The sequence below is a fragment of the Juglans microcarpa x Juglans regia genome, chromosome 6D, assembly GCF_004785595.1.
Source record: "Juglans microcarpa x Juglans regia isolate MS1-56 chromosome 6D, Jm3101_v1.0, whole genome shotgun sequence".
In the NCBI taxonomy this organism is placed as follows: Eukaryota; Viridiplantae; Streptophyta; class Magnoliopsida; order Fagales; family Juglandaceae; genus Juglans; species Juglans microcarpa x Juglans regia.
In genome coordinates, this window is record NC_054604.1 from 18,805,879 (window position 1) to 18,874,436 (window position 68,558).

General features: G+C 38.0%; 3 protein-coding genes and 1 long non-coding RNA gene across 5 annotated transcripts; 1 reads left to right on the top strand and 3 right to left on the bottom strand.

Annotated features, from left to right (window-relative positions):
• Window positions 1-10,075: 10,075 nt before the first annotated feature.
• LOC121236199 lies at window positions 10,076-19,251 on the bottom strand. The gene is made up of 3 exons (XR_005934667.1): window positions 19,116-19,251; window positions 12,407-12,410; window positions 10,076-10,086 (listed from the first exon to the last, which is right to left on the bottom strand). It is a non-coding gene; the product is annotated as an uncharacterized LOC121236199 (long non-coding RNA).
• On the top strand, window positions 16,854-19,645 carry LOC121236198 (formyltetrahydrofolate deformylase 1, mitochondrial). Its single transcript, XM_041132735.1, has 8 exons — window positions 16,854-17,129; window positions 17,373-17,485; window positions 17,728-17,878; window positions 17,954-18,027; window positions 18,113-18,272; window positions 18,565-18,663; window positions 18,773-18,859; window positions 19,429-19,645. Exons 1-8 carry the CDS (start codon window positions 16,980-16,982, stop codon window positions 19,573-19,575), a joined length of 981 nt encoding a protein of 326 aa, XP_040988669.1. The 5' UTR covers window positions 16,854-16,979; the 3' UTR covers window positions 19,576-19,645.
• A 16,464-nt stretch (window positions 19,646-36,109) lies between these two features.
• Window positions 36,110-40,760, bottom strand: LOC121235712 (VAN3-binding protein). Of its 2 annotated transcripts, XM_041132085.1 has the most exons (8): window positions 40,605-40,760; window positions 39,552-39,633; window positions 38,668-39,068; window positions 37,927-38,305; window positions 37,372-37,548; window positions 36,899-36,948; window positions 36,749-36,806; window positions 36,110-36,598 (listed from the first exon to the last, which is right to left on the bottom strand). In XM_041132085.1, the coding sequence occupies exons 3-8, from the start codon at window positions 38,929-38,931 to the stop codon at window positions 36,363-36,365; spliced, it is 1,164 nt and encodes a 387-aa protein (XP_040988019.1). In that variant the 5' UTR covers window positions 38,932-39,068; window positions 39,552-39,633; window positions 40,605-40,760; the 3' UTR covers window positions 36,110-36,362. The 2 variants fall into 2 exon arrangements, with proteins under 2 accessions (XP_040988019.1, XP_040988017.1); XM_041132083.1 differs by lacking the exon at window positions 40,605-40,760 and having other exon boundaries at window positions 39,552-40,514.
• Window positions 40,761-51,908: 11,148 nt separating this feature from the next.
• On the bottom strand, window positions 51,909-53,821 carry LOC121235134 (probable aquaporin TIP-type). Its single transcript, XM_041131390.1, has 3 exons — window positions 53,625-53,821; window positions 53,242-53,492; window positions 51,909-52,454 (listed from the first exon to the last, which is right to left on the bottom strand). The coding sequence occupies exons 1-3, from the start codon at window positions 53,749-53,751 to the stop codon at window positions 52,077-52,079; spliced, it is 756 nt and encodes a 251-aa protein (XP_040987324.1). The 5' UTR covers window positions 53,752-53,821; the 3' UTR covers window positions 51,909-52,076.
• Window positions 53,822-68,558: the final 14,737 nt, after the last annotated feature.

Consider the following 68,558-nt stretch of genomic DNA (forward strand, 5'->3'; position numbering starts at 1 on the left):
TGTCTTCAAGGCAAGGAATCACTTATTCCCAGGCATGTAAAACTCATCACACCAATCACATAGTCGTTCACAATTATCACATAGATATTCATAACACAGACATCCATCACCTGATGGGTCAAAAGGGGGAGAGTTGCTCCACCATCACTCCCACCCGACCAACATGGTGCAAGTCAACTCGCCTGTCCTCAACACAGGCCGACTCTCACATAGAGATAAACATATTGCATTGGGAAAATGTCTACCCAGCCTACCAACTTGAAGACACCACATGTGATACACCAGGATAATTCTTCATCTAGTCTATCAAGTGAGGCCAACATGATACCGCCCCACCCACTCATCACAAGGACTCTCTCTACCTGTATGTAGCTCATGGTGACGCATCGCAGGAATTGTCCGAGGACTCTCTTTACTCGTCCATGATGATTGACACGCGATAAGATTACTCACATAGAGATGGCTCTGAAAAAAATGTATTCAAATCTTAGAAAACATAAAGTAAAAATATTCATATACATAACGGCAAAAACATTTATTATTTCAGGATTAGAAATTGGGAGATTACAGAGTATGCATATGCCAAAATTCTATAACATCCTCACACAATATTTACCTCCCATTCCTCGGCATTGTCTTAGAAGGTAACCTACCTCACTGCCTTAGAATTACGGGGCACTACGCTACTCCTTTCTTTTGTCTCCTTTGAAGTTACTTGCTTCATTCGAAGAATCTGACTCCAAGTGCTCTCAAGTGTTCACAATCTCAAAAGTGAGATGTTGGCTTTTACCTTAAGCCTTTTAAAGAACGTGATCATCAGGTGTCCTTTTAACGTCTTTCTAACTCTAGATGTGCTCGAATAAGAGTCCTCTAGTCTTGATCGTCCTACTGCAGGATGACAGAGATAGACTGGTAGGACATGGTTCGCACATCCTTACGACTTGGGATATGTCCAATCCTCAATCTCACTTTGAGCAAGGGTCTCCCACATGGTGTTGGACCATATCTCTTAGTTCAAAGGATATGATATGCCGAGTCGTAATCAATTATGTAGGCCAACTTCGAATGTGACTATTCAGACTAAGTGTGGGCTTTTTCGTATCTCACTACCACCTTCTGAGCATTTTCGTGTAATTTTGAAAAGCCCGTACATCTGCAAGGGTCTTTTCCTTGACCGTTGCTTGCTCTAGGATGTACCAGCTTTCTACACAGTGACACTCTCCCATATGTTAGATTAGCTACACTTTATAGACCACTGCTGCTTCGTTTCCCACCAAATTGAGGGAAAATAATCTTTGCCTTCCACTCGACAAAGAAAGGCTCTCCTCTTCACCTTCATTTTTGCTCCTGGGTGGCAGTCTGTCATCTTTCGATGGCATGGTCCTCACAAGGAAAAATTAGTATCACCTTAAGGAGATATTCTTTGAGGCTTTCATATGAGAGTTAATTGAAGATGCAAGAGAATGGAGGAAAAATTAGCATCAATTTAAGGAGATATTATTTGAGTGTTTCATTTGAAAGTTAGTTGAAGATGCAAGAGAAAATGAATTTGTCAATCTAGACTAGGATGCTATGAGTGTCCTCCAATATGCAGCAAGGTTCATAGAGCTATCAATCCTCATCTCATAATCAATCCCAAATTAAGAAAAGAAAGCTCGAAATCTTGAGAAGGGACTAAATCATAAAACCTATGAGCAAGTCATGGCCTTCCAAATATGCAGTTTCTTAGAGTTGGTTGACAAAGGAACCATTTTTTAGCAAAGCTTTGAGAAAAGTGAAAATATTTATGATCAAAAGAAAAGGCCATACCTCAAGGGTTGCACTTTGACAAAGAACAAGGTTCATGGAAGAAAAGGAATGATGATAGGAACTTGGTTCAAAGACAACTAAAAGGGAATAGGGCTACCAAAGGTTATCAATAGAGCATCTCATATCTAAAGTGTAAAAATGCAATGGAATGAGTGTAGAGGGGATGCTAATATCTATTTTTGATGTGGCAAGTCCAGCCACCTAATTCAGGGTTGTACTTTGCCATCAAACAACAATGAAAGTAACTGCAACCCATAGTAGAGGAGAATATTGATGTGGTGAGAGGTGTTTTTTGGTATTGCTCTTATCAAGAATGGCTATAGATTTGCGATTTTTGGAACTATTTAGGACAATCCATAAATTGTTCATGAATATAGGAATGTAAAATGCATTTATTTATATTGGAGTTTTGTAAGATTTTCTTTAGTGTGTATTGAAACAAATTACACCAAACGATAGTATATTTAAGATGTGTTAACCTTGGGACTCTTGGTAAAGTTATCAGAATGCACAATGGAAACATGATTGGTATGGATAACACAAATCCATAAATAATTTTGTTAAGAACGTTTGGAAAGGCGTCTACTCGAGATCATGCAAACTTTAGATTAAGAATTGAGATTATAGGTATACATTCAATGTGGTTGAACCATGTTGAGAGACAATTACCTAGAGGTATGAAGATTAGGATTCATTTACAAACGTTTGAGCCTAAAGTGTGCAATGTCATAATCATTTAGGCGCGATGCATGTTGTAATTGTTGGGCCTAAGCCCACTGGCCAAGCGAGGAAAGAGCCACGGGCGACTAAAGACTCAACAATACAAGGTTCACCTATGTGGGAACAACTAAGAGACGTGAAAGTCAAAACACATTGTATCTCTATGGGACTTGAACATCTAAATTACGACCATCATTGAACATTTTTTTCACAACTAACTAACACAGAGGAAAATCGAAGTGAAATATGCGCACCAAATCAACAGGTGCACCCTGCCTAAAGCGTGCAATGTCATAATTATTTATCGCATTAAATTCTTAGAATTAAGCACTCAGAGGCATTGCCATGTAAGATTCTAGAAATCAAGCACTCAAAGGGGCAATGTCATACCATGCCTCTCATAATCTATAAATAGATCGACAGATGCGCCCTGCACTCTCTCTACGTGCAGAGTTTTTTGCACTCACATATAACCAATCCAACTTAAGCATTGGAGGCTTCCCTGAGTCTGAGACCCCAAGCTTTGCTTTTTCTTGTAGGTTAATCACATGACTCAAGCGAAGCATAAAATTTCCTCAACAACTTGGTGCCATCTGTCGGATTCATAAATTTCAGTCGAGATCAAAATGCTTGCTACAACGCGCTCACACACAAGTCGTAAACTGGAAATAGCTGCGATGGATGATGGCAGTATGGATTTGGACAAGAGATTTGTGGAGACCGAAGAGAAGCTACAACGGATAGCATAGAAAATGGAGGCCTTGCAGAAAGAAAACAGCACCTTGAAGCGAAGGGAGGCCGAATCAGAAAAGGGAGAGACACATGAGCGAGACAAGAGCGATGAAGAGTCTCAATCGAAGAGGTACCATTCCAAATCAACCGATGCGATAAGAGAAAGATGCATGACAACCTGTGTGACCACATGGAAAAATACGAGGACATGGCAAGGCAATTGGGAGCATCTTCATCGATTGACAACCTACTCAGTAGCACGGATAAGCCCTATAGTAGGAAAATAATTGTTGCCCCCTCCTGCTGAAGTTCAAGGTGCCACAAACAAACCTCTACAGCGGATCCACAGATCTGGTGGAGCATCTAGAGACTTACAAAGCCCATATGACCCTCTAGTGCAGGGCTTTCCTTTTAACCTTTAAAGGAGCAGCACGCAGTTGGTTTGAGAGTTTGCAATCGGGATCTATAACTAGTTTCATGGAGCTTGGCCAACAATTCCTAACATAGTTCATGGCTAGCAAAAGTAGAAGATAGCCGACTGTGTACCTCCTCACTGTGAAGCAGCAAGAGGATGAAAACATGAAAGCTTATCTTACCAGGTTTAACAAAGAACATTTTATTATGACAAAATGCCAGGATGAAAAGATAACCCTGACAACACTTTTAAAAGGGATTTATTTAAAAGATTTGAATTAGAAATGACTAATATATGAATTGAATTCTACTTGACATGACAATATCAATGAACAAGCTTAGTGAGATTATTCTTAAGATATTTTCAAGCAATTTACTTATGGTCAAGCTCAGCTCCTTGATATTGAAATCAAGCTCGATTTCATCTCAAAGCCTTTTTAAATTTTCCAGTTAGTTAAGCTCAACTCGAGTAAAATATTTTTAAATCTAAACTCAGCTTAAGACTCAACTAAAACTCTAGTCAAGTTATGACTCATTTATTATCACAAATTTGTTTATCTCCAACACAACTCACAAGATTATGGAAGAGAAATGTAAGAGAAATTCAAGAAATAACTCAAGAACTCAAGAACAACACCAAGAAAGCAATTATCATTTCTTGGAAGATATTCTCGAGTAATCTACAAACTCCAAAACAATCTTCAACCTTTACAATGAATTACACTTCACTAGTTCAAGCTTACCCACAACCACTAACTAGTGAAACACATCATTTTATTACAATTATTTACACCAAAACGCAATCGTTTTTTTAAGTCTTATGTTGCCTCCTACGTTAGAACGCATTGCTTCATTAAAGCTTGCAACACCCCATTTCATTCAGTCGAAGCCTTTCTTTATTCTCCACCAAAAATATCGTTTTATTAAATGCCACGCACCGTTTTTGCCTTTTAGTTAATTCTATTATTTCCTTCATCTCCTTTCTCAGTTAGCTTCCTTCCCTCCACATAACCCTTACATTCTCCTCCCCTTTAAGGCTTTTTTCTGCGAGGCCTTGACAATCCCCCCCCTCCCCCCCGCGCACCAAAGGACCTTGCCCACAAGGTGTGGGTAAAGATTCCTTAACTTCCACAAAGATTCCCAAGAGTTGTCCTCCACGTGTGCTTCAACCCACTTGATTAACACCTTTGTCATAGCATGATTCCCACTCTTCCTCATTCTTCTTTTGAAAATCAACTCTGGTTCAAGTTGGATTTGCCCTTGTGAATCAGTTGGACGTAATGTTGGCAATGGTGTGATGGTTTGCACCAGTTTCTTCTTCAAACAAGACACATAGAAAACGTTGTGTATTTTATAGGAAGATGGAAAATTTAGTTTGTAAGCCACTGGCCCTATGTGACGCCCCCAACCTTCGCTTGGGATGGAATGGAGACTTAGAGCGTCGGGACATGCAATAGAAGGTTATATACCCACGTACATGACAGTTAATATGCAATGCAATCCTAGTATGCAACTAGTAGTATGCAATAATCGCAGTAGATGTAAAAGGTGTAAGTATAAAATACGCCAAAATAACTAAAAACATCCCAACTTCATTAGAAATCATTAAGTTCAAAATATCAATGTAGCATAGACTTAGTACAACCAAGAGTTAAAGTCAAATCATTCTCTTCATGCGATCTAAAACATGAATGACTTAGGCTATAAACATCAGGATTAAATCCAATCTCCTCTCAAGTTTCGACTCCTCCTCAATTAGTTGGATCCAACGCTCCATCTAGCTCGATCTCCTCAAGACCTAGTACAACTTCTATCATTCTAAGTAGAATGATAGTGGTCCCATAAGGGCTGAGATTTACTTGAAATTTCAATAAGTTATACAATCATCTTGCACAAAGATAAATTAAACATGAAACATGATAAAGATGCAATGCATGAAATGCAGAAAGAAAATCAGTATGCATGTTCCCATCCAGATTCCTCAACATTTCAAAAAAAAATGAAGACACAGGTTTCCTTCAATAAACATTTTTGCCATCATTTTTGAAAACATAACCTCATCATAACTTTCGTTATCATAAACTTTCATTATTATTAGCAATTCATAATTAACATCATAATGTGTGGTAACGTCATACTTCCTCATATGCATCGTAAGTACGTGTCGGTGACCGTAATACAACTTACGTTGAAACTACGTTGTCTATAAACTCGTTCTCAATGTATTGGTAATATAACATAACATCATAAAAATCACAACGTGTACACCCATTAGCGTTAGGTGTCATAATATATTGACTTCACTCCAGCATTTTTAAAAAAAAACACATTCGAAGCCTGTTGACTTTTTTTGTCAACTCAGGGGTTACCACTCCATTCTTAAACACTTTAGAGTGGATAGAGGAGTTCCACTAGGATAATTCCCCATCCTAGCCTTTGGGGTCTTGACAAAAATTATTTTTATGTTATACTTGAAAAATGTATCTCATGACATGTGCATATGTAGCAAGTTTTCAAGTGAAAATGACATTTATATGCAATATGCTAAAAATAGTGAAAATCTCACGTGTTATGTAAGTATGCACTCAATGTATCATATAACATGATATTTTATATTCAAAATGATAATTGAAATATGAATAAAACATTTATCAGTAATTCATAAATAATCTATCAATGTGTAAGTTAGAGACCAACTTACAAACTTCCAGAGAAATTCGAAAAGTAGCTATGTAAATCATGTGTATACTAACTTTAGATACGATTTGGGCTTTAGGAAACCAATGATATGATGTATTGGGCCTTTGGTCTTGAATGGTGAAATAAAATCAAACATGACTTTGGGCCTTGTGGGCTTGAAAAGGGCCAAGGGATCTATACCAAAGACCTTATGCCTTTCTTATACTTGGGCCAAAACTAGTCTTGATTTCCTAAGGGCTTGGTTCAGGTCTTCTTGGGCTAGTCCCATGAATGCTCTAAGGTCCTAAAAAGCCTCACTAAGATCACTATTGGGCTTGCCTCTGAAATTCTTAACTTAATGACACTAAGTACCAAGATTAAGGATAACCTCACTATCAACCTTAATATAAGTAACTAACCCAAAATTAAAAGTCTAATCTAAAATGCTTAAGGGTTAATTAAGGGTTAATTAAGCAAGGTGTTACAACCTATTTTCTCCAGCACCTGGAAGAGCCCATAGAATCTTGGAGCTAATTTCATGTTGTGCCTCATCAAGATAGTCTTCTATTTGTAGGGTTGGAGTCTTAAAAAGACTCAATCACCCACTTGGAAAGTTCTTTCTGTCCTTTTCCCATCAGCATAAAACTTCATCCTATGCTGAGCCTTGTGCATATTTTCTTTTAACAAAGACAACATATGTTGCCTTGACCTTAGTTGTTGATCCACTACATCATTGGTGGAATTGCGTGAAATGTAGGATAGCATCTTAGGTGGGGAATTCCCATAAAGAGCTTCAAAAGGAATAAGCCCTATGGAAGAGTGTGTTGTGTGTTATAGCACCATTCAGCCATGGGCAGCCATAAACTCCACTCTTTTGGTTTCTAGCTGCTGTAACCAATGTTTTGAATACCGTACCGGAAGCCGTATTAGTCAAGGCACTGGAACGAAATATTTTGGTACCGGTACCGTTTCGGGATAGTCGATATATGAATAAATTATATATAAATACACATATATATATAAATTATAAATAGCCTAGTCTGAATTGAGGGTCAAAAAATAAGCTTGTAGTTCGAAAAAATGAAAAAAAAAATTGAAAGCCGAAATTGAGGGCGGTACGACCGGTATCGGCCGGTATGAAACGTATAGGGTACCTGTACCAGCCCAGCGGCCGGTATAGAAAATTTCGACCGTACCGGCCGGTATGGTACGAAATTCAAAACAGTGGCTGTAACATCTTAGGTAACTCTCCAAATATTTATTCAATGCTTATGTTTGGCCATCAGATTAAGGGTGGTATGCTGAGCTAAAACCCAATGAAATCCCTTGGAAGTAAAATAATTGCTTCCAAAATGAGCTAGTGAAAGTTGGGTCCCTATTCGAGACAATAGACTTAGGCAACCCATGGAGTTAAAAAAAAAACAAAAAAAAAAAACTCCAAAGAATGACACATATGCCACCTTACTAGCTATGTAGGGATGTGAGAGGGGAAAAAATGTGTAAACTTGGTCAATCTGTCCACCAAAAAGAAGACCACAAAATAACCATTTGAAAGGGGCAAGCCGTCAATAAAATCCATGCAAATATCTAACCATAGAGAATCAAGATCTGGCAATGGTAGTAACAAACCAGGGGAATGGATTGTTTCATATTTATTGGCCTAGCACACTTCACATTTACTAATCTCTTGATGTCCTTGCGCATACCCTCCCAATAAAAGTCCATCTTTGCATTCTGTAAAGTTTTATGGTAGACCACATGGCCAGCCTGTGGATTGTGGTGTATGAGCTGTAAGATTTTGGCTTGGATAGATGAAGAAGGAACCACCACCAATAATAAACTCTGTTGCACAAAAAAAAAATGCTTGGGACCTTCCTGCCCTTGCTGCAACTTAGAAATGATCTCATACACTTAGGGACATGATGAGTATCTATCCTTAAGTTTCTCTACCCAAAGGGGAGTTGGAAAGGAAATCAAGGCAATAGTTGTTGTTTTTTCCTCGATTCTTCTAGAGAGAGCATGTTTTTGGGGTCATTACTGACTTACTCGGTGAGTATAAAGAAGTGTTTGCAAAACCTATTGGATTAACACCAAGGAGAGCATTTGACCATTCTATCAATCTCAAAGAAGGGACTACTCCTGTATCAATAAGACCATACATATACCCTCATTACCAAAAGTTAGAAATAGAAAAAATAGTTTAGGATTTGTTGGCATTTAGGTGGTGAGATCTAGCCGAAGTCCATTTTCTTTACTTGTTTTGTTGGTGAAGAAAGTTGATGGTAATTGAAGAATGTGCATAGATTACCGTGCCATTAACCAAGAAACCATCAAGGAAAAGTTTCTCATACCTTTTATTGATAAGTTGCTTGATGAACTCTTTGGAACTAGAGTGTTTTCTATGTTGGACTTGAGGGTAGGTTACCATCAGATCCGAGTTAGAGAAGAAGATATCCAAAAGACAGCCTTTAGAACTTATGAGGGCCAGTAAGAGTTCTTGGTCATGACTTTTGGCCTTACAAATACCCCAACAACTTGGGTTAATGAATGATATTTTCAAAACCTTGTTAAGAAAGTATATTAGTTTTTTTTTTTTTTTTTTTTTTTTTTTTATGACATACTGGTGTATAATCAAACTATTTCTAACCATTTGTTGCATGTGAGAACTATTTTGGAGGTGCTGAAGCAGCATACCTTGTATGTCAAAATGTAAGTTTGGTGCTCATGAAATCGAGTATTTGGGTCACATTATCTCAGGCAATGAGGTGCAAGCAGACCTTTCTAAAACAACAGCTATGGTCTTGCAGAAAACCATAGCAGAAAACATGCAATCAGTAGCCTTGAACCTTGAAGGCACAATAGGAAGGTTTACAAAGGCATCAACAAGGGATTTTGAAGCATATGGATGAGCATCATCATGCGATCAGTGGAATTACAAGCAGGTTAGACCAACTCACTAATATGATTAGATCTTTGTGAAGTTAACAAGTTAATTCTGTGCCTGAGGGTTCTTATGGGGATAGAGGGATGATCATGTTGATAGGGATCATTGCCAAGGGGGTTAGGTTGGAATTTCCCCACTTTAATGGAACCAACCCTACTGGGTAGGTTTTTAAGGCCACCTAGTACTTCAAATTCCATAAAAAAATAGTGAATTAGAGGCTTTTAATGGCCTTTTATCACATGGAAGGTGATGCTCTTGTGTGGTATCAAGATGTTGTTGACTGAGAGGGTTTTACAAGTTGGGATTCTTTTGTGAAGGCCCTTCAAGTGAGGTTTGGCCCTACAGCCTATGATGATCCTTTGGAGACTTTGACTCATTTAAAGCAAATTTCATATGTGACTGATTATATGGCATAATTTGAATGGTGAAGTCAATGGTGAAGTCATACCCAATTAATTTGGATATCCACTTGTGCTGAGCCTTAATCCTAATTTTTCTGTTCAAGCAAATAATTTAAGGCATGTTAATCAGTTTTGACCTTAAAAGTATGCCCCAATAAGTAAGGCCTCTATTTGCTTACATCAGCAGCTAGAGCTAACAACTATTTTTCATAGGTTGACAAAACTAAGGCCCTACCCTTCAAAGTCTTGCTATAAAAAGCAATAGGCTGGCCTTCTTGCATAAGCACAATCTCCAAACTAACCCCAAAAGCATCACACTTGATGGTGAATTCCTTGGAAAAAATCTGGCCATCTCAAAACAGGAGGATGACTTACAGCCTACTTCAACTGCTCAAAGGTTGTGACTACTTCTTCATTCCAATTAAATGAGTTTTTCTTCAATAGGACTTGCAGGCTACTGATCACATGTTTTCTGCAGGTTGAGATTCGATTGCCTGTTAGAATGCTCAATCCTATCAATCTAAATGCAGCTTTTGGTCTTGCAAAGATCCAGGAATAATTGTGGGCTTCGAGGAAGTCATGGAGAAATATCACAGGGAATATGGATAAGAACCAGTCTGAAGTGGGGGGAGATTGTGCTAGAGTGCAGAAGAGCAGTGTTCCAGTTATGAGGATCTTTTATTTCCAAATGGATGAAAAAAGAAGAAATTGCCTCTGCTATCATTATGATGAGAAGTGGACTCTAGCTAATATGTGTAAGAATCCTAAGGTGTATTTGTTGCAAGTGAAGCAGACTGTGTTAGAATAGTCAGTGTTGGATGACAGTGAAGAAATTCCTAGTGTAGAAGAGGTACAAGGAGGTGAGGAACAAAGTTTAGAAGTTTTTATCCATGCTATCTCAGGGTGTTCTAATAATAATGCCATGAGATTACATGGAAGAATTGGGGCATGTTCTGTCAAGATCCTAGTGGATTCAGGAAGCACTCATAACTTCTTGGATCCATTAGTTGTTCAAGAAGCTAAGGTGAAAATTGAGAGGGATTCCAGCTTACAAGTTAGGGTTGCTAATGGGGCCAAGATACTGAGTCAAGGTAAGTGTGAGGAGGTGATCAGAATACAATGGTCCAAGTTTTCATTCCTTTCCATGTGCTGACTTTAGGGGGCAATGATATTGTTCTTGGGGTCCAATGGATCAAGACCTTGGATTCAATCAATTGGAATTTTACAAGAATGTCTATGAGTTTAGATTGGGTAATTTATTATCATTGACCATATACAATATTTTTTTTATTGAGTTAGTTACATAATCTACATTGACAAGTCACTTAATTTTAATTTACTATTTTAAATAAAAAAAATTATTAATTGATTTAAAAAATAAAAAAATAATTAGGCCAGACCAACCTGACCGGATCAGACCGATAGCTACCGGTCCGGTCTGGTCCCTATGGGTGTTCGGTCCAATCCAAGAAAATGATAGACCGAAAATTTGCACCCTTAGCCACACACCATTTTGCCCTTTCAATTACTTCTGTTATTTCCTTCATCCCCTTTCCCAGTTAACTTCCCTCCACAAAACCCCTTACATTTATCATTTTAAATTTTTTTTTATTTTAAAAATAACAAACTAAAACAAATTAAAAATAAAAGTAACAATCTTATATTAAATATCAAAATAAAAAATAAGAAATAAAAAAATCACAAATACAAATACTCTATTTTCTTATAATCGCAGTTATAGTCTATTACTTACTAACGATGCATATAATTATAATTCATATGAATAAAGCATATGTATATAATTATATAAGACATTAGTATATAGTACTTAGTAACTCTTATATACTTATAACCAAAATTAGCATACTCATAAATTTATACTTGGAAGATAATTACTTTTAAATGTAATACATTATAAGTAAGAGTTTTTTTTATTTTCAAGTCAGTGTGTAGATTAGCACATCGTTCACATATTTTAAATGGTAGGATTTGATTTGTAAGATTTCAATTTTAAAATTTATTTTTCAAATTAAATTATGACACACAATTACACTAGGCGTCTACACACCGACTTGAGAATATAATTTTTTCTCTTGACAAACTATAAAATTGTTTACTAGCATATATATATATATATATAGACACACACGCACACACCTATATTTTATGATCGTTATATATGAACATGCAAAAGAATTGAGTTGAGCAAATGCGATACAAATTTGTATCTTGAATATAGAGATGGCAATATGTGATACAATTCGTGAACCCAATACGAAAATGACACGAAATTAGCGGGTTTGAGTTTAATGTTAACGGGTTCGGATCAAAACAGTTGACCCGTTAAGACATGATTTATAAACGTGTCATTAACGATTTAACCCGCTAATACAAAACCAACCCGTTATGACCAATTTAGCTTTTTACTCACAATCACAACTTTATTATTACTGGATTATAATTTTTAATGCAAAAAACTGCACAACAAATTGGAAGGGAGGAAAGAATTATTCACGGCCCACCATGGTGACTCGAGTGTCGATACAATGCTCTTCATGTTCATCTATGAAATAAATAATAAATAAGTAAATAAAAAAAATAAAGAAAGGCATAGAGATTTACATGGTTCAGCATAATATTACGTTCACGAGTTACTTAGGGTGAAATCTACAATAATGGGTGATTTTACAATCTCTTATAGCCTTACATATCTCACAATACAATGGAGGAATTTAGGGTTTTGAGAGATTGAAAACGATGCCTCCCTTGAGAGAAGATCATTGGGAGTCATTGCGTATAGTGGAGTTTGTACGTAAAAAGCCTGTGTAGATCTATGGAGGATCTCCTCTTTATATAGATGTCTCTTTCCTTCCTTGGTGTGATTGAGTCCTACTTGCCTCATGAAGTCTTTTTCTTTTAAGAGTTTGAGTCCACTTGTCTTATCCCTTATTGGCTTTATCGTTAGGCTGATTATTGGTTTTATCTCTTCTCTTATTATTAGCGATGGGCTGGACCCAGTTGACTTTATTTCCAATAGATGCTCGTGATTCTTAAGATCAATTTGCTCAACAATAGGGTCTTGAGAATCTTCAAGTCCACTGTAGAAAAATAAATTCTAAGAACTGATCTTTGGTTTTTTGTTTCTTTTGTGCAAAGCAGAGCTCAACTTGTAGAGATAGGCGAGAGATGTGCCCGACTGCGCTAGGTGCGAGCATGAAGCTTGGCTTTGTGAGATAGGCAGGAGATGAACTCGACCACGCTAGTGGCGAATGTGGAGCTTGGCATGTAGAGCTACGTGGGAGATGACTTCGATTGCGCCAGGTGGCAAGTGTAGAGCTCGGCATGTAGAGTTGGACGAGAGATGTGCTCAAACACATTAGGTGCGAGCATGGAAATTGTTTGTTTGTGTGAACGTTTGCCTAATTGGTTGCATGAAACTATTTATTGTCAGCAAAAAGTGCATATTTTCATGATTATTTTTTTGCTATGTGTTTGTAGTAGTGGACTTTTTGCCCCTTGGTGTAAATCGTTATTTGATGTTCCCATTTTGTTGTTGATGTTAGAGTTTGTTTATAGTAAACCATGCTTAAGTGGTAAGAAAGCCCGTCAACTCGTTCCTAAATGAAACCTGAGGTAACCCGAAGGTAGTTATGAGCTCGAAGGCTCATTCCCAAAGGTAATCTGCTGGCTGTGATTGTGGTGAAAGTGTCATCACTCGGCATTTGCTGGAGAAGGCGCTACGCTAACATTATTGTCCAAGTGTGAGTGTGAGAACACTCAGCTTTAAGGGGCCCATGTTCACTACGAGTCTAGGGAGTTGACCTCAGTGGGGTAAGTGTTCACCGAGAGTCTAGGGAGTCAACCTTGGTATGCCCATGTTCACTGCGAGTCTAGGGACTCGACCTCGCTGGGGGAAGGGGGGTTGTTCATTGCGAGTCTAGGTACTCGACCTTGAACGAACAAGTGTTTCTAGGGACTCAACCTTGGTGGGGCCAATGTTCACCGCGAGTCTGCGGACTCCGGTGGGGTGAGTGTTCACCATGAGTCTAGGGACTCAACCTCGGTAGGACGAGTGTTCACTGCGAGTCTAGGGACTCGACCTTGATGGGGTGAGTGTTCACTTTGAGTCTAGGGACTCAACCTTGGTGAAGAAGATGCTTGACCGCATTATTTTGGCGGGAGTCTGAGTTCGACTGCACTACGGTGGTGAGAGACGGAACTCGAATGTTGTGAGAGGTTTTCTCCAAAAACCAAATAGGTTAGTGTAATACAAATTACAAGTTTGAGATTTGTAAACTTGAGCCATTTCGCTAGAACATGATGACGGCTTGAGGCACATAAGCAAGACCCCCAAGCAGTCATGCTTTGAAAATGATGAAGGTCTGGGGTGCCCGCGATACTAAGTGGTCTATTCTAATGCAAACAAATTATGAAGCCTGAGCGATGCCCAAGAGGGGCTTCCTGGCTGGTGTTCCATGCCACACAAGTGATTTCCTGTTAAGTATATTCCCACAGCATGTGACCACTTGGATTCTCGTGGAATTTCGTGGAGTTTCGACGGGGAAAATTTACAAAAACCAAAATTTTTAAATAGCAAGTTTGAGAGAGACAAACTAGAGTGATTTAGCCGCTACTTTCAATTCTCTCTCGGCTGTGATTATTAGCTACTAAATAATTTTTGCATAGGAAAATTGTCCATTCTTGAGCCCTTTTGTATCAATGGAGATTATCCATTTCTTTTTTTTCTTTTTTTTGACTATCGAGCTATATCGCTGAGTGAAATTCAATATTCACATCTCCTTCGAATTAATTTCCTTATTATTTTGCTGCATACAGTTGACGAGCTTTATGATCGCTTTTGAGGTGAGACCAGTGGACCCATGGGCTATGATTGTCGGTCAAGTCTGGCGGCACTTATTGTGGGCGCCATGCCTGTGCGTGCCTTTAAGTTGGTTAGCAAGTTAATGCCTGCCAACTTCGTACTCTGTTTGCACATGGTCTGGGTGCCATGCTATGTGCGCAGCAGACAACTTGTTCGAGTGACTTGTTGTGGGTTAGTAGCTGTGTGAGCAACTTGTCATGGGCAAGCAACCTACTATGGCGAGTAAATTATTGTGAGCAACCAAATCCAACGAGACTGAAGAGTGTTGAGCAAACCTTGTGGATCTCAAGTATGGCGAGCAAACCATGTGAAACTGAAGTCACTGTGGCGAGGAAGCCCATTGTGGCAAGAAAACATACTGGCAGCAACTTGTAGTGGCAAGGAATGGTTTCAGTAGGCAAAACTTCTACTGGGAGCAAAGGTCTCTGTGGTGGTGGGCAATGGCCTTCCAGCAATGCCTTCATGTGGCGGGCAATGGTATTCCAACGACGTCTTGATGGTGGTGGGTGATGGCCTTCTAGCGGCATCTTGATGGTGGCGGGCAATGGTCTTCCGATGGGAAACTTTAAGGTGGCGAGAAATTTTCGTATGTGGAGGACAAGCTTAGTGAGAGTAAGGCTAGGCGAGGCGTGCCACGGTGGTGAGAAATGCGATGGTGGTGGTAGCCAACACTCCCTACAGTTTCTGAGAACCCTGTTGGTGGGCTGCACCTTTGAAGCCACTAGCACACATGCAAGGGGTTGGTGGCGTGGAGGAGGCGTTACAGTTGAACTTGGTAGAGGCACAATCATTGGGTGCGACATGTTTGAGCTCCTTGTGGGGTCGAGGAAGGCACGGTATCCAGAGAAAATGTCAGTGGTTTGGATGTTGTGCCCGCTATCCACCTTACGACGCCATGGGGGTGCGTAAGGCCGGGTTGATCTACACGGGCATGTAGTGGCATTGTGTTGAGCAGCTCCTATGGCGAGCTTTGATGACAGTAGTAAGGTACGACGGTGAGCAAGACCTCTGTGGTCGGGGACCATCTTGCCGGCGACAGAAATCGTCAACAGTTCAGGTGGCACATGGATGCCTGGCTTCTGGGCCTTCGGCAGTGTGCATGGCACAGTCGAGCTCGCCCATGGCTTCTGGATCATGGAGTGCCAAGGCAGCGATAAAACCCACCAAAGATTCAAACAGTAGTTACTGGTGGCTTCATTTGACCGTGAGCGAGCTCCACATCGTGTGTGACGGATGGAGAAACCGATGGCTTCTTGATGAGTGACACCGATGAGGAGTCGGCGGGAAAATTCCCGCCCGCTTCTCCTGGATGTCCGGCCGACGCAACGAGGAGGTGGGGTTGCCGCACTGCCCATCACGAGAGTCGCTGAGCGCGCTGCGATATTGGTATTTTTCAATATGTTTATGTTTTTAGTGTCGAAATTGTAATTCTAACCTATACTCATATTTGTTAGTAATATTGATTTTATTATAAGTTAAAATCTTAAAAATATTGATATTTTTTTTTAGTGAGTAGTCTAATTATTATTTTTAGATATTGTGGTTACTAATAACTACAGATTTTAATTTTTATGTGAAATTATATTAGTTAAGTCAAATGGGTTATACAAATTAGTTCAATTCATTTATATGAAATAGGTTGAAATGAATCATACTATTTTGATTAATTTGTAATTAATTATTAAACGAATTAAAACAGGTGACACGACACAACCTAATATTTAAGGCCTCATTTGGTTAATAGACTTAACTGAGATCAACTTAGTTTAGTCTAATTTTAAGTTGAGTCTAACATCCAAACACTCAACTTTCAAATTGCTAAACTCATCTCAACTCAAAACCTATTTACATATGGGACCCACAACCTTTTTCAATTCAACACTTCTTAACACGCGGGCGAGACTAACAATATTTTTTCACTTTCTATAAATGTATCTAAATTCATCTTAACATCTAAATATATTTAAACTCATATTAAGTGGATCTCACATAACTCACTCCACAATCTCAACTAATTATCATTCATAGAAAATTCAACTCTGTCTAACATACAAACGCAACCTAAATAGGTCATGTTAAAGTTTGCACATCTGACACGTTTAGTTTGACAAATCGGGTTCGGGAATATCCATAATTTTACACGATGTAACCCGCGAACACGAATCGCAACTCCTTAATATAATTTTACGTTGACAACCGACATATTGGATAATCGAATAAAAAATTCAAACTTCTAACCGATTCGATTTCAAATTGAGCGGGGGTTATCCAAACCCGAAAGAGTGGAAATGGAGCGAGCATACATCGTGTAGGTACAACGTGAGCTTCAAATTGTGAGGTAAGAGCACCAAGTTTGACGTGTGGGTGAGAGAGATCGAGTGAAGAGTGCTGTGTTTGAATGAATCTAATCCGAAGAGCTTCCGCATTCCTCCCCCAGCCTATTGGATTTGCCTTCAGATCCTTCAAATCCTTCAGATTCCCTGGTGACTCCCTCAATTCCTCATCCTCTTCCGCTCTCACCCATGGAGTTCACGTTTTCCAGTGCCCTGTAAGTCTCACTCTCTCAACTTGTCATTCCCTTTGATTTCTGAGAAATCAAACTTCCACTGCAACTCCCGTTTCCAAACTGTCATTCTCTTTCTCACTGTTTTATTGGCAATCAAACGGGAAATGATTGAGAAACCAAATGGTTTTTCTTTTTCAATCGTAACATACCCTTACTTTTTGTTATTCGATACGTTTCTCTGAAGTTTTCAGTTTCTGAGATGAAGTTGAATCGTTTCTGTATTAGGATGCCGTCGGGATTGTTGCGAAGCTATCGCATTGTATAGCTAGTAGAGGTGGGAATATATTCGGCGCGGACGTTTTCGTACCTGAAAACAAGCACGTGTTCTATTCCAGAAGGTAGTTTTCTGAGTTTGTTTTATCATTTTGTTTGAGGTTGCCTTTAAGTTAATTTTCTGTATCTTAAGTTCAGTGCTTTTTGTTCAGTGGATTGCTTCTTTCGGGTATGCCAATTAGAAAAAAAAATAAAAAATAAAATAAAAAATCTATAAGCTAAATGTTTATGGACACTTGATTTGAATTAACCATGGTCAAACTGAATATTTGTGCAACATGGACTAAATGCATCTACAACTTAGCAGTGAATTTATTTTTGATCCTGTTAAATGGCCTCGGGAGCAAATGGATGAAGACTTTGTTAGGCTGTCAAAAATGTTTAATGCCATGAGATCTGTCATCCGGGTGCCAGATCGCGACCCTAGATATAATATTGCTGTCCTTGCTTCAAAGCAGGTATGTGCTGTCATTTTAGTGAAAATTGAATTAATCCTATATCTCATGTATACTTAAGCTGTCTTTAGCTTTCAGGATCATTGCTTGGTTGATTTGCTACACGGATGGCAGGATGGAAGACTTCCTGTTGATATAACTTGTGTAATAAGGTTAAGTTTCAGGACTGCCACCCTTTTAATTTATCCTTTCCACTTTGGCAATGTTGACTTATGGTTAAATGCATTTTCTCAACAGTAATCATGAAAGAGGTGCAAACACCCATGTGATTCGTTTTCTCGAAAGGCATGGCATTCCTTATCATCATATACAAACAACGATACAGAACAAAAGAGAAGGGGAGATCTTAGAATTGGTTCAGAATACTCAATTTTTAGTACTTGCTAGGTACATGCAGGTAAATCAATTTTTGTGGTTCTAGACTTTCACTGTGTTATTTTTGTTTTCCATTTTCTGATTGGAAGGGTATGATTTGCCCTGTCCAACTTTTCAGTCTCCAAGTCAGTGGAAAATTAATGTAATCAATATTTTCTTCAACTTGTTCTTTTATTGGTGTTCATTTTATCAAAATGAAGACCAGAAAAAAAAAAAAAAAAAAAAAAAAAAAAAAAAAAAAACGGTTCATGGAGAGATGTAAGTGAATGATCATTACAATAGTTAATATTTATGTATAATGATTATCTTTGTAGATACTTTCTGGCAATTTCTTGAAGAGTTATGGAAAGGATATAATAAACATTCACCATGGCCTTTTGCCATCATTCAAGGGGGGGAACCCATCTAAACAGGTTCGGTTATTGCCTTATCCGTAGTTTATATGTTTTCTCACCTTTCCAATCATTTGTGCTTCCTTCCTAATTGTTGATTCATGCTTAACTAGCTAGATTATGCTGGCAGGCTTTTGACGCTGGAGTGAAATTGATTGGTGCAACAAGTCACTTTGTGACCGAAGAACTCGATGCAGGGCCTATTATCGAACAGATGGTGATTGCAAGATTGTTTAAAGCCATTTTACCTCCATTCGTGACTATCTTCTAAAGCTTAAAGTGGTGATCCTATGATTAAACACAATAATGATTATGCTTATTATTTACTTGTTTAATATTTGACTAAATGATTTAAAATTCAAAGGTTCTTTTCTCTGTTTCTATAGAATATTCATTTCCAGAAAATTCTTGAGTGTCAAATTATTATGGAACTTTAACATAAAGGTGGAGAAATAAATAATGGCATACTCTACATAATTTCCTCTGTTGTATTGGGAGGACCATCATATACCATGTACTCAGCTCTATTTGTTTTTAACAAAATAGGAAAGAACATTGACTTGGAATAAGCCAATAGAACTGCTAATTTCCGGGTTATCCATAAACTTTTTTAGATCGTTACAATAATTGGTTTCTAGATCACACATGCTTGCATGTCTGATATTGTTGTTGTTGATTCTTTCTGTAGAATAAAAGTTGTGATTGTTGTCTATTAGTTTTCATTATTATACATGATTGCTCTGTCCAAATCTGAACAGCTCAAAATAATCCATATATACCTTGTAGGTTGAGAGAGTTTCCCACAGAGATAACATGCAGAGTTTTGTGCAGAAATCAGAGAACCTCGAGAAACAATGCCTTGCAAAGGCTATAAAATCATATTGTGAGCTGCGAGTGCTACCTTACGAGCAAAACAAGACTGTCGTGTTTTGATGGGAAGGATGTGAAGTGCAAATTGTATGTATATTCTGTTTTTCATTTTAATCGTTTACACGACACAGTTTCTCACAGTTTTATATTTTTTTTTTCTGGGCCACAGTTTTGTAATTGTAATAACATGTAGAAAAATTCAAAATTTAACATGTAAACTTCAAAGCTTTTATTTTTAAATGAAACATGAATTCAAAGAAAATTTTGGAAGAATATTATTTGACGAGTGTCATGCTTCCATAATTTTTACCTCTTTTTTTTAGGGGGCGGCCCCGGGGGGTGTTCTATATAGAATTATATTGCTACATTGTTTTCGGTGTTTGGGCATCATATCAGTTCCTTTCAAATTTCCCCATTGCGAAAAGAAGTGCAAAGGGCATAGGTGTTGTCAGACTTTAGAGCATTTTCTACGTAGAGAGCCTAAATATTTCAATGAGTTTGTTGAGTTTCATTGTGTTCAGAGATTTTTGTTTGATTTAACAGCCCTGCCAAGTTGGCAAGAAACTGGGCCAATTTTATTTATTTATCGTTAAACTACAACTAATCTTAATATTCATACGGTGTGTTTTTGTCAAAGAGGAAATCGATATCCACGTTTATGGTTGAGGTTTGCAATTAATGTGACTTTGATGGTAGGGTTCCATTTTTCTGATCATTTTTCAGTTAAAACTTAATAATAAGAGATTTTAAATGACTTGACTTTATAGCTCCTCTCAAGTAACGCAGAAGATCCCTTTATCTCCCAAGTAACGCAGAAGATCCCTTTATCTCCCACTTCCTTTTTCCTTTTTCATCCATAAGGGTCCATTTCTATTGCAAGCTTGATTTTGGTGGGAGATTGAGAGACAATCTTCTGCATTTGCTCCCCTAAAATCAAAGCTCCTTAATGAAATTATATTTACTTGTGAAAGCATCTCTACAAACATGGCAGAAATTTTGCAAAATATATGAAATCATATATCTTGACCTCCCGTTGGGTGCTTATTACAAATCGATATCCATTTTGGAATGATGTCCTAGAAAAGATGGAGTAGAAACTTGCTAGTTGGAAGCGAATGTACTTATCCAAAGGTTGCAGAATCGCACTCATTAAAAGTACCCTATCCAACATACAGACTTATTTCCTCTCTTTGTTTCTACTTCCATCATAGGTAGCTTACCGTATGGAGAAAATACAGCGGAATTTCCTATGGGGAGACATGAATGATGAGTTTAATTTCATTTGGTAAATGGGCCACCATTTGATCCCCAACTTATCAAGGAAGCTTGGGTGGTGTCGTTGAGTAAATGGCTATGGCGATATCTCCTAGAACATGGAGCTTTGTGGAGATCAGTTTTAGATTCAAAGTATGGTAGAGCATGGGGAGATTTGTGCTTGAATGAGGTGAGTGGATCTTATGGAATGGGGCTTTGGAAGCACATAAGACTTGGATGGAATATATTTTCTAGTTTTACCCATTTTGAGGCAGGTGACTAGTCATGTATCAAATTCTGGCATGACATATGATGTGGTGACAAGGCTCTTAAGGAAACCTATCCAGCCTTCTTTTGTATAGCAAGTACGAAGGAAGCCTCGATCGCAAACCTCCTTCATTGTTCTAACGGCACCCTGTAATAGAATATGTCACATTCCTTAAAGATGTCCATGATTGGGAAGTTGACACAATCTCTGAATTCTACACCCTAGTCTATTTAGTCCCTATGAGGGAGGGGGGCGCTCGGCGAAAGGGAAGTTTATTATACGTTCCTTCTACCAATCCATCTCTAAGCGTAATGCAAATCCATTTTCGTGGAAGAACATTTGGAAGACAAAGACCTCTTAAAGGCGTCATGTTTTGTATGGACAATTTCTTTGGGGAAGATTCTCGTTATTGACAACCTAAAAAAAGTCGTATCATAGTATTAAATTGGTGTTGCATGTGTAAAAGGAGCGGAGAATCCGTCAATCATTTACTAATGCATTGCAAAATTGCCAAGACTTTGTGGAATGACTTTTTTACTCAGGTGTAGCTTGAGTGTAGCTTGGGTGATGCCAAGAAGGATGATTGACCTCTTAGTTTCATGGAGAGATCTTCAAGGCACTTCTCAACTTGCTGCAATTTAGAAAATGGTTCTGATACGTCTATGGTGGTGCCTTTGGAGGATGAGGAATGAGCAAAACTTAGAAGATCGTTAGCGGTCATTGGATGAATTTAGAACTTTATTTTTTAACACTTTGTTCCAATGGTCGATTGTAATTGCTTTTAATAGCATGATCATTCATGAATTTCTTGTATCACTAGAACATCACTCCTAGACGTTGCTCTTGTATATGATCCGTGTAATTTGATTTTGCCTATTGGTATGATCAATACAATTTTATTTACCGATAAAAAAAAATGTGATTCAAAATTTAGGAGCTTGCTGAGACAGATTTGTAGCCCTTGCCCTCTGGCCAAGACCACCCCTGCCCTCCCGTTTCTCTCTTCCTCCCCTCCTCACCATTAACCTTAGTTTCCAGTCAACCATTCTCCTTTCTTTGGTCTTTTTTCGGGTGTTTAGGGTGTCTTTTCACTTTCGTAGGATGAAGTTTGTAGTTCCGATCTGCTACCCTCCAGACACTGCCAGTCCCCAAAAGCCAACTAAATCACCTATCCTCACCATCCACTTTCCAATGACAACATAACTGTCCCCAAATGATGAGCACTTGAGACACAAGCACCATCTCAAATGCGTGTAGATCTCACACGCCATCACTTCCTTATCCTGGAATACCACAAAACCCCTATGCCCTTCCCTTCAACAACTCTCACTTTCAGGACCTCTCACGTGCCATCCCTTATGCTCTGCCACTCCATTGCGTCACCAACCACCCACCCACCCACTGCCACCTACTCATTGGCGATATGATACATGCGCTAATGACCATCACGCGCCACTACCGCTACCAGTCACCTACCTCTCCTAACTCGTCCAGTGCATTAGATTTTAGTTGTTTTATATATATATATATATATATATATTACTTGTGTCTTTGTTTAGGTGCTAGAAGCTTCATCTACCAATATCTTTGAGGTGTCCAACATTCCCTCACTTCTGAGAGCACATATGTACTTTCTTTTGTTGAGAAGTGGTGATATGAACTCCACCAACAATTGTGATGAAACCCGATAACAATGATGGCTTGGAACCCCAAGATCGTATTGACAAGATTTGTTGAGCCTTGACCAGTCACCCAACTAGATGAAAACCAAGACTACGAAGGATTGAAAACGCCACACCAAGAAATCAGAATCAAGGTGATAAGTTTGGAACTTGAACGCCACAAGATTAACTTGATAAGTTCAAAGAGTTCTTTGAAGAACCAAGAGGAACACAAGACCTCACAAAGACAAATAAGCTTCTGAAATTTTAAATCTGATATTAAAACTCGAAATAACTCCTCTATATACTTGGAACAACCCTCCAAGAATAGGAAAAGTCATAACTACAGCTTTAAAAGCAACACGAATATTAACATAACAAGTCCCACGATTTTTAGGCCTCTTGGACTTCTAGAGGCAGCCAGAAATGACTAAATGACTAAATTCAATGTATTTCAGGTACCCAGGCAAGACCAAGTTTATTCACCTATTTAATATTCTTGAAACTTAACAAATTCACGTCCTTTAATGGACAGACCATTCACCATATTTCTACGTGCTAATTAGCCTCTTCAATTGCCTTGATGACATGGACTAAGTCTTGAATATTATTTGAGCCCATCTTGGTCTTTTTAGAATCAGCCCAATTCTCTTGGATTAGCCCATTTAGTGCTTCCTTAAAACGTTTGGCTCTAAGTCTTGTAATTGGGTCACTAGGAAGTGACAAAGGGTCTTGTGCAAATTCAGCTCCATTCCCACTTGTATGATCAGCATGTCCAGCTCCTTGGTTTGCATCAAGTGGCTTTTGTCCATCTATCCTCTCTGGTAGTGCTTAGGATGTGGGACTGGAATCCTCAACTATCGGCTTGATGCAGCTAGACACATCCTATTGTGGGAACCTCCCGCAATAGATGATTCAATGTAATCCATTGATTGGATAACTTCAACAATTGCTACTATGGCAGCCGACGATAGGATCGGCAACAACCAGCATGTCCCAATTTGGTTTTTTATATCTTGCACTTTATCTACTGCTTTGGGATGATTGTCGAGGAACCCACCCCTCCTAATGTATCACTTATTTTTATTATTATTAATGAGATTATCTTGCTCCAAAAAAAAAAAATCTTCAAAGAATGTTATAAAGTATACTTTAAGCCTTTGGGCGTGAATAATTTCAAGAGGCAGCATTCCATGGGTGAAAAATAAATGATTTAATCTATCAATATCATGGGTTATGTTACATATGTCTGGGATTCATTTAGGTAAAATATATGTTCCGTTTACATGGTCTCCGAAGTTCCTCTTTGTCATTTGTATTTTTTTTCTTAATGGTTAAAGATGTTTAAAAAATACTTAAAAGAAAAAAAAAAAAAAAACTATTTACACTTATGTGCATATTTGAAATGATCATTTAGTGTGCACCCTAGTATTGTCCTTCTTTTCTTCAATTGGCCTTTGGACAGGACCTAGTGAAAATCAAGATTTTACACCATCTAATGGGGAGCTTGACAGGCTAGTATTTCGATCTTTCTTCAAAAATTCAAGTTGCAGCCGATTATTTATTCTGAAAAGAGTAGTCCATTATCCATAGAGAAATACTTTAATCATAAAATGATTATACAAAAATAAACCTACAAACATCTTCCTTGATTTTGTTAGACCACTCTCTCTCTCTAAACCCTCTCCCTTCTCTCTAAACTCCCCCAAACTTCAGAATCGGCTCGAGGGAGTGGGAGCTTAGGCCCCTTCCCCCCTCACTCCTTCCTTCCCCCTCTCTGTTTTCTTCTCATCTAGTGTTTAGGTTTTGTTTTTTGTTTTTTTAGGCCAAATAAAGGGAGAATCACCGATCGAGACTTTCCGGCACCCAATAGCCAACACGCACCCCACCAGGAGGTTGCTCAGCCGCCGATCTACACGACCACCAAATGCGGCCTCAAATGGAGTGGAGCGTAGCCTGCATGCCAGGGTTAAAAAATTCAAAGCTCGCTAGTGTGTGGCCCTCACGCTCCACCAAGGAGCCCTGTTAGACCCCCACGTCGAGTTACCTCTAGAGATGTAGCACATGCCCTAGTCGTAGTGGGGACATGCACCTTGGCTAACCCACAAGCATGCCTTGGCTTGTGGGGTGACACGCACGGGGCGCCCAGAATGCATGCATGCCTTGGCCCGCGCGATGGCATACACGGGGCGCCCAGCATACGGGCCAACGAGGTTAGTGAGCACCTGCCCATGCACGCAGCAATGCTCGCAAGCATGCGCCGCGCGCTCATGCGCACAATACTACGTTGCGCGCCCAATGTCGCGCGCTCATGCACGTTCTAGTGCGCAGGCCCATGCGCACGCCTATGGGCCGCGTGGCACTGTGCGCGCCCATGTGCCACAAGGCCATGCACCGCACAGCCACGGGCACGCACAGCCCCTGTCACACTCCAGCGAGGTTAGTGGCATGTCATCCAGCGCACGGCTCCAGCCTGTGCCTTGCAGGCTAGGCCAGTGGCATGCCCACCAGGTATGTCATCCAGCGCATGGCTCCAGCCCATGCCTTGTAGCCTCAACGCCCAAGCCACCAGCTTGGGCCATGCAGAGTCAACGCCTAGGCCACCAGCTTGGGCCATGCAGCGCACACACATAGCTCACCATCAGCAAGCCATGCCGCACCACTTAGCCATGTACCAGCCCGAAGACCACCATGCACCAACCTAGCCCGCCATGGGCCCATGCATGCCACGACCAAGCTTGGTCTATGCCAGTATCATGTTTATTTATTTAATTTGATTTATTTTCAAAGGACCTATTGGGGGTTTCCAAATTGTATTGCTTATAAATAGGACTCAATTCACTTGCCTTAGAATCTTTTGGCAAATTTCCTAGAGGGAAGACTATTGTTTGAGAGATCATAAATGCTGTCTTTGTACTTGTACTTTTTTGGTGAAATTCGTGAATCCCAAAGAGAGAATCACACTTTGCAATTCTTTGAAAAAGTGTGATTCATTTATCTTGTTCTTGCAACTTGGTGCAATTCGTGAATCCAAGTTGTGTTTATCAATATATGAGGTTTATTCAATTCCTGTGCAATTCGTGAATCAAGTGTTGAATTATCATTATTGTACATTTGTTCATTCAAGTTCTTAAGTGTTTTATGCTTTTGTTCTTGAGTGTTCATCATTGTGTTCTTAGTGTTCTTCATTCATTTACTTTTCCAATCCATCCAATCCATAGTTTCGGCCAACCCTAGTGTTTGTCACTTTCCATAAATTGTTTGCTTCATCACTTTTGTCCTAGTCAAAACTTCATCCAACTTGAATTCAAATTCAAATTTCGGCAATCACTTGCCTTATTTGAATTTGACTTAGCCGCCCACTACACTTTCCATATTAGTGTTCCTACATTTTAGGAACCCTGATTGACCATCTTATTCCCTATAGCCAGCCATATCCCTTCCCCATTGACTTCTCAAGATTTTAGGAAACTTTCCTAAAATCTCTCACTAGCCCATTTTGTCCAACCCTAGCCATCCATACCAAAACCCTAATTCCAAAACCCTAGCCGCCATCACCACTTTCCAAACCCTAAACCCAAGTTCCAAGTGGCACCAACCCTAACTCCACTCTAGTGTCGTGCAGCCCTTTCCACCATTGTAGCCATACATTTCATCTAACCTTTCCATCATCCCATACACCAATTCAAGCCTAAACATCTAACCTCACCATGCTAAAGTGGTCATCTTGACCACCATTGTTCGAGAATCAAGCAAGAGAGGAACGGGCTTTCGGTCATCTCAAGGAGATCCTAGGCGTGGAGATCATAGTGTTTAGGGACTTGACCGAGGTCCCTAACAAGCCCTCTACTGCTGCAACGCGCAGTTGCTCCCAAATTGGCGACTCTGGATCTCCCAAGATTGACCGTCGATTTTCCCTCCAGCAGCCTTTTTATGCACTATTTTTTCTTTTTTACAGTGTTTTCACAATGTAGTTTATTTTATGCCCTATCTTTATTTTCAAGAAAACAAAAACCCAAAAAACGTAGTGCCTTCAGACTAAGGTCTGAAGGGTGTTGTCCCATCTCTGCTTAGGTGGTGATGATAGGGTTGGTTTTTCTCCATACTCCGATTAGTCGAGAATGGAGTTTTGTTACTTGGTTACTACTACCTCTGTCGTGGACAGAGTTATGATATCTCTTAAACTTAGGTCTTTAGAGATTTGCTTTCTAGATTGAGCATGTCAATCACGAAAGTGTACTAGAAAAGTACTAATGTTTGTAATTGGCTTGTTTTTTAAGTCAACTTTTTATGTCCTCTATTAATTAATGGAATGAGATCCTTTGTTATAAAAACAAAAAAAAAAAGTAAACCTACAAACTGACATGGCTTGATGTGATACGTCAGATTGTAAAGTTACTTTTATTGTAAAATAGATCTAACGGATGTCATAAAGTCATATCAGTTTGTGAGTTTATTTTGATATAATCTGTTTATGTATATAGTAGTTCTCTTATCCATATACTTTTTCCCCAACTAAAACTTCAGATGGATGAAAGTTCTTCCACTTGCCAAAGATAATCCAAATATGAAAATCTGGACTTTTCCTTGCTTTGCCACAATCAAAATTACACTAAAACTCATTGAAATTTTAATTTTACAACTCTTTTGAGACTTTTAAATTTTTCTTTACCTTATGAATGTTCAAGATGTTCACAGCTTTTGCTTTTCCACTAGAAAGCACCTCCGGATAGCAATACTCCATAAGCCCAAAGCTTTTATATTTAGTAGATCTCAAATGAGGAATCTCTTGGACCTCTTGCCAGTGATGGGAGATTTTGTTGGATTTTGTATAAAATCCAAAAAAAAAAAAATTAGTGTATGGTCTTCCACGTCCAAGATTTACTCTCTGGAAAAGAAACTCATAGCAATGGACTGTTTAAAGTAGAGAAGATGAATCTGAAGTGGGAACCATGACCTATATATAATAACCTGAATTCCAATTTTGTATCATAAAACAATGGAATTACATTGTTCTTAATGGGTCTCTACACATGAATTGAGTCTGTACCACTTTATGCCCATGACCTGACCAAAATCATAAGCTTTTAGAGATGTGTCAATGGCCCACTTATGTCATTTTATTGATCACATTTATTGGGTCTTACAGACATTATCTAAACCTTATATTTGACAATTATATAATGTAAGATTCCTTATCTATATAGGTCCATTAATTTAAAGTATTCTAACAATCTCCCACTTGGACCACATAGATTTCTGAAAAATCAAACATTGTAAATTTTATGAGCTCAAACTATAATTGACAGACTTTATGGATATCATCTCGAAATAATCTGGTTCATTAAATAATATCAGTATAGGATCGTGGCAGTCATTGTCACATTTATCGTGACAGGACCATCCATGGTCTCAAACACCAATATCATCAATAACATAGATCAAGTATCAATGTGTAGCATGGAAATTTCATATAATGTGATCCTTTATCATGCCTATTCCAACCGATCCCTACATCATTCTTTCAAGCCTATGTATTATCACAATTTGAAATAAATGCTGACTTAAAATCATCAATAAACCAAAAGCACGATTGTAGTAAGTGTCAAATAAATCAAATATGTAATAGACAAACTCCCATTAACAAAATATGTCACTAGGAGTAATCACTCCCATACGAGCTACATGCTTCTTAAACATTTTAGGTGGTAAGCCCTAGTGAGTGGATCCACAGCCATGAGATTTGTACTAATGTACTTAATTGACACATGTTGATTTTGAACTTTTTCTTTCATGTCAAGAAACTTTATGTCAATGTGTTTAGACTTTGACAAACTCATGTCGTTCATTCTCAATACTATCCACGACTTGAAGATCGGTGATAAAATTCCACAACCATATTGCTTGATTGGATGTCTCATAGCAAGCAATAAAATCTGCTTCTATGGTAGAAGAAGTTGTAAGCATCTGTTTGACACTTTTCCACGATACAACTCCTCCAACCAACATGAAAACATAACTTGAAGTGGATCTCCTACTATCAAGGCAACTACCAAAATCGGAGTCTGAGAACCCAATGATCTCTAGATGTTCTGACCTCTGATACGTGAGCATATAGTCTTTTGTTCTTTGCAAGTACCGCATTACCCTTTTAGCAGCCTTTTAGTGATCCATGCATGGATTACTCAAATATCTGCTAAACATTCCAATTGAATACGCAATATTTGGGTGTGTGCAAACCTAAGCATACATGAGACTCCCTACGACTGATGCATAAGAAATTTCCTCCATTTGTTTATTTTCAATATTATTCTTTGGGCAATGGAACAAACTTAATCTGTCACCTTTAGCAATGGGCACATCCCCAAAGGCCCAATTTTGCATGCCAAACTTACTGATATTTTCTCGACATATGTCCTTTGTGATAAGCCAACTGTACCACATGATCTGTCACAATAAATCTGTACACCTATCACAAAAGATGTTTTATCAAGATCTTTCATTTCAAATTGTTACTACTTGCGAGTATAATATCATCAACATATAGAACCAAAATTATTAATTTGCTCCCACTAATTTTATGATAAATACATTGATCCACAACATTCTTTTTTTTAAAACCAAAAGAGGAAATTACTTTATCAAATTTTCGATACCATTGGCAAGATGTCTGCTTTAAATCATAGATGGATTTCTTTAATTTTCAGACCAAATGACTCAATTCATTAGTCCCAAAGCCCTTTGGTTGCATCATATATATTGTTTCTTCAATGTCATCATTGAGAAAAGTAGTCTTTACATCTATCTTATGAAACTCTAAATCATAATGAGTTACAAGTGTCATAAAGGTGCTAAAAGAGTCTTTCAATGAAACTGGAGAGAAAGTCTCTTTATATTCAATGTCTTCCTTTTGAGTAAAGTCTTTTGCAACAAGACATGCTTTATACATCTCAACATTACCTTCAGAGTTTTGCTTGTTTTGAAGACCCATTTACAACCAATTGGTCTAATACCATTAGGCAATTGGACAACGGCCCAAACGTCATTGTCTTTCATAGACTTTAACTCATCAAGCATTGCATCTCTTGATGTCGTATTTCGTAGCCTGGGCAACTCAGTGATTCTACCGTGGTAGCTGCAAGACCCAAGGAGATGAGGGCTCGAGGTGGTGAGGGACATCTCCGATGCCTAAGTTAGAATTATTTATTTATGTGGGAATGTAAGGAGAAAATGTTCAAAGAGCTCTACCTGAACCCAGGACGTGTTTATATACACGGTCGTGGTGGTCCTCACCCACTGTTAGCAAATTGTGGATGGGTGTAAAGGGACATTGCGCTAGTGGCAGGTTTCCTCCCTTGTCATGTCAGCCAGCACCCTGCCGCATTGTGCGTGGGTCACCAATCTATCCCCTGCAGTAGGTAAGGGGTGGGAGGAGCGCACTACCTTGTCCGTAGAGGTGAGTGGATGTCTAGCTCTATTGTTGCGTTCTGGCTTTCCAAACCAATTAATGCGGCGTGCCTATTGTCCGACGATGTGGGTTGCTGTCTGAGCGGTTGACATGACCAGTCACCGTATCTGAAGGGCCCCCTCGGGCTTAGCCCAATCCTCTTCCCTTCATTGGTCTTATACTGGGCCATTTACTGGTCGGTTCGGGCTCTGAGGGGGCCAAACCCCATGCAGCCCAAGCAGGGTGGTAAATCTTCTTCTCAACATCCATCCACTTTTTGGAGTTAGTAAGGGTGGCCAGCGGACCCCACTGCCCCGCTACCCTGCCCCTGCATGGGCGGGCGGGCGGGTGGGCTACCCCATTCTGTCCATGCGGGGGTGGGGGGCGGGCTGACTATTGTATTGCATTGGCCTCCTATATAAAAGTTGGCTTAGGAGGCTAAGGCAATCCAAAATACAACTCTAATGAGTTTATATTTTTTTTAATAAAATTATAATTATATTATATTATATTATAATTTGGGTCTAAAAAGAATTTTAGACCCAAAAAAATTATAGATCCAATGAATCAATGGGTTGAGCAAGGGGCGGGGCTGGGTTTCAACCCCACCCCCTGTACTAGGGTGGGGGCTCCCACCCCTACATCGGGGGGCAGGGGGCGGGGTTGAAAACCCACATGGTGTGGGGCGGGAGGCGAGGAGGGGGTGCACCCACCCCGCACCATGCGGGTAGCACCCCTAGGAGTTAGCACTTTGTTTGGTTTGATTGTAAGAGATTGGATGATACTCCAACTCTATATCAAACTCATGCTCTTGGAGATAAACAATGTAATCATCTAGAATTTCCAATCTCCTCTCCCTATTTGATATCCTTAATGACACTTCCTATTGAGGTAGTTTAGGTTCTTCTGTATTAATTAGAGACAACTCAAAAATGGTTTGATGATCTGCATCCATATCCTGTAGTATGACAGATGTGACCATCTCACCACCCTCAGTATTTGTCAGAGGTATTTCAATCTACTCCTCTTCAAATATAATATATATGGATTGTGTACTCTCACTATCCTGAATATCCTCAATGAATTTGACATTACTTGTCTCAATAATGGTATTACCTAAAGGGCAATATAACTTGAAACCCCTCGATCTCTCCGAATGACTAATAAAGTAGCATCTAATTGTTCTTGAGTCCAATTTCCTTTCATTAGGCTTATAGGGCCTAGCCTCAGCTAGGTCTCTTTCCAGTCCATAACTCATATGGGGTTTTAGCTACTACTTTACTAGGTACTTGATTGAGAATGTAAACTGCGGTCTTTATGGCCTCTCCCCATAATGACTCTGGCAAAGAAGAATGAGATATCATACTTCTAACCATATCTTTCAGGGTTCAATTTTGTCTCTCAGCTACAACTTTTTGACTTTGAGTCCCTGGCATAGTGTATTGAGGAACAATGCCACATTTTTCTAAGTACATCGCAAAAGGCCCAGGACGTTGTTCACCTAATCCGTCATATCTACAAATAGTATTCACCACCTCGGTTAGATCTAATGGCCTTAATTTTCTTTCAATCTGATTTTCAACTTCAGTTTTATAAGTCTTAAAAATGTCTACTACTTGTGATTTTTCATGTATCAAATATAGATACCCATAACGAGAATAATCATCTATAAAAGTGTTAAAATACCGTTGACCATTCCAAGATGCTGTAGGGAATGGACCACAAATGTCAGTATATATTACTTCTAAGATGCCTGAACTCCTGTTGGCACCTATTTTCCTTAAATTTATTTACTTGCCTTTAATACATTCAACACAAATTTTAAAATCTGAAAAATCAAGAGGATCAAGAATTCCAGTTGACACAAGACTTTCAATTCTCTCTTTCGAGATATGTCCTAGCCGCTTGTGCCACAATACAGAGGAACTTTCATTGATTAATCTCCTCTTTGTACCACAACAATTTATAGGTAAGGTTTCGTTTGTCCTTAAGTGAGAGGAATCCAAGTCCAACAAATAAAAATTATCAAACAAAGAGCCAGTACTGATAACATTTGAATCTTAGAAAAGACTGAATTTCTAGTTTCTAAATGAACAAGAATAACCGGACTTTTCCAAAAAAGAAACATAAATTAAATTCCGTCTAAATAACGGCACATAAAGTCTCATCCAAATCCAAATAAAACCATAGTATAATTTTAATCTGTAGACTCCAATTGCCTTAACGCTAACTTTATTGCCATATCCCAAGTAAATGAATTTTTTTAGAATCATTTGATTTTTGGCACTTTAGGTAACCCTGCATAGTAACACTTATGTGAATAGTAGCTCCCGAATCTATCCACCAAATGTTAAGTGGCAGAATAGCCAAATTAATTTCAATGCAAACAAAGATAGAAAAATCACCTTTCTTTGCAAGCCACTTCATATACTAGAAATAATTCTTCTTTACATGACCATCCATTTTGTAAAAGTAACAGGTAGAAACCTTATCTTGTTCTTGTTGCACAATTAATTGTGAAGTTCTAGCATTCACAATTGCCTTGGCTTTATCATTCCACTTTTTTTTTTCTTGGTGCTCGGATTTCCATGAGGAAAAATTTTCATGTGAGCACTTTCTATCATTTCTTGTATCAATCTCTCTTCCTCTTGCACACAATGAGCAATAAACTCATTCAGAGTCAATTTCTCTCTTTGAGTGTTATAATTAATTTTGAAATGACCAAATTGAGCAGAAAGAGAAATCAAAATGAGATGCACAATAATTTCATCAGAAAATTCTAACTTTAGTACTCTCAATCTAGTAACAAGATTGGACATTTCCATAATATACTCCCTTATGTTCCCTTTGTCATTATACCACATTGAAACAAGTTTGCTAAGTAGCGTACTTGTCTCTTCCTTTTTTGACGCAACAAATCGATCTGCTATTTGGCTCAAGTACTTCTTGACATTTTCCTCTTTAGGCATTGCACCGTGAATAGAATCAAGAATAGAATGTTTTATTATCAAAACTCATGTGATTAGAGCAAACCCATTTTTTATAAGCTGTCCTCTAATCAGCAGAACTCTGATCAGTAGGTTTGAGAGGATCATCAACCCGAAGTGTATATAGTCTAGATTCTTACACCCAAGAACATAGTAATATGCTCTCTCCATTTTGCAAAATTTAATCTATTAAGGACTGGAATGTTATTCAAATTAGCAGATATCGAAGATGCATTCACTATAAGGAAACAGAATAAACTCATAATAAATGAACATCTCATCAATCTTGAAGTATTAATAAACAAACCATAACTTTCGTCATGCAAACTTTAGTTCAAATTGAACAATAAAATCAATAAGAAAATATGACAAAATTAAACCCAAGAATTTTATGGTTTTATAAAAGTGGTCCCATATGAGATACCTGATGCATCATTGCAATCAATTCTTTGGACAGTAACTACAACATATAGGTGGTCCCCTCCCGATAAGGCTAGTTATCGTGAATAATGCAAAAAACTAGGCCTGACCAAATAATAACCTTCTTTTTGGCCGACGATTGAATGTATAGGCTAATCCCAAAAATTACACAACATGACTAAACAATCGCCTTCCTTTGGGCCGACTATTGAATGCATAGGTTAATCTGAAAAATCATGCAATTCACAGATCACCTTATACCATCTATGACTAGGCCAAATAACAACCTTACTTTGGGCTGATTGTCATTCACATGGATATAGATGTAACTTGATGCAATTCATTAAACTTTTACATTTTTGGCCAATGAGAAAATTTCCATGACAGAGGTCACATAGGCGACGTATCACTTTAATTTCTCTATGCCACATGAATGAATTGCCACTTAATATCTCAAAGAAAAATACTCATGCATAAAAATAAGACAATATTAAACAATATGTCTACAATAGAGACATTAAAAAATTATTTTCTTAAAGTAAACCGGGCGGTCAACAAGTCAACTAAGTCAAAGTCAACAATCAAATGGGTAAGGATGAATCCAATGGATATGGGCTTGTCAAACCATTTGACCAACATGTTTTAAAAACAATGGCCTTATAACTTGGACCCAATGCATGGACTAGTCCAGCACACACAAACTCAATCCTTACTTAACCAAATTCACCTTATATTTGTTAAGGATTGGACCAACTAAAGCAAGCCCAAGGCTTGTGTTAAAGACCCAAGTCCAATTCACACTAAACCCTACCCGAATTTTATAACTCTATGACCTAAGTTACTGTAGCAGAAAGAGGCCACCGACGCTGTCATTGTTCCGATAGATTTGGACGAGGGGATGTCAATGAGGACATTTCCAGCATCGTCCTCTGTCTCCAACAGCCCCTTTTTAGTCAAAAACTAAAAAAATAAATAAAGAAATTTTTAACCACCATAAGTGGCAGTTTTTGACAGATCCGGTAGGCTACACACCGACAACCACCATAGAAACTCAAGAGAAACTTTCCGATCACTCCAAAAACCAAATCATAAGGAACTTGAGCGATGAAAACTTCACAAAATACAAAAATCATATTTCACAAATACAAAGCCTTATTTCTGCACAGATTTCACAAGGAGGTTCTGATACCACTTGTTGGATCTTCTATAAAATTTGAAAATACCAAGATCTCATATCAAATTTGTGTAGAAATTTAACAAAGAGAGCGTACTTATAGCCATTGGAGAGAAGAGCGCATTGGTATGGTCTTCCACGTCCAAGTTCACTCTTTGGAAAAAAAAAACTCACAGGAATGAGATGTGTAGAGTAGAGAAGATGAATCTGGAGTGGAGACCATGACCTATATATAATACACTAAATTCAAATTTTGCCCATCATAAAATAATAGAATTACTTAGGTCCTTAATGGGTCTCTACACATGAATTGGGCTCCTAGCATTTTATGCTCATGACCAAATCATGACTTCTAGATATGTGTCAAATGTCAATGGCCCTGTTATGTCACTTTCTTGATCACATTTATTGTACCTTACAAACATTATCCAAACCTTATATTTGGCAATTATACAATGTAAGATTCATAATTTATGTAGATCCATTAATTTAAATAATGCTAACAGACTTTAGTTCACCCTCAATACTAAAACATTTTGGGAAAAAAAAAAGCCCAAATTTGACGATAAATGATAATTGCAGTCGTGAGTGCGTAAACGTTATGCAATCACTTTGAAATAAGTGAATAAATACAGGACTCACATGAAAAAAAATTAATTTTTTAATAGATCCTACCTTTTTCAAAGCGATTGTATAGCGCTTGCGCACTTCACGACTATATCTAATATTACTCAAATTTGACTAATATCAAGAATCCATCTTAGTCGAACATTTTAATTCTTCCTGTTCTTGTTGTATTTCATCCAAAGTTTTACCCTGAGAAAAAAATTATAATGATTATGAAAATATGCTTGCTTGGCTGTATATTGGCTTTCAAAGTTCAGTTTCTACACCCAATCTCCAAGTCAAACGTCCAAACCACCTAGTTTCTACATCCAAATGCATGTTTTAGAAGTTGGAAAGGAGATTCAGCTATAGCAACCGAGAGAGTGAGACTGTAAGAGTAGCCGTTTTGGGCACATAAATTTTCAAAAGCTGTACGGAGACATTCAATATTAATGTGATGAGATTTATACATTCAATTTCAAAAGCCAAACTTCTCAACTCATCTCATCTAATCATTATAACTTTTTTAAATTTTCATATAAAATAAAATAAACAATTCAACTTTTTCAAATTCTAAAATAAAAATAATATTAAAAATATATATTCTAACAATATTTTATTTAATTTTTAATATTAATCTCAACACATCTCTTCTCATGTGCAAAATTTGTTTTGAAAATGAGAAATGATTATATGGAACTGAGGTCTTTTAAAAAAATATAGAGATGATGAGATGTCAACCTCCAATTGGAGATTTAGCAAATAAAAGGGGTAAGATCAGTATGCATATTCAATTATTTATTTAATTTTTTGTATCAAGATTCCAGTCCATATATTGTAATTACACATAACTGCTCTCAAAACTCTCAGCTAAAATTTGACTTTTATGATTATTGTTTGAACCAAACATAAGAGCAGTACATTGCATGTTCCTATATAATCTGTGACTTCAATTTCATATCTCATGAACTAGGAGTACGGCATTTATAAAGGTATCTGTCCTACTCTTGCACTATATATACACAAAAACATGTCATATACTATTAATACTTAAGACTTCTAGAGAGTGTTCAGTTGCTTCAATGGAACTAACTCGACGAAGAAGATTCTGAATTTCATCAACCCAAGTCTGTTTATGGTTCTTGTTCTTGCACTTGAACTCTAGAAGACCTTGTCCGGTTTTGAGGCCAAAATAGACCTCATCAGAAATTTCCCTTTCTTTTCTGTATGGCCATGCAGCAGTCTCATCACAAACTCCATAAACAACACCTGGTATCAGCAGAGTACATTCAGATGAAAAGGAAACAAAAGGTAGAAATTTATTGTCAAGAGAGTTTTGATGTTGTGAAGAGAATGAAGCAGCTGGTGAGAAGTAGACAACAGCCAAATTAATAAGAGACTTCAAATGTAAATGCTTACATTTATTCTTCTTGGAGAATGCTCCTCCAACATGTTTGCTTTTGAGCTTAATTATGACCTGAAAACAAAGTGATATAAGAATATGTAGAGACAAGCAGACAAGACAAGCAGACAAACTTTCCTTATTTTCCTCTGCATTAAGTTATGTACCTGAGATTTCTTATTGATGTAAACAGAAACATGCTTCCATCGTAAAACTCCTGTCAATTCCGATAGAAAGTATTTAAAAATAGCTGCTTAAATTACTAAGAGGGTAAACCCCTGTATACATGGTCAAGCAGTCATTCGGAATCTTAAAGGTGCAAAAGAAAACAGAAAAGAAATGAAAGAAGTGGGAGGGGACACGACATAATCTGATATGACTATGTTGTTTATATAAGAAAATGGAAACAATTTATACTGTAAAAATGTCTCATATGCTCTCATGTTTATTATATGACTCAGAGATATAAAGGAATTGACAAACGGTTGAAGAAAATATAGTTTGAAATTTGAAATTGATGAACTGCACAAATTGCATTACCAAAACTAGAACAAACTCCAGAGATTATGTATTGTCTAATAGCATGGGATATGCAATAACGTTATAGTGATGAATTCCTGAACTTTTGATCCTAGATTACCTTTTTGTGTTACTTGCAATAACTCCCCAACAAAAGGGGGACTCTGTTCCACCATTCTACTATGAAAACCAGCACTCCAGTCGGTCCCTATCATACCTCTGTCATAGGGACTTATAGATGCATTCTTCTTTGCTTCTTTTGGCAATCTTGCTTTCAGGGCTGCTTCTCCTCGCAAAGCTAATTTTGTTAAGTAAAAAAAATCCCATCAACCAATGACCAATGAACTAAACAAATCGCAGGTTGGAGTGCAGAATTAATCCCTAATAGCAAATACATTGTGGCTAATCTAATATTTCGGACTGATTTAACTGTACTAGAATATTTTCCTAGAAGGAACTTGATAACAAAATAAAGCATGCTTTGATGAACATATTGTCTGACACCTTAATATATTATTAGAAATTATCCAAATGTTTCACTTCTTTCTTGACATTAATACACAAAGCAACCATTTCAACATCATTTAAGAGGTATAAAGTTTTTATAAATAGCTACTCTTGAGACTTCTCCAGAAACCCCTCTATTACAACATGGAGATAGACTGAGCAAAAATACCTGTTGCAGCTGCAGCTGTAAGAGTCATTAGATCGCCTGGAGTTTGAACCTCCACAGCGGATCTTACAACAGAAGCCACGCAATCATGACCGGCTCCAGCTAATTCAGCTAATTCAATACAGTGTGATGCTAAAAGTTCTGTAGCAGATGCCAAAGCCATGCTCATCTTTTTTCCTGAGTCACTGGAGTTCTCTGCTGCAGCCACAGCAGCCAAGGCTGCAGCTAGTCCAGCAACTGAGAGAGTAGAATGCATATGTGCACTTTCTAAGCGTGCCCTATCTTTCTTCTTTACTAAGCTGATACTGGACTCTTTGTGGTGGAACCATTTTCCAAATGACCCCGTCCTCCGTGCTACAATGGAATTTATTAGCTTGGCTGGCTGCAACAGAACAGCACAACAAAGCACAAGCAAGTGATCATTTTACAAAATTAAGAGTTGAGGAACACTTTCTATGAAACCTTCCTCTTCTGAATTATATTAGTCACCAGTTTGAGGAGAATTCATAGGCAGTAATTTTTTTTCTATTCTCTGTAGCCAATGAGGGCATAAAATTTTCACATATTCATTCAAGTAGCACCATCCATGGGGAAAAGATTTATCAGTATGTTCACTGTGAAAAGTAACCAATTCCTTTCTGATGAACTAAGTACTTATTTCTAGGCTTAATTCCCATGGAAAATTATGAACCATGAAGAGGGAAGCTGATACAGAAAAGAAGTGATGGGGATGTGTTAGCTTACTAATTCTGGTACAGCAGCTGATTCTGGGAAATTGATCTGATTATTGTCTGGGAAAAACTGTTTCTGCTTTTCGGCAAGAGCCTTTGAAACTTCAGAAGCCGAAAGACTCCATGACCTTGACAAGAATTCCATAGGCTCTCGTGGTGTTTGTGGTTGAGGAATCACGGGCAACGATGCTACTACTTTCAGCTCTTGGTCTTCCTCCACATTTTCTAGCCCACGCAAATAGCTACTCCTCCAAGCTGATTGAAAACCACTTTCCATTCTTACTTTTGGATCTCAGACAAAAGTTTCAAATGTTTTGATCAATTGAAAATCCCTTCGTTACTAGCAATAATCCCTTCCCTGTGCTGGCTACTTAGGCTTTTCTCCTATCAAATTTTTGAAAATTTTGGTTTTCCCTGTGATATCAAATGAATATTCGAAGTTGATCAGCATATTGATGATAGAGCCACGGATGCTCAGCACATAATAGAAGAAAGCTGTGGACTCATCAAGCTGAATAATTGCGGATAAATTGCTTTCAGAATGAATGAAGAAAAACGCCACGAAGATATAGTTCACAGGAACCAGAAAGTAAGGCATATTTTGGCTTGCAATTTGAAAGTACTTTTCATGCTTCTTGAAGCAAAGTTGCTTTGGATTCTGCCTTTTGAAGCAACGTAAAGTGGTCCAAATGATTAAAAAACGAAACCGTATATGAATAGATAAACAAAAAGTTAGTTTTGCAGCATCCAATGATCAAAACTGAAGAAACCAAAATTGAGATTTGGCCAAATGGGTTTTCAGAAATTCAACTAGATCGGCCTCAAAGACATGACATCTCTGAAAAAACCTGAGAAATAGTAAAAAGAAGTTAACCAAAAGGGACTCGCTTTACTAACCTTTCATATGAACCTCAAAACCTCTCCAATTAGCAAAGAAACAAGCCTATGTACTCCTTTGCAACAAACTTGGTTATGGAGTCTATATATATAAATTATATAAAACTGACAGTCAGACAGAACAGGTTACAAGAACGCATATCGAAATTTAGTGCTTTGAATTCCCATGGATTAAGGTCTGATTTCATTAAACGAACCAATAAATAAGACACAAAGAAAACCGGAATTCACGAATCTCGAAAAAAATTAATATAAACAAGCTAAATTCCAGGAACAGAAAGAAAGCATAGTCCTGGATCAGTGGGAATGGTTTCATAGACTCATGCAAAGGTTGAAGGCAACTAGCAATAGTTGTAATATAAGAGATATAAAGATAAAAGCACTTTGGATTAAGGTACTTAAACCTTAATGGAATATTATTGCTCTAAGAAACTGACAAAGGTTGTCTTTTTTTTCAGGCAATAGCACGCTATGAATATCGGTGGTTGGGTAGTTCGAAAAAGTGCATGCTGGATCATGCACGAACCTTGTCTGGACGGTGGGGGCGGTTTTGAGGGTCCATTTCGTTTCAAACCACAGACACAGTAGCACTACAAAAACTAGTATTTAATGAAGAATTATTCTATTTGAGCCACATGCCCAAAACCACACATGATCTTGACTCTCAGGCACCACAACCATGCATGTCTGCCCCAGTACTGTGAGGGTAGCAGATTGTTAATGTATATTGTGCAATGAATATAATACAAGAAAATATTAAAATCATAATTTAAGACACAAAAAATGCTATGAATTATATGATTATCAATTTATGAAAATATGATGATGCACGTTTTACTGATAAAAAACTACGAGTTCCAAATAAAGGTACTTTTCCCTCTTTGACTAAACAATGATCAGTTTAAGTTTCTTATTACATGAGCGTAGTGTTCGTTGATAATCCTGAACATACTAAATAAAGAAGCAATTAAGACAAAATATTGTGAACAAAGTGAAATACTTTTGAAGAACTATTTAAGAGAAAAACCACTTTGGGTACTGCTCGATCGGTACCTTTGGTTTCTAATCACTGATCGATGTATTTAGCTTGATTGAGGTGGAGTGATTGCCCATCTCAGTGTGCATGAATTCCCAGAAAATAAGATAAGGAACCGATCGAGGTCCTTTAGCTTCAATTCAGCCTGCAAACTTTGAAGTACGAGCTGATCGTCAATAATGGAGGAATGTGTGCTAGCTGGTGATAATAATATTGTTCACATATATAAGAATGAAATTGCGAATGGATGATTGATTAGGCGTAAAAAGTGATGTGTCAACCATAGATCCAACAAAGCCTTAGTGCATGTTTGGAGTTGTGGTGGGCAATATAGCTTTTAGGATTATTCTTTTTTTTTTTTTTTTTTTTTTTTTTTACAACAACAACATCATCAACTTCATTACAAAAGTAGTAAGAAGAGTTACAACTTGGCTTCATGCCAAACAATTTGGGATACACGCACAGGAATTGAATCCCACCAAACTGTTATATAGCTCTTATTTAGCTTAAATTAATAAGTCTTATTATTAAAAATGTATTTACTGTTTGGTAACTATATATTTAAAGTACTTTTAAACATGTTACATTTGTTTGGAAAAAAAAAAAACTTTTTAAAGTAAAAATGACATAAAATTAGGTCATTTGTTTTTTTAAAGATGGAAGATGCTATCTATACTTACAATTTTACTTATATAATCACACGTGCTTATATATATGTCAACTACTGAAAAATGATAAAAATTTTGAAATTTAAAACTTGAAATTCAAATTAAAATAGAAAAGAATGATAAAATGGATTGTCACTCAATAAGAGCAAAGCTGTAATTATTTGAAACTTATATGGTTATTTTCACCCATTGACAATATTTTTTAAAAGTATAACTACGTTCTGCAATATCCAAAAAAGTATGTTTGAGGAAAAGCATCAATTTGATGCTTATTCTGTAACATACTTTCTAGTTTCTTTTTTTATTATTATTAAAAATTAATTTAATATGAAACAACTAAACAACCAACTTTTTTCTTTAAAGTACTTTTAAAACTATTTAAACATTTTTTAAGACTCTTAACACAACTCCAAATAGACTCTTAGTCAAATAGGACTTAGAGAGACCCTATGAAACCAAGAGAGGTTATTTAAGCTCATAAAGTGTCTTGTGCAACTCACAAACATAGTTAAGATAAGGAGGATCTTTGAGCCCTCTCGGTTGCTCCATGAAGGCTTCCTCAATTTACTATCCATGCAAGAAAGTATTAGATATATTATGTGATTAATAGGTCAAGTGTAATTGACCACAAGAACCAAAATTAGTCGAACAGTTGTTGGTTTAAACATTGGGCTAAATGTCTCTGTGTAGTCAATACCATCTTGTTGCTCAAATCAATGTAGACTTTAGGGTTGCATACGAACCGAGTCAGGCCGAATTCAAATAAGGGTACTCAAACTCGTTTAGCATATTTATTAGTTTAAACTTGAATAAAACTTAAATATCCTTATTTGAACTCAACTCACTAACCATTAATGTTGTTAGAACTAGGTTTGAGCTCTAGCAGCCTGATTTTGAACTCAGTTTTTCTAAAAGAAAATCGGACATTTGTCTTCTGATTAATATAAAAAAATTTTAATTTTATATAAAATTCTAACCATTTAACTATTCAACCAAATAGTTTTGATTACAAAAATCTTATGATATAAATATTTATAAATTAAATTAACTTATATTTATAAATTAAAAAAGTAATACATAACGGTGAACCATTTAATAATATATATATATATATAGATAGCATAATAAGTCAAACGTTCTAGTCATACACTATATTATTATTAAATATAAATTATGAATATATCTTTTTATTAGCATAAATTAAGATATTATGTATATTACAAGCATATGATATAAATATATAATTGTAATATATAAGTTATTGACATATATTATACTATAAAAATATAATAATATGCAACTATAATAATATTAAATAATAGTTATAAATTACAATATGTGTTATCATTTATTTAGCATAATGAAAACTATATTGTGTATAAGATTAATGATATGATTCCTTAATTAAAAAGAAATACTATCAACTTACGTTATGATATTATTATAACGATATTACGTTGTGATATGTATTATTTATATGATCTATACTAACTCAGTTAAAGTTAATTTGGCAACTATTTCAAGTGAATGTGCATTCACTCCTTCATTTATAACTATATTAATAGGCTATAATCTATATAACAATTAGAAAACTAATACATAACACTAATGTTATATTATATAATAGGTAATTATAAAATAATTAACTTGTAATAAAATAATTTGTATTGCAAACATAAAATAGCTGGATTTATCATATAACTTGTAATAAAACATAATAAAACACTTTGGGGACATAATAAATCTATTAAATAAGGTAACCTATAAATAAATTAATAATATATAATTAATTATATAAAATACAGCTAACATGTAATAACTGTAACATATATATATATATATATATATATATATATATATATATATAACACATGTTAAAAGCTTCAAAATGAGCCCAAACAAGCTAAATTGAACTTATACAAGTTTTGTTCACGAACTTAAATCGAGTCGAGCTGAGTTTTATATGTTTCTTGCTCGTTTAATATCCGAATCAATATTATTGTTGACAAACATCTCATTTATTAAATGAACCAAGTCTGAATTGAGTATATACGAGACGAACTCGAACTATTCACAAGTTGCCCTATTCCCTAGATGTAGTCAATACCATCTATATGCAATCAATACCAGATGTAGCCTGAGATAGAGAAGAACTTGTCTCAAAAGGTTGGACAAATATTTAGCCTAAGGAGGAGAACAAGGATGTCTTAGTGGGTGATGCCTCAATGGAACTGAAGAACTTCTCGAAACCCACAGCATCGAAGAAGAAGAAATGAAGAGAGAAGGAAAAAGAAAAGATTAGAGGAGAGGTTCAGAGAAAAAGAAGAGGAAGAAGAAGGAGAAGAAAGATGAGAGGAGAGGAGAGGCTTGGAGAAGAAGAAGAAGGAAGAGAGGAGATGTGAGGAGAGGAGAAAGAAAAAAAATGGAAGAGACGAGAGGTGGGCAGAGGAGGAAGGAGAGGAAGGAAGAGACGGCAAGAGGGTTAGAACTTAGAATTAGGGTTTTCTTTTTGGTGAGAGGGGGTGGGGCGGATATCCTACTGGCAACCTGCCTCACTTTGGTAACACAAAAACTCAATCTGTCTTGCCTACTTGGTAAACTAGGAAAATTTTTCACCCCGTATTGGGCAGACCGGGTGGGATGCACAAGCAGACCAGGAGACAGGCCAATTTCCTAACCCTACTAAAGAATTAGCTGTGACATGCAAAGACTTAGCAAAGGGCGTCTGTTTTCTCTTTGCAAACTAACAGGGAACAGAAACTGAACTACAAGACTTGACTCAACATGGGCAGCTGGTGGGAAGAGATGACACGTTGCAAAACTTATGAATTGTGGTGGCCAAGCCTTCTATACCAGATACTAGTGGATGTATGAACTCCAAAGAAGTTTTATATGTTATCTTCCTTTATTCTTGTCAAATTGATTTAAATTCATAGGATAAAGACCCTTTTTACTGGGCCCCTACAGTAGTATCTCCTTGGTGAAGTTGTCCTCTCATAAAAAAAGCGACAACAAGATTCTTAGAAACCGCGGCCATGAAATAAATTGCACAACATGATGCAATATTTGGAAATAATGAATATTCTAATTGTAATGATCATTATATCTAGAGTTGCATTTGAGATGGTTATATCTTAAGTATTGCCAACTATACAAAGTTCATCTTAAACCTTAATGACTTTGAAGGAGCTGGATCATTATCATATTAATGGTTTATCACAATATATTGGTTTATCACACATGAGGCCATCTTAAACATAAGCTATGCATAACACTCGAAGAGATGACTATACTGCAGATCAATCGAGAGGAGAAGACCATGTTGTTTGGCTATAATGTTGCTCATTATAATGGATGTCTACTGTTGATGTTATGTTTCGCAGTCCGAGCACTTCTGCGAGAAGCAAGCTCACACCACCTGCAACTAAGAGGAAGAAAGGGTTCCGGTGATGTCCGGGGTCACTCTAATGCCAAAGTCAGTGAACAATCCTCTACGGAACTCCTGGCCCAGATATAAATAATGGCAATCCCTTCTACGGGAGGTGGCTCTCTCTTAAATCTTTACTGTTCTTACTACTTTTTAGAGTTATTCTTATCACTAGAAGATTATTCACTGATTTTGGCATCGGAGTGACCTCAGACGTCACCGGAGCTCTTTCTTCCTCTTAGTTGCAAGTGGTGTGAGCTTGGTTATCGCGAAAGTACTCAGGTTGCGAAACACGATATCAACATCTATATTTTGTACTAAAAACTTTTATGCACATATGAAGAGTACATTATTGTAGATCTATATTTCAAAACTAGTATTAATAAATGAAAGCTTTAAATAATATTCAAACATTTTTCTATTCTGTCTCATTTTTCTACTAGTAATGTTAGATAGAGGTTTAGAGTGTACAAGTGTGGCATAGGATTTAAAAATAAAAAATAAAAAAAATGAGACCACTATAAAAAGGTGGATTTCTTTATGTGGATTTCACTTTAGCCTACCTTAAGCGTGTAAAGTCATTTTTTAAACTGAAACATCACGAGATCGATGATGTTCAATGGTGAATGCATAAATGATCAAAATGAATAATTTTTGGTGAACAAAATCCATCAATTAAAAAACAGTGCAGATTTGATAGAATAAGAAAGAACACATACAAAAGAAAGTAAATGAGAGAAGAAAAAAGGGAAGGTCCTAAGATTTTTATTTTTATTTTTGTTTTTAATTCTTTGTCGGCATTAGACTTCAAGGTTAAATGTCCGGTTAGGTACTCTTCTAATAAAATCATCCAATGAGAGTTGCAGGGTACTTACTTTATCATAAAATAAATAAATGAGCTAGCAATTTTTTAATATTCTTTCTTTTTAATAAATATACATTAATATATATATATATATATAAATTTCTTTTTTTGTCTAAAAATTAAGCTTCAGCACTATGATCAGAATTATGCTTCATTAAAAAAAGAATAGCCTCAGTCGATATTCTTCTTTAACCGACAGTCCATTTAAATATTCAAAATTAGAGGCAATTACAACAACAGTAACAAAGGTTCACAAAAACCCAAACATCAACCAGACTTCACAAAATGGATGGACAATAACTTGGTGATTTCTTGAAACCCAACTGCGTCTTTCTCGTAGAAAATGGACTTTAGCTTCTCATCACAGAAAATTTCCCTCTTATTGGCAGGGTTTTAAAGGGTGCGAGAGGACTCAGTGGCACCGCCCAGGAATTTTCCAAGTTGAGGAGAGATCGGATAGGCCCATGTTCAAACGACCAGTCGTCGTTGTCGTAGTTGTGGACAGCTTCTTCAGTTTTACAGTTGAGGTCAAAGCCGTCTTCGCAGGCGCCATAAGCGTCTTTGTTCCTTCTATTTTCTCGCCAACCAAACAAGAATGAGAACAACATTTTGAAGTGGGCAAAAAACCGGCCGCTCAGTTCCATAGATGGCTGAAATAGAATGAAAACAGCGTTGAAGTTTTTCGATTCATTGTTTTTCGATTTACGATGACTTTTTTTCCTAGAACAGCCGGCCACGTGGGACGCAATGCCCCTGCAGTTCCCCTGTCCAGTTGCAAATAGACTTTTTCTTACAACAATATGAGATAAAAATCAATTTTGTATGGTTTGGTGCTTGATCAGCATGACATAATGCTATTCTTATGTCATCATGTCATATCCACTACGGTTTGGGTTTTAGATTTTTGGGGAAGCTTTGTTTGCCATGCGCTTGTACGTAGTACTACTAATTAAGAGTTATAATCGAGCCAAGTCAGGCCAGTTTTTGGCTTGTCGAGTTTGGCTCGACTCAAAATATTTGAGCTCGAGTTCGAGTTTGAGTTCAAGATTTTTATTTATTCTTTGTTTGAGCTCAACTCGGTAAGCTAATTTCTAACTCGAGCTCATTTAGAAAATAAGCGGCTCGAATTGTAGATTTAATAATTAATAAATTAGATAAATTAAAAAAATATATAATATTGAATTTGTACAACTAGCAAGTAGAACCTCTATTGAATTATAAGATTTTAAAAATTTATAAATAATTAATATCTAACTAGTTGATATTTATCCATAATAATATATTATATGCTTACAGAAATGATTAATACATACACATAATATGATAGCATATATCTATTTCATATATGGTTCTCACGTACTAGTATATGAAATTATTAAATCTTATCAATTAATTATTGTACAAATTATAAAATATAACTATGAAGTATATTCAATATATAGACATAAGTAATTAGGTTATGTATTATATATTTAATTATAAAAGTGCTATACTTATATTATTAGCTAATACATATAAATATGTATATATATAGCTGTATGTATATATTTATCATGTATGTATATATTTCTCAATATATGAATGAGTTTTAATCAAGTTGAGCTAACGAGTTGACTCGGACATAAACGAGAGGGCTTTAATGAGCCTTAGCCGAGCCGAGTCGAATTTTGTCGGATATGTGTCATTTACTAATCGAGTGGATATCTGTTTTCATGGACGAGCTTTTTTTTCACGAGTCAAGTTCAATTCGAGTTTAACCAGGCGAGTACCGAGCAGGCTATCGAATAGACTGGTTCATTTACAACCCTACTACTAATGCATGTGCTGTGAAATTACAAGGGCCAATGAGAAATTTAAATGATCAATTAGGCATGGCATTTCTTTCCCATGTCGGATCTGCTTTTTAACCTTAGGTTGGTAAATCAATCTGTTTCCAGATTGCTGTCAAATAATTTGTTTAGTCAAATTAGGCTACCGGCCGTTGCATACCCATGTGATCTTTTTTTGTTTTTTTGTTCATCACAGAGACAGAGAGACACACACACACACATCCTCTTATAGTTAAAAGCCGCTATAACATAAACAGTAACATGAACAGTGATGAACACTATCTTCTACTTTGAGTCCCTCTTTGCATCCGCGTCCCTCTCTATCCTCACAGGAAACTCATGACAAAATCACCACAAAATCTCACAGCAAATCACCACACAAATATTACAAAATAAAAAAACATCACACAAATCACAACACAAATCACCAAATCAACACACAAGTTTCCACACAAATCACAAATCAACACACGGGGAGAAACCAAATCACCGCAAAATCACAAAATCACCGCACAATAAAAAAATTACCACACAAATCACCAAATCAACACACAAGTTTCCACACCAATCACAAATCATGGGGAGAAACCCATGCGTGTAAAGGAAGAGAGAGGGCTATGGACTTCAGCCTGTTGCAGGGAGAGAGAGAGAGGTCTGTGGGGACGAGCTCGGAGGGCTGCTGGTGGTGGTGCGGTGCCGTAGGGATGGCTAACGGTGGCACTATGGGGAGAAATCCGTGCGTGTAGAGGAAGAGAGAGGGCTATGGGCTTCGGCCTGTTGCGGCGGGAGAGAGAGAGAGGTCTGTGGGGACAAGCTTGGGGGCTGGTGGTGGTGGTGCGGTGCCGTAGGGGTGGCTAACGGCGGGGCTACGGGAAAAAACTCATGCGTATAAAGGAAGAGAGAGGGCTACGGGCTTCGGCCTGTTACGGGGGGAGAGAGAGGGGTCTATCGGCACAAGATCGGTGTGGGGAAGGTCGTCGGTGACTGGGCTTGGTGGTGGCACGGTAACGGTAGCCGGTTGCGCTGGGTGGAGCCGAGGAGAAGAGATCGAGAGGGAGAGGGGCGTGCGGCTGGAGGGAGGGAGGAGAGAGAGGGTAGAGGAAAAAATGAAAGAAAAAGTTAGGGTTTTAGATTTTAAATCTCAACCCTTCATTTTGAATCTTCAGAATTGATCCAACAGTAGGTGGGGATTAAAACATTAAAAATAAACTAACTTAAAATAGATAATTAAAATATAAATTCAACTTTAATTTATAAAATACTAATATTTCATCATTAAATAAATAATAGAGTTTTGTTAAATATTTTTAAAAGAGTAAAATTATATAAATAATTAGAATTTTTAATATAATTTAAATCTCATAATATTCTTAATTAACTAAAATCATTTAAATAAAATGATTTTCTACCATTATAATATTTTTAGAGTTTCCAAAATAGAAGAGACTTACTTTAGTGATGAAAAAATGTGAGAACAATATAGAAATAAAAGACTGTATTTTTTTAGTACTCCCTAGGTCATTGAGTAGTATGGTTGAATTCTACAATTCATATATTTTGCTAAGAAAACTATTACTAGAATATCTAAAATCTTTTAATTTTTGTATTACTCATATTACTGTAACATTTATTTTTGCAATTTCCTTAGGAGTTTTTGTGGCTTTACATATAGACTGCTACTTTGGAGGAATTGACTCAGAATTTTACAATTGGGTTCTTTTTCGTTTCCTAACTATAATGTGTTTTTCTCTATTGATACATATTCTTTTGCATTCCAATAAAATTGATTCAGAATTTTCTATTCTGTGACCAAGATCATGCTTTGGTTTCGCTAATTTTAAATTTCATTTTACCACTTCTCGTTTTTTTCTTTCCTCGGTTGGATTGCTTCCATTTATGTAGTGAAGTACTGTCATCATCACATAGATTCTCCGTATCTCTTTTCACTTGTTAGGTGCAGAAATTGAATTCATAAAAGATTCTCAATATACCACTTATTTTGCTTATGATTACTTCTTTTTTTTTTTTAACACAAAGCATGTTTATATTTTACAAAACAACTTGTTTTTCATTCAACCGGGCAAATGTGCCTCGCACATTGCCCAAGTGCTAGTGTGTATATATATATATATATATATATATATATATATATATATGTATCAAAGTCTTAAAAGTGTATTTTTTTTTTTTTACTTGTCACATCCTCCACTTAAAAAAAAAAAAAAAACCAAGTTAGTTCTAGCAGATTTAAATATCTTAAAGTTGCGTTTGATGGAAGAATTCGAATTTAGATTCAAGATCATCAAAGTCTAAAAGCTTGATTGGGTTTGGTGCAAGTCTAAATCTATGCATCCGAACGCGCCATTAGTTTCTATCCAAACTCTAAGATTTAGAGTGAGAGAGAGATAAATACATGATATAAAATTTTAAGACAAAATTAAATGCTTAATAATATTTTAAGATCTATTTTATATCTCTCTGTCACTATAGACCCTAAGAGATCGAAACCCAGATCTTATCTATTATATAATATATTCAAAATAAGTTGCTAAAATCTTAAATTTTGTAGATATCAAGCACCATAAACAGGCATTTTCCTTCCAATTTGTCCCACCTTTAATTACTCTGATAGATCTACATCTACAAAGCCAAAAGGGGCCCAAATCTTCAATTATAATATGTATAATCAAGGAATCCTTCTGATAAATGAACGACAAAAATCTATTCTTTGCAAGAGCATTCAAATATAAAGCAACAGGTCAGAAACCATTGAACACTACTTTAGATTTTGGGATCATAATCACCATCATTTTCAAGCACTATTAAAAATGGGTCATGATTTCGATTGCGGTTCCCACACGTGCACAACAAGAATACACCTTTTGAGGGCAACTGATCAAAGACAAGTTAAAGAACATTGCAAACAAATTTAGGAAAACCTTAAAACTTGAAAAAAGATGAATTCAGATATCTTAATATAAGGTAAAGAAAAGAACATGAGATTTCTTACGTAATCTGCTCATCATCTCAATTATCATCATACTCTCATTATTTCATGATGCGACATTAGATGATATCATTTAATATCACATCATGAGATGATAAGAAAATGATAATGAATAGATTTACTCTTGTACGTGCTATAACGTCACTCAAAACTGATCTTACAAAAAGCAACCACAAAAAAAAAAAAAAGTAAGAAAGAAAGAAATAAAAAGGAAGCATGCACCAACTCATGAAGAATCTAAAAGATAGCTGCAAGATAATGTTTTTGAAGTGAACTTTGTAAATCTTCCACTACTGAGAACATTTTTGGACAGATCATGTAGACAGAACATATAAAAAGCAAAGATGTAGACAGAATTAATGCCTGAGGTCAATAGGAAAGGGATGAAAACAATTAAAAGTGAAGAGATAATGCCATTCTACCCATAAATTCTAGGCATTTGGATTTAATTCATAGAAAGAAAGATGAAAGATGTACGGTGCATAAAATTGGGACCACAATCGATATATATATAGTTAGTGGCCTCATTGCTTTATCAAGTTCTTTTGCAATTGGAACCCTACCAAAATCGTGTTAAGTTGTTAACATTTTTTTTTTTACAGTGCAGGACTTAATTTCTTAATCTTCCCACTTTTGCAATAACATCAAGTCATCCCATTGCAATTTGAAACCAAGAAGTGTCATCATGCCAAGGAATATATATTGGACCGACGACTCATTTTTCAATGTGGGTTAGTATATTTTTTGTTCTGTATTAACTTGTTTGGAATATTTATTGAAGCCTTCCTCCAGTACCTGATTTGTACTATCTTTTATTTAATTAAATTATCTTCTTGCTCATAGAAAAAAAAAAAAATATATATATATATATATATACACACCAAGAAATACTACTAAAAAAAGGAGAAACAAGAAGTGGTGTATCAATTCTGTGCAATCTTGGCCGAAACCATTCTGAGGCCCATCGGGTGGTGGAGCCATTCAAAACTAAAGTTATAGGATTTAATTGACGAAATCAAAAGGGAGAATGAGATACCAGAGCATGGTTGAACGTACCATATACTCTGATGATAATATAGATTTTCTATAATTGTTTGACTAAATTAAGGTATTATGTAAATAGTAGTGAAAAAGTAATGATAGAATATTGAATAGTAGCAAAAAGTAATAATAAAAAATAATGAAGTATTCTGAGAATACTTAAGGTACTTAGTATCCAAACTAGATAGATCCAATTCACTGGGTACTCTCGGCATTAAGATGATTTCAATTCACTCAAACGAAGACCAAATTAGATAGTCCAATTAAAAAGGATCTTGATTTCTCTTATCGTCCTCTAACATACTTAGGCGTTATTGTTCTTGTATATGTCACGTATACTTGGACTCTTGCCTACTATTAGGATCAATAAAAGCTTGTTTACCAATGAAAAAAAAAAAAAAATCTCTTATCGTCGCAAAGCAAATTTACTTCCACATGACATTCCTAATGATAAAAAAAAATAAAAAAATAAAAAAAAAAAAAAGGAATAATTCTAAAACAAGACAAACAGAGAGTCACATTGTTTCACAATTTTATTTGTCACATACAGCCATTTCTTTCTTGGCTGGATACTGATTGACAAGCACAAGCTTCAATCCCAAAAGAAAGAGAAAAACCCAAAACACACAAGAATTTATCTCTGATGTCTTTATCATGCATAGTCTTCACGAGAGGCTGGGACTGGAGCCTGGCACCCAATAAAAATGTCACCATAAACAAGCCCAGCTAAGCCTCCCCCAATAAGTGGACCGACCCAATAGATCCAATTTTCGGAGAAGTCTCCACTGACAACGGCGGGGCCGAAAGATCGGGCTGGGTTCATGGAGCCACCAGAAAATGGACCTGCAGCTAGGATGTTTGCCCCAACAATGAACCCAATTGCAATCGGTGCGATTATGCCGAGGGAGCCCTTTTTGGGGTCAGCAGCCGTGGCATAGACAGTATAGACGAGTCCAAATGTGATGATAATCTCCATCACCACTCCCTCGATTGCACTTATTCCTGAGGCTACTCCATGTGTTGGGACGCCCTGCCAAATTTGAGTTAAATAATTGGCTCATCATATATATTATATCAAATATTATTATTTATTTTAGGTCTGGTTTGTTTTCACAACAGATCTCATCTCATTTCATATAATTATTACAACTTTCTCAAATTCTTATACAAAATAAAATAAGTAATTCATTTTTTCAAATTCTAAAATAAAAATAATATTAAAAAAATATATTTTAATAATATTTTATTCAACTTTTAACTTTTATCTCATCTCATTTTATCTGTAAAAATATAGGAGCCGATGGGCATATATTTGAATTAGTGAGTTTTAACTAGGTGCTGACCCATGCGTGAGAAAGCTGCTTTTGAACTGATCATTTATTTCAGAGAAATTTCCTCCAAAAAATGAAAGTTAATTTTCATAAAAATCACTTTATGATGAATCCGATAATAAAATATTATCCTAGTTTGTAGAAATATCTATTTCTTCTCATAAAAGGCTTAATAGAAAAAGTGAGGTAACTCTTTATAAAGTTCAGGATTAGTTTGCTCTTAAGTTGTGTGAGACTTCTCAACATGTCCCCTCACATGTGAGTCGGTATTTCCAGTACCATTATCATGAGTAGGTCGCAAGAGCCCATCATCAGTCATAGATTAACCTGCTTTGATATTATGTAGAAATACTTATTTTTTCCTATAAAAGACCTAATATGAAGAGTAAGGTAACTCCTTATAAAATTTAAAATGAATTTATTCTTAAACCGTGTAGGACTTCTCAACGTAGTTTTCTAGAGAAATGTAAGTACGTACGTACGTACCTCGCCATTAGTGACGAATTGCAGGAGTAGGCAAGCAACAATGGAACCGAGGCATTGAGATATCCAGTAGAAAATTCCAGTTAGGATGGTGATGTTGCCTCCGATTGCCAATCCAAACGTAACAGCTGGATTCAAATGGCCACCAGAGATGTTGGCTGCAATCGACACACCAACAAAAAGTGCAAAGGCGTGGGCAAGAGCCACCGCTACGAGGCCAGAGGGCTCCAAGGCTGCGTCTGATGTGAGCTTACCTATACAAACAATTAATTAAATCAAACAAAATTCCGACGTTTTTTTGTTACGTCCATGCATGCATGCCAATCATGTAATGCCAGAACAAATTCTAGCTAGGAATATGGCTTGCTGGAATTGCCAGTACTTACTGTAAGCAATGGCGGAGCCGACGCCTGCAAAAACGAAAAGAAGGGTGGCTATAAACTCTGACAAATATGCTTTGAGAGACCCAACACTGAAAGAGTCACCAAAGCTACCAAAACCTAACTTCACCATGTTAATTTGCTCTCTCCAAAAACTAAAAGAATTACAGCACTCAAAACCCAGTAACTCAGACTCTTAGATCTAGCAGTACTACTATGCCAGCTACGTTATACATATAGAGAGAGCAACATATATATATATATATATATAGAGAGAGAGAGAGAGAGCAACACACACACACACACACATATATATATATATAAAGTGAAGAAAGCAAGGGGCATGGATGGCCGGCACCGACCATGGGGCCCTAATGAATGAAAGGGCAGTGTGTGATTGGGTTTTAGTGCCTACCAAACACCTTGTTTTGGATAAATTAATACAGACATTATGAACATAAGACAACCGACTTAATTAACTAGGAATTAATGGAGAGACGATATACAATTCATGAAAAACAGTGGCCGGGGAGCTAGATAGATAGATGATGATGACGATGATGAGCATCTCTTGTCGAATATTACCAAAGTGATCAGCTCCATCCCTGACGTTAATAGCCATATTATATTCCTGATCCTAATCCAATTCATTAAATTAAGAAAGATGCTTCAATGATAATACGTAATTCGCTTCTTTGATGGTGAGATTATCTTCTAACGGACTAGGGTTTGTCACTTGTATATGGATTACGCTAAAATTCATAAACTTGCGTCACTACAAGAAAACAGAGCTATTGCGGCGATTTCAATTCATTAAACTGGGGTTGGAAAATGTCTATTTTCTTGTAGTGTATAATGATGATCTGGTTTGGTGTGATATATCATGAAATTGTATACAGTTTTTTTTTTTTAACCATAAAAAAGGTATAACATATCAGATTTAACCACATATCATTAGTTTAATTGTAAACTTTTTACTTTTGTTAAATCTATTTGCAAATCTATACTACTCTTTTAACATAAGTGCTGCTCTGATCGGCTTCAAAGTTCTCCAAAGAAATTACATAGGATTAATTAATGTACGTAGATATATTAATGACTCGGTTTGATATAATAATTAATGGCTTGGCTGCCTAAGTGGAGCTGTGAAGGAATTCTGTATGAGGGATCAATAATATTACCTGTAATCTTTTTATTCATACACCCTCTATATATATATATATATATATATATATATATATATATATTATATATATATAGGAACAAAACAGGACATAAGTTAAATTATGTCTTCATAACTTATAATTGAAACTTTAAATATTCCTAATTTAGTCAACGTATTATAACGCATTTCATCCCATCATTAATAAACTAATTAAATAAATCTAAATTTAACATAAACAAGTGCAACTGAACAAAGGTAGAGTAGAACTTCAAGTTAATTAAGGAGCAAAACTCTCTCCCTATAAACCGAATCACGAAGTTTGTAAATCAATTAACAGACTTTTCTCAATTAGATATCTTGGAATAGGGACTTATAAGTTCTTGTCCTTGGTCTCAGTACTCCATTCATCATAAGCATAGGAAAGATAGGTTTAGTAATTCATCTCCAATAACTGGGCATAAATTTAGTTACCAATTAATAATGACCATGGATTGGACTGACATTCATGGTGAGGAAATAGAAATCAATTCACTACTCTCTAATTAGAGCACTCTCAATGGATTAGCTAAAGCTAAAGTACATTTTTTATAAATGTAAGATGAATTTAGATTTTGGCTATTCTATTCACATAAATCTCCACATTAGAATACCTATTTTTTCATTATATAACAATAAAATAATATAAAATGAATTTGGCTTTGGATATTCACATCAAATTTTTATGTTAGATTATCTATTTATTCATTATATAGCAACGAGTAATTAATAATTAAAAAAATATTTAATTTTTTTAATTATTAATTTATTTTATTTTATCATATTTTATTAATTTCTATCATTCTCATCTAACTATATTTCTTTTTATCAAATTTGGACAGAGTATCCATGAACTCGTGCACTTGAAGAGAGTATCCATTCAACAAACATTTCTAAAAACTGGACATATTGGTTTGCTAGAGAGAGCAATAATTCATAAAATAAGAATTTGGCCTATGAACAGGAAAATTCAAATTTGGAAATTATTTTAAATGTAACTGTAGCCAAATTTCAATTTGGCTAATCCATTGTGATCTTTTTTTGTTCTTTAATGGCTAAATACTCAATGGATTTAGCTTTTAGCTAATCCATTGAGGATGCTCTTATGTTGTCTGTCGAAAAGGTACAAATAATACTATGCATGCAATAAATACTACACTACATAGTGTTCTCATTCCAAAGACAAGTGTATATCTAAACTCAATATATATCTTAGTCTAGTGACTATTGTAACACTTAACTCAAATCCCTCCATTTACTCGCCATCAAAAGCGCTTAAAGAGAAACTCTCATCCAAATAAAAATAAGTTGCATGAATCATGGGCTATTCATGCACAAATAATAAGTACCTTATCTGAGCCTAGCTAAAGGGACATCATGTGTGTATATATCTATATATATATATATATATATTGTATATATTGTGTATATATATTTGTGTCAAATAACTTTACATGTTACTACAAGAAAAATGAACTTTTGTGACCATTTAATTATGGCGAAAAGACTATTTATGACCAAAACAGACTCATTTTAACTGTAAATAGTCATTTCACTGGAATTAACTTGCCACAAATAAGCAGTTTTCTTGTAGTGTGTGAAGTACAATGTCTCATCTCTACCCTGCCATGCAAGAACTAGAAACGATCACTTATGTGGGTGATCTAACCTAAGCGCTTGTCAACATACCTATTCACATTGACCTCCAAATATATGGTAAATGTGTGTGCTTTTTCAATGATATTAGTCATGACATACTAATCACAAAACACATGATTGTCATATATACAACGAGCGATACCATTAACTAGGGGAGAAATCATATCACTTGGTAAACTATAAACAATTAAAGTACTTCTCAAGAAGTTTTTTGAGGTCATTACTCTTCACGTGCATATAATTGAGTCGTACGATGACAGCAACAGCCAAAATGCCTCAAGAGCCACCCACCTACCCAGGAAGGGAGCAAGAAACAGTTGGAGAAGGTGAAGACAAGAGATCAAGATGAAGCTAAGAGGGTAATTTTGGAGCTTAAGAATAAGCGTTGTGTGCTGGAGTGGGCAAAAGTGAAGGCTGAAGGCGGGGTCTGGAAGCAAGATAAAAGTCACCTTGAAGACAAGCTCAGATTTAGGATATAAAGAAAGAGGATGCATTTATGTACGAACAAAGTGAGGTTGAGCTTTGGAAGAGGAGGTTTAAAGCCAGAGCCTTGAACAGCAGAGAAGAGCAAGACCCATAGGAGAAGCCACACAGAGTGTAGCCGAGGAAAAGCAACCATCAGCAGGCAGCATTATTCTCAGCAGAGTTACCCCCAAGGGTGCTCGGGATTAAATCCCTCTCAAGGAGAGCAACTCACTCCATGAACACTTCATGTGGAGGAAGCTCCCGCACACCTAGAGCCCTCAGATCGCAGTGGGGATTTTGGAGGACATGAGTCTTCATCCGCTCCAAGCCGTAGTTGTAACCGAGGTATCAAGCATCATCAAAGATGCCACGGATATAAGACAACTCCTCCCACAGACCCCGGATGGAAGCATCACAGGCCTCTAAAGCACGCCCTACCTCAGCCTGATAGGCCTCTAGATCCCTCCTCTACTTCATTTCCTCCTCTAGGGCCTTTCTCTAGACCAATGTCACCCTGACCGTCGGTGGCACGGGCAGTGCCTGAAGGTCTAGCCAATCTAGAAGGACGTAAGGATTTCTTAGGGCCCATTGGCAATTAGAGGGAAAGAAGAGAAATCAAAGGGAACGATGCAAGGAGAAGTGTTTGAAAGCAAAAAATGAGCATGGGATACAAAGTAGAAGAGAGAATGAGCAAAGTAACCCATCGCTGAGAGGGAAAGGGGCTTTATATAGGCAAGATTGACGGTTGATATCCCGAGGCAATAAGGACTTACACGCCCCATTGAATACCAGAATCCCACGATCGCCATGATTCTAACAAAACGTATCCAATGATGTGACGTGGGAACTAAATAACCATCTGACGCGGAGTAATGGTAAAGGGATTGAATGGGCGTTGTTTAATGTGGAACAAAACCGTCAAAATACAATCATGCAAGTTGGAGATGAACCGTTACAAGATATAGAGTAAAGACAAAAAGGCCACTCGGACATAGCTGAGGAGTGCAATAGGTGAGCGCTAAAAAATCCGTAAACCCCGTCTCGGGAAAGAAAAGGCCGCGTAGTCTCAAGTGCAAAAATTGATTAACTAGGGGAGCAAAAGCAGAATTCCTCTTGGACCCATCCGAGAGGAATTGGCAGGGTAACTATAAGGGAGTTTCCCCACTTCACAAGCCCACTAGGCCTCAGCCCGATACCCGGCCCCAGCCCGATACCCGGCCCCAAGGTCCAAGCTTACCCATGAAGTAAGGCGCCTACAGGGAAAAGTAAACAGGTGGCTAATGGGATGGACATGCCTAACATATCTCGGCCACACTCCGATCATGGGGACTTGTACAGGGTGAACAAGAAAGACGGAGAACCCTTGATCCTCTAACATTGGAACATCGATGGACCACCAAAGATAAAGCAAATCAGGGAACCACACTGCATTAATGATGCCATCGCAGAGCCATGCCGCATTAAAAGACTCTGACAAAAAGAACAGTACAAAGGACACAGACTCTATAGGGCCAGACATGATCTGTCCCCCTCCCAGACTCCCGGTATAAATAGTCATTCCCAGGTACGAGAAATACTCTATGATCCCTAGACTCTTTACTTATTTACAAACTTCCAAGAGACTTTACTGACTTTGGCATTGGAGACTCCCCAACCCCAAGACCTTTGAGGCCTAAATACCCACCTAACCTAGTAGGGTTAAGGTTGAATTGATAAAGAGAGTGTCTGCCAACTATCCTGGCATTGTTAAGGGTGTCTATCCATTCAAAATAGACAGATAACTCTGAAGAACGGGAATTCAAGTTTCAAGTAACAGATAAGACGATTAAACCCGAAGGACCAGAAGAAGGCAAAATCTCTATTTAAAAAGGCCAGGTACGCTAATGAAGCTAGATCATATTTGGTTTTGAGACCACTCACATCGTTACTGACTTAGACATCGGAGGGTCCCCTTTACCACCCCCAAGTCCTCTAATTCTTTGGTTGCAAGAGATTAAGAGTGTGCATCGATGAAACACGTCCTCAATAGTTGGCGCCGTTTGTAGGATCCTAATATCTTGCAATCAGTGTGCTTTTCAAATGCCCACCACCGCAGTGTGTTTTTCACATGCTTACCACCACTCGATCTCAAGCAACTAGAGATCAGGAGGAGACTTCGCAAAACATGGAAGGAAGACTTGTGGAAATAGTAAAAAGTCTCACCACAGAGGTCGACTCACTGCGAAAGAAGAACAAGGTCCTCAAGGCAAAGAACGGACCGTCGAGAGAAGACACAACACCCAGTTAGGCTGACAAGGTGGAGATGGAGGACATAGCATGGGCACAGGTAAGGCCCACCAGGAGGATGAGGACATGAAGAGGCTACACCATAACTTGTGCAACCTGATGGATAAGTATGAAGAAATGGCCAAAAAGATAGGGACATCGTCTTCAATTGATCAGCTATTAACCAACACTAACTTACCATACACTTCGGAAATCATGGTAGTACCGCTTTTACCAAAGTTCAAGGCCCCGTTGATAGACATGTACGACAACTCCAAAGATCCGGTGGAACGCTTGGAAACCTTTAAAGCCCACATCACTCTCCATGGATTCCAGGGAGAGATTGCATCAGGGCCTTTCATCTAACGTTAAAGGGAGCAGTTTGGGGATGGTTTGGAGCACTATGGTCAGGCTTCATTGAAAATTTTGAAGAACTTGGTAGACTATTCATCACCCATTTTATGGCCAGTTGGTGGAGTAGACAGCTGGCAGCTTACCTGTTGACGATGAAGCAGAGGGAGGATGAGAGTCTGGAGGCGTATTTAGCGCAGTCCAATAAGAAGAGAATGATAGCTGATGACTAAGATGAAAAAATCATGTTTGCTGCATTGCTTGGGGGAATCTGGTCGAGGAGTCCTTTCATGACCGAGCTGGCAAGAAAAACTTCATCCACCTAAGAGAGTTTATGGATCAGACAAATGATTTTGTGAATGTTGAAGACACGTTGATCGCCCTCACCACCAGATTGGGGCGAAAATAGGAGGATACTTCGAGAGAAGGACTTAAGAAGACCCAAGAAAATAGTCAAAGGCCAAAGAAGAATCAATATGAGAAAAAGCGGGAAACGCTTACTGGGCAGTATAGTAGTGGTCACGTACATTATTCCAGTGTACAAGACCAGGTGAATGAAGGAAAGTAGGCGTGACGAGGACTGCGGGTGGCAGCCACAAAGGTATAGTACATACCACAGAGTGAATGGCCATCAAATTGAGGATTTCCATAGGCTCAAACAAAAAATTGAGGAACGAAAGGATAGTGGAGAGCTGGAGCACATCATGGCCAAGAACACATCTCCGCCGTGGTGTCTAAACGACAGGAGGCAAGAGCGCAAGTCCAAACAGAGCGAAAGCCCGAGGAGGAGGTCGCCTAAGAGAGCGAGGAGGTCACAAGAGCCAAGAAACCAACGGCCTAGGCAAGAGGCAGATAGGCAGAATCCACCTTTGGGAGAAATTCGTACCATAGCTGGGGGATATGCGAGAGGTAGTCTAACCTCATCGGGGAGAAAAGCCTATGCAAGGTGGGCAAGATATGAAGAAACAACGAGGAGAGGCCTGTTAAACAGGCGCGGATGCAGACCTCACCCCCAATTTCCTTTGGCGAAGAAGACTCCAGGGGGTGGTATACCCCCACGATGACGTAATAGTAGTGACAATGCTGGTAGTGAATTACACAACGAGAAAGATATTGATAGATAATAAGAGCTCGGCGAACATCCTGTTCTAGGATGCTTTCACGAAGATGGGATTAAATGCGAGCCAACTTTGCCCAGCACCAACCACTCTTAAGGGATTCACGAGAGACACGGTCTAACCCATGGGATCTATCACACTGCCTGTGTCAGTAGGGACAGATCCTTACATCGCCACCAACATGACTGAGTTCTTGGTGGTCAGTAGGCTCAGCATTCCATGGATGCGGCAATTCACACCCTGCTGTATCTTTTAGGCGATAGGTTCCCTGACAACTGGTTCCTATAACCAAGTACGGTCCTTCCTATCTTAGGCCTAGTTTTCCTTCTTTTGCAGTGGTCACCCTGGTCTCTTTTAACACCAAAACGCTTACTTTGAAAGACCTCAATCTCACTCTTTTGGTGAAATACTGCTCTGTCTTCTTCTTGTAAGCGGCCACCCTTGTCTCAGTATTTCCCCTTCTTTCTTCCAGCAGATCCAGATGCTCTTCCAATTTCTTTTCATTCTCGTTGGCGTCGAAATGGAGTCTCCTATGGCTTGGTACCCCCACTTCTACAAGTATCATGGCTTCGATTTCATATGCTAAGGCGAAAGGAGTTTTACCTGTTGATGTCTTGGATGTTGTCCTGCATGCCCATAGAATCTCAGGGAGTTCATCTGCCAACGTCCTTTTCTTTTAGCCTACTTTCTTCTTTAGTATCCCGACTATGGTTTTATTGGTTGCCTTGACCTATCCATTCTCATGTGGGTGTCCGGGAGGTGAATATTGGACTTTGATCCCAAGTTCTGCACACCACCCACGATGATGTTTTGAATCGAATTGCTTGCCACTGTCAAAGACAATGCTTTGTGGAATCCCAAATCTACATACGATTGCCTTCCAGATGAACATTGTCACATTTTAAGCAGTCAATGTCACCATTGCCTCAGCCTCTACCCACTTTGTGAAATAGTCAATGGCGACGATGATGAATTTTGTTCCTCCCTTACTCGGGGGCATAGGGCCAAGCCAGTCTATCCCCCATTGGGCAAACAATCATGGAGTTGTCATTGACCTCAATTCTTCTAGTGGCATGTTCAAGACTGGTGCATGCAGTTGGCACTGGGCATACCTTTTCACAAACTCCTTTGCATCCCGTAAGGCGTTGGGCCAATAATAGCCCACCCTCATGATTTTAGCCGCCAATGACCTTCCTCCAGAATGATTCCCACAAACACCTTCATGTACTTCCTTCATTACATACTCGGCCTCCTCCTCCAAAACGCATCTTAACAGTGGGCTAGAAAAGCTCCGCCTGTATAACGTTCCATTTATCAAGGTGAAACAGGCTGCCCTGTTTCTTATCTTCCTTGCCTCCTCCCGAGAAGCGGGTAGCTCGCCTTCTTTTAAATACTGGATGATTTCATTTGCCCATCCTGGCAAACTTCCATCGATTCTACAAACTTCATCCCCTATTGCCGCCATATCTACCTCCCTGAAGGCTACCTCCCACGAAAATGTCTGATGTTGCCCTGCTGATGCTGTCCTTGCCAGTCATCCACCTTCCAATTGTCCCCTCTGGGAATTCACTCGATTCAAAAATACTGGAATCGACGAGACTTCTCTTGAACATGATGGAGGTACCTCATTAACTCTGGTCCCTTTGTTGAATACTACCCCATGATTTTGCCAACCACCACCTGGGAGTCCACCTTGACTACTATTCAACTCCCTCCTGATGTTTCCTCTATGGCCAACCCCATGAGACTACCTTGTACTCCATTTCATTGTTTGTCACATCCGCAACAAAATCGGCCAAGATTTGTCCTTCGACAGAGGTTCTAGGAACATAATTGTTGTCATATTTGCTCAACTCCACAGACCATTTCACCAATTGCCCCGAAGTGTCAGGCCTTTGCAGCACCTTTTGCAAGGGCGCAATCGCCGTGCTGACGTTACCAGGGTGAAGGCGATCAACTCAATCTTTAGGTATCTCTTCTCTACTCCTCTCAAAGCTCTGCTGACATAATATACGGGCCTCTGGTCCTTCCCCTCATCCCTGACTAGAGCCATGGATGCCGCCTCTGGAGTGGCGGCCAGATATAGTGACAAGGGCTTCCCCTGTTTAGTTTGACTGTGTAGCGGCAGGTGGGTAAGGTACTCCATCAGTTGTGCAAACACTTCTTCACATCGTGTGTCCCATTCTTGTGCCTTCTTTAGTACTTGGAAAAAGGGCATGCACCTGTCTGTTAAGCGAGATATGAACCTGTTGAGAGCCGCTATTCTTCTTGCCAGTTTTTGGACCTCGTTAAGAGTCGTGGGTGGCTTCATCTCGATGATTGCCCTGAGTTTCTTGGATTTGCCTCGATGCCCCTTTTAGACACCATGAAGCCCAAGAACTTGCCTGACTAAACCCCGAACACACACTTAGGCCCCGTTTGGTTGTTAAACCCATCTGAGTTCAACTCAATTAGTCTAATTTTAAACTAAGTCTAACATCCAAACACCCAACTCTCAAATTATTAAACTTATCTCAACTCAAAACCTCTTTACACGTGAGAACCACAACCTTTTTTAATTCAACACTTCTTTATATATGAGACCCACAACCTTTTTTAACTTCCCATAAATACTTCTAAACTCATCTTAACATCCAAACACATTCAAACTCATTTTAGATGAACCAGACAAAACTCACTCTACCATCTCAACTCACTACTATTCATAAAGAATTCAACTCAACTCAACATCCAAATACAACCTTAGTTGGGTTGAGCTTCATCCTGTATTGGTGCAATACGCCGAGCTTCCCTCAAATCTTCCACATGTTGCTCAAACTCCATGCTCTTTACTAAGAGATCGTCCACATAAACTTTCATGTTTCACCCTATCTAATCTTTGAACATTTTATTGACTAGCTTTTGGTAAGTTGCTAATGCGTTCTTCAATCTGAATGGCATAACTGTGTAACAGTATAGACCCCGATCGGTTATGAAGGTTGTTTTATCCTTATCAACATGACTCATTTTGATTTGGTTGTACCTGGAGTAGGCATCCATGAAGCTCAACACTTTATGACCAGCCGTGGAGTCGACTATCAGATCTATTCTGGGTAGAGGAAAACTATCTTTTGGGCACTTTTTTCTAGGTCTGTGAAATCGACGCACATTCGCCACTTGTCATTGGATTTCTTCACTAGGACAACGTTTGATAGCCATTATGCATAATGAGTTTCTCTGATAAATCCTACTATCAACAAACGATCCATTTCTTCTGCCATAGCTTTATACTTCTCTGTGCTAAAATTCCTCTTCTTCTGCTTAACAGGTCTTATGTCCGAATTAATGTTTAGATGATGTTCAATCACTTCCTTGTTGATTCCTAGCATATCTTGGTGAGTCTATGCAAAGATGTCTTTGTGCTCCAAGAGGAGCTGTATTAGGTGATCTCTTTCTTCTTTTTCCATCATAGTCTCGATCCTCACATGGTTGCCCGGCTGGGTTGGATCGAGAGGCACAAGTTCCAGCGGTTTGTCGGCTTCTCCTTGCCTCAATGCTTCCTCATTCTTCGTTTCTGCTTCCGTCATGAAAATTGTGGGCAGAGGTGGCAGGCAGACTCCATCACCATTTTCTCGCAACTCTATCATTTTTACATCTCGTTCTCCTTTTTTTAATTCATGCACATAACATTCCCGAGTGAGCACGCCATGTACCTCGCCAATTCCCAACGGCATTGGAAACTTCACTTTCAGATGAGCAACAATATGTGGGGGAGATCAAGAGTGCGCATCGGTGAAACACGTCCTCAGCAATTGGCACCGTCTGTGGGATGTTCAAGACAACTTTACCACCCGTCTGAACGGGATGGAAAAAGAAGTGGAAGACTTTACCGCCCGTCCGGCCGTTGTCTTTGCTTGGCCAACGGCGAGGAGCGGTGGATATAAGAGGTATGGTTGTTTTCATCACTCTTTATTTGGCTATGTTTGCAATGGGGCTTCGCTTGCCCTTTGTGCTACATGTTCGCGATGTCTTAGACGTCTTGGGTCTTACTCCGGCCCAAGTGGTGCTGAATGCATAGTGTATCTTGATGGCATTTTGCAGCAGCGAGTTCTGGAACCCACCAGTGATGATTATCTTGATCTCACTACTTGAGAATTCCTTTCCCTTCACGGGTTTAGGCGTTTAGATGGAAATCTATGCAGTTTTAGATCCCATAGCAAACTTGTTCAACTTGAGCGTAAATATTCCCACACTAAAGATTGGTCCAAGAAGTTTTTCTTTGTTTTGGAAAGAGGGTGGGAATTTCCGGAGGATGAGGTTTTACACTAGGAGTTCCCAATTCGAGTGGATTGGTCGCCCATTCTCGACAAGCGTGACCTTGAAGTCTTACTGTCACCCCGAGAAGAACCTCGCATTCGCTTGGTTCAGTTTTGGGCAATGGCAAATCTTAACTCTACCTGGTCTGACACCCACAAATATTGATAGATTTTTAATGGTTCCTAGTTCCTCCAAAGGTGCTCCACTTCCCCCCCCCCTTCCAAGGGTGAAGCCGACGGACGTGTCTAGTTCCTCCTGCTCCACTCCCCCCCTCACCAAACACAAGAGAGGGGTCGAAGAATCCCCCATTAACTCGGCCTGATTCACTTGATGCTATTATGGCCCAAGCGGATATTGAATTGGATTTTATTATTGAAGCTAGGGGTGTAACCGGTCTGATTTGATCTAGTTTTGGATAAAATTTAAAATAAAACCACTGGTTTTGCATTTTCAAGAACCAATTTCGCACCGGTTACCCCTTAAACCAGTACGATAGGGGTGGGAAGTGGCGCCCCACCCCGCCACGCCCCTGCATGGGCAGAGCGGGCTACTCCGCCCTACATGGAAGGGGCCTAGCGGGGGCGGCGCGTGGGATGACCCTAGCGGGGCCCTGCCCCCGCTCCACATATATGATTTTTTTTATTTATATATATATAAATAAATATATTGTATATAGATATATACAATTTATTAAAGACTTAAAATTGTATTCAAGTCTAAGTCTCACATTGCTTAAGAATGACTATTGTATTGCATTGACCTCATATATAACAGATCACCTAGGAGGCCAAGACAATCTAAAATCTAACTCTAATGAGTTTAAGTTCTTTTATATTTATAAATTTTAATTATATTATAATTTTGGTCTAAAAAAGTATTTTTAGACCAAATTTTTTTTTTAAACACGGTGTGTTAGCCTAGGCGGGGTGCAGGGCGAATGAGATTTTTTCCTTCCCCCCCCCCCCCCGGCCCCGGGGCAGGGGACCCCGCCCCCACCTCCCGGGGGCGAGGTGCGGGGGAGGGTACCCCCCGCCCCGTACGATGCGGGTATCACCCCTAATATAAGATTTTAAAATTTAATGTTATATTAATTAATAATTTATCATATAATACAAAACTATTTTATATATAATTATATATTATATATAAAAATTATATACAATATAAAAAAATTAAAATATATATATGAACCGGTCCGATTTTAGAAAAAGAAAAATCAGAATCGGACCGATTTTGACCGATTTTAAGAAAAATCAAACCAGTACTGGATCGAACCAAACTCGGTATCAGACCAAACCCACTGGTTCTATCCGGTCCAGTTTACCGATTCACCCTTTTTTTTTACACACTGAATTGAAGTAGAGGAGGCAGAGGCCTTAGTGTGAGAGACTTCTACTGGGTGAGCAGTTACTCCTGAGGATGCCCCTCCCCAAGAGCGGGAGGACTTTATCTCTGTTATGGACCCAAATCACCTCAATGCACCTCCTGTTGGCAACCTTCCTCCCTTCTTGGTTGAAGATGTGGACTTGTTTCACTTAGTGGATGTTGGCAAGCTTTCGTCTATTGGATTAACGGCTTCAGGTGGGGAGACCTTGAACTGCCCTTTGTTTTCCCAAATTTGTCTATGGCGAGTGGGAGCAGATTATCGATTTCTTCGCCCCCTTTCAGCACTTCCCCAAGGGGGGCGAGGACCTTCTCCCACTTTATTGTAGGAGGATGATGTCATTCCCACCTTGAATGCTTCACCAAGAATGGGTGGAGAAACTTACCCAACGTTTTCTATTGGCGATGGGCAAACTGGACATTCTGACGAGGCTCCATTCCAAGAGAGTGCTGGCATTCCTCCAATTCACCAAACAGCAGGGACCTCAACTTAAGCAAATGCCAACCCCTCGCCTCCCCTACTCTGGAGCCATTGACTCCAGAAGGTGTGACCGGGGTTTCCTTCCAAATCCCTGCTACTCGGGATGGTGCCTCCTCTTCTTGGCAAGAGGACTCCTTCCAAGCCTTCAGGTCACGCTGCGATGAGGCATTTTGTTCCACTGTCCTCAACTTACATTGCATTCTTTCTCCTGTAAGCTTTACTTGTTTTAACTCTACTTGGATCGTTGTTATTTTGCTGGATCATGATTTTTTTTGTCCTAATCGACTTTTTGCAAGGAGTTGATAGCTTGGTTGAGATGCTTGTTGAAGATCGTATGGAACTCGAACAGGAAAATGACTCCATGCGTTCATTCATCGGTAGAGCTCACGGGGCTGTCGTTTTCGCTCGGGAGGAAAATGAGAAGCTAGGGGCGGAGCTTGCTCGGGTTGAAACTTCCTACTAAGAGCACTCTTATTGGATTAGCTAAAATTAAAGGACATTTTTTATGAATATAAGAGAAATTTGATTTTTGGCTATTCCATTAATATAAATCTCCATATTGGAATAGCTATTTTTTCATTATATAACAATAAAATAATATAAGATGAATTTAGTTTTGGTTATTCACATCAAATCTCCACATTAGATTATACATTTATTCATTATATAGTAATGAATAATTAATAATTTTAAAAATATTTTATTTTTTAAATTATTAATTTATTTTATTTTATCATATTTTACTATTCTACCTATTATTTATTAATTACTAATCATATTCTTATTAAATTAATATATCACTAACTCAAATTAATATACCAATTATGATAAAATATGTGATAGAAAGAAAGGGAGAGAGATAATTAATAAAATATGTATTTGATGTATGTACAGTAACTTTCAAATTTGAAAAAACTTTTGAAAGTCACTGTAGCTAAATTCCAAATATCTAATCCATTGTGAGCATATTTTGCTCTCTAATAGCTACTCACTCGTTCACATAGTGTTATTGTTTTTATTATTTCCTATTTCGTCAAAGTTGAGCGGTCAAGCAACTTTCGTACCATACTCCAATCGCCAAGGTTATGCAATCGAGAACTCTCCCAGTACGCCTTCTCGCCAAGGCTATACGGTCAAGAAACCCTCCCGTTACGCCAATCGCCAATATGAAGCAATCGAGCAACTCTCCCCCGCCTTACTCCAATTGCAAGGTTACGCGGTCAAGAATTCTACCGCTATGCCTTCTCGACAAGGCTACACGATCGAGGAACCCTCCTATTATAATTACCAATATGATGCGGTCGAGCAACTCTCCCATCTTACTCCAATAGCCAAGGTTACGCGGTCGAGAACTCTCCTGCTACGCCTTCTCGCTAAGGCTACACGGTCAATGAACCCTCCTGTTACGCCAATCGCCAAGATGAAGCAGTTGACAACTCTCCCGCCTTAATCCAATCGCCAAGGTTATGCGATCAAGAACTCTCCCGCTACGCCTTCTTGCCAAGGCTACATGGTTGAGAAACTCTCCCGTTATACCACTCGCCAGAGTTAAGCGATCGAGCAACTCTCCCACCATACTCCGTTCGCCAAGGTTACACGATCGAGAACCCTCCCGTTACGCCATCACCAATATGAAGCAGTCGAGCAACTCTCCCGCCTTACTCGATTGCCAAGGTTACGTGGTCGAGAACTCTCCCACTGCGCCTTCTCGCCAAGGCTAC

Excerpts from the sequence above, each read along its gene's own strand:
- LOC121236198 (XM_041132735.1), top strand. The coding sequence starts at position 16,980 with ATGAATCTAATCCGAAGAGCTTCCGCATTCCTCCCCCAGCCTATTGGA. Across the intron at positions 18,273-18,564 it reads TACTTGCTAGGTACATGCAG|ATACTTTCTGGCAATTTCTT; the intron begins GTAAATCAATTT and ends TTATCTTTGTAG. Across the intron at positions 18,860-19,428 it reads GGCCTATTATCGAACAGATG|GTTGAGAGAGTTTCCCACAG; the intron begins GTGATTGCAAGA and ends TATACCTTGTAG.
- LOC121235712 (XM_041132085.1), bottom strand. The coding sequence starts at position 38,931 with ATGGAAAGTGGTTTTCAATCAGCTTGGAGGAGTAGCTATTTGCGTGGG. Across the intron at positions 37,549-37,926 it reads TACAGCTGCAGCTGCAACAG|CTTTGCGAGGAGAAGCAGCC; the intron begins GTATTTTTGCTC and ends TAACAAAATTAG. Across the intron at positions 36,807-36,898 it reads ACATCAATAAGAAATCTCAG|GTCATAATTAAGCTCAAAAG; the intron begins GTACATAACTTA and ends CTTTGTTTTCAG.
- LOC121235134 (XM_041131390.1), bottom strand. The coding sequence starts at position 53,751 with ATGGTGAAGTTAGGTTTTGGTAGCTTTGGTGACTCTTTCAGTGTTGGG. Across the intron at positions 53,493-53,624 it reads CGGCTCCGCCATTGCTTACA|GTAAGCTCACATCAGACGCA; the intron begins GTAAGTACTGGC and ends TTGTTTGTATAG. Across the intron at positions 52,455-53,241 it reads AATTCGTCACTAATGGCGAG|GGCGTCCCAACACATGGAGT; the intron begins GTACGTACGTAC and ends CAAATTTGGCAG.